General features: G+C 43.4%; 7 protein-coding genes across 14 annotated transcripts in view; 4 read left to right on the plus strand and 3 right to left on the minus strand.

The window, feature by feature from the left end:
* The window catches only part of LOC133924780 (uncharacterized), a 3,774-nt gene extending 1,992 nt beyond the window's left edge, over positions 1-1,782 (plus strand). The window contains exons 4-8 of the mRNA XM_062370482.1: positions 1-138; positions 237-288; positions 407-486; positions 593-686; positions 777-1,782. The exon at positions 1-138 is cut by the window's left edge and continues 20 nt beyond it. Of these exons, the coding sequence (XP_062226466.1) occupies positions 1-138; positions 237-288; positions 407-486; positions 593-686; positions 777-1,369 (957 nt within the window). The 3' untranslated portion in view covers positions 1,370-1,782. The remainder of the gene's footprint in view (positions 139-236; positions 289-406; positions 487-592; positions 687-776) is intronic.
* Positions 1,783-19,434: 17,652 nt separating this feature from the next.
* On the plus strand, positions 19,435-20,347 carry LOC133924785 (uncharacterized). Its single transcript, XM_062370494.1, has one exon. The coding sequence runs from the start codon at positions 19,579-19,581 to the stop codon at positions 20,206-20,208; it is 630 nt and encodes a 209-aa protein (XP_062226478.1). The 5' UTR covers positions 19,435-19,578; the 3' UTR covers positions 20,209-20,347.
* Positions 20,348-21,533: 1,186 nt separating this feature from the next.
* LOC133924784 (heat stress transcription factor B-2a-like) lies at positions 21,534-23,334 on the plus strand. Its single transcript, XM_062370493.1, has 2 exons — positions 21,534-22,362; positions 22,458-23,334. Exons 1-2 carry the CDS (start codon positions 22,156-22,158, stop codon positions 23,145-23,147), a joined length of 897 nt encoding a protein of 298 aa, XP_062226477.1. The 5' UTR covers positions 21,534-22,155; the 3' UTR covers positions 23,148-23,334.
* Positions 23,335-24,717: 1,383 nt separating this feature from the next.
* Positions 24,718-39,631, minus strand: LOC133924782 (protein unc-13 homolog). Of its 8 annotated transcripts, none has more exons than XM_062370485.1 (30): positions 39,397-39,631; positions 39,202-39,266; positions 38,771-39,041; positions 38,513-38,576; positions 38,245-38,392; positions 37,767-37,934; positions 37,595-37,693; positions 37,239-37,445; positions 36,957-37,058; positions 35,809-36,036; positions 34,966-35,052; positions 33,722-33,808; positions 33,436-33,621; positions 33,202-33,354; positions 32,479-32,571; positions 31,565-31,636; positions 31,225-31,342; positions 30,435-30,607; positions 29,508-29,574; positions 28,473-28,631; positions 27,487-27,593; positions 27,306-27,383; positions 27,095-27,190; positions 26,832-26,927; positions 26,568-26,751; positions 26,072-26,291; positions 25,820-25,928; positions 25,326-25,514; positions 25,123-25,229; positions 24,718-25,032 (listed from the first exon to the last, which is right to left on the minus strand). In XM_062370485.1, the coding sequence occupies exons 1-26, from the start codon at positions 39,554-39,556 to the stop codon at positions 26,140-26,142; spliced, it is 3,420 nt and encodes a 1,139-aa protein (XP_062226469.1). In that variant the 5' UTR covers positions 39,557-39,631; the 3' UTR covers positions 24,718-25,032; positions 25,123-25,229; positions 25,326-25,514; positions 25,820-25,928; positions 26,072-26,139. The 8 variants fall into 8 exon arrangements, with proteins under 8 accessions (XP_062226469.1, XP_062226473.1, XP_062226467.1 ...); XM_062370489.1 differs by having other exon boundaries at positions 25,416-25,514; positions 26,076-26,291; positions 39,397-39,630; XM_062370483.1 differs by having other exon boundaries at positions 26,076-26,291; positions 39,397-39,630.
* Positions 39,632-40,613: 982 nt separating this feature from the next.
* Positions 40,614-44,388, minus strand: LOC133924783 (E3 ubiquitin-protein ligase At1g12760-like). The gene is made up of 5 exons (XM_062370492.1): positions 43,774-44,388; positions 42,031-42,150; positions 41,802-41,934; positions 41,536-41,700; positions 40,614-40,985 (listed from the first exon to the last, which is right to left on the minus strand). Exons 1-5 carry the CDS (start codon positions 44,313-44,315, stop codon positions 40,809-40,811), a joined length of 1,137 nt encoding a protein of 378 aa, XP_062226476.1. The 5' UTR covers positions 44,316-44,388; the 3' UTR covers positions 40,614-40,808.
* Positions 44,389-45,680: 1,292 nt separating this feature from the next.
* On the plus strand, positions 45,681-49,262 carry LOC133924788 (replication factor C subunit 4-like). The gene is made up of 7 exons (XM_062370496.1): positions 45,681-45,958; positions 46,059-46,165; positions 46,261-46,362; positions 46,504-46,699; positions 48,341-48,469; positions 48,541-48,735; positions 48,882-49,262. The coding sequence occupies exons 1-7, from the start codon at positions 45,791-45,793 to the stop codon at positions 48,990-48,992; spliced, it is 1,008 nt and encodes a 335-aa protein (XP_062226480.1). The 5' UTR covers positions 45,681-45,790; the 3' UTR covers positions 48,993-49,262.
* A 667-nt stretch (positions 49,263-49,929) lies between these two features.
* Positions 49,930-55,875, minus strand: LOC133924786 (homeobox-leucine zipper protein ROC4-like). The gene is made up of 9 exons (XM_062370495.1): positions 55,447-55,875; positions 55,119-55,336; positions 54,928-55,045; positions 54,124-54,822; positions 53,939-54,040; positions 53,625-53,834; positions 52,031-52,208; positions 51,563-51,936; positions 49,930-50,747 (listed from the first exon to the last, which is right to left on the minus strand). The coding sequence occupies exons 1-9, from the start codon at positions 55,543-55,545 to the stop codon at positions 50,394-50,396; spliced, it is 2,352 nt and encodes a 783-aa protein (XP_062226479.1). The 5' UTR covers positions 55,546-55,875; the 3' UTR covers positions 49,930-50,393.
* Positions 55,876-70,277: the final 14,402 nt, after the last annotated feature.

Here is a 70,277-nt window from a genome sequence, read left to right on the forward strand (position 1 = left end):
CCAGCCAATGAGAACCGCTTCATCAGTGGATCAATCGATGGCAAAATCCGTGTATGGGATATTCCTAGATGCAGTGTTGTGGATTGGGCAGATATTAGAGACATAGTAACAGCGGTTTGTTACCGACCTGACGGAAAGGTAAAGTTATCAGCGTGCCTTCTGAAATTGTTTTGGCTAACTTGTTACCTCAATAGTTTGTGAGATTAATCTTCTTTTCTATCTTTTACGTCTTGCAGGGAGCAGTGGTTGGAACCGTTACCGGGCATTGTCGATTTTATGATGCACCAGGTAAATAGAAAAATTGTGAAATCTCTACTGGCTTCTCAATATATGGTTTTCCATATTTTTCTCCTTTTACTCATGATATTCCATGTATGCTAACTGCAACGACATCTTGTTGAACCAGATAGTCTGCTGCGGTTTGAAACACAAATTGCACTTAACGGCAAGAAAAAATCTTCTCTTAAAAGAATCACTGCTTTTGAGGTAATTATCTTCACAAGGAGGCTTTTATTGCAACAGATTACTTTGTCACTCATTTTTCATTATGATGCTTCTGAGTTCTGACTCTTTTTTTCCATTTTCATGGCAGTTCTGCCCAAGCAACCGAAGTAAATTACTGGTTACATCTGCTGACTCGAAGATCAAAATACTTGATGGAACCATTGTGACTCAGAATTATAGTGGTACAACTCAAATGCTTAGCCTTCACTTCTCTTGCTCTATTCAACCGTTACTTCTGATGTATTATGAACTCATACATATATTTCAATCAGGACTCCGAAATGGCTCATGCCAGTCATCAGCAACATTCACCCCAGATGGGCAGCATATAATTTCTGCTAGTGAAGACTCCAATATTTATGTATGGAACCACGAAAACCAAGATGAGTCTTCATGGAAACATGCAAAGACTATATGGTCCTCAGAGCGCTTCCACTCCAACAATGCAGCCATTGCAATACCATGGAATGGCCAAAAACCAAGAAGCCCAGTTTCTTTGGCCTCTCAAATTTTGCCACCACATGGAGATACTTTTCAGTGCATGAGTAAGGCTGTCAAGGACAATTCAGGCCGCTGTGGAGAGGATTCTTCCATGAACAGTTTTCTGTCAAGATTTGCTGCTCCTGGTATTTTCAATTTGAATCAGGAGCTCTCCACTGAGTCCACTTGCAAAAGTTCAGCAACTTGGCCAGAGGAAATTTTGACTTCTTGCTCAATTCGGCAAATTTTGGATGACTCACAGTACAAGTTCCTAAGGAACTGTTTCCAGGGCACATCAAACTCCTGGGGTCAAGTGATAGTGACTGCAGGATGGGATGGCAAGATTAGGTCGTTCCAGAATTATGGCTTACCAGCGCATCAGTGATTAGTTTGAGCATTTGGTGGAAGTATACGGCAGTATTGACACCTCACATGGCCTGAAGAGAAGTACCTGCGCACCCAGCTATGCTGGTCCAGTGTGTGGTTTCTTGGTACAAGACATCATATGCTTGGTGCTCCTGCTGAATTGTACATGGACCAATGTTGTACATAATCAGCCCGGTGGTCCTTCAAGATCTCTACATCAGTAGATTGTACCTTTTGTAGAAATATGTCGGTGTAAATCAGATTTGTTCCTTTCCCCTTTCAATTGCTCATTGATATACCACAGAAATGCTAGATTCAGTTGATGTAAATTTTCCTCCCGTTGTATTGTGGGAGCTCGATTGGAACTGTCAGATTCATATGTTCTATTCAAATATACAAAATTCGTTCCTTTTAAAAAATGTGTCCTGTTCTTTCTTGATCTGGATTTTGTCCAATTTCAGATGTGGGTGACTTGTGCTTCTGTTTGGCATCATAAGCTGTTTGGTGTGGGTCAAGTGACGCTGCTCAAGAGTTTATTATTGTCCCTCTTATGGGACCTGAGGTTGTTGATCTTTTGATTGATCTGCCATGTTAGTTGTGCATCGAAAAATCTACTGGTCCTGAATCTGTCAATGATTTGAGGTCAGACTATGTGGAGCTGTTTTTTTTTTTTTTTTTGTAGCTATCTGTTTCAAAGATGTTTCCCCTGTCTTTGATCTGTTCTTTGTTTTATTTGTGAATATGATATTTGAATTCTTATCCTTGTATTTTGTCACTTGAAGCTCCTATGGGGATATAATATCCAAACTTTGGTAGGGGCATGGAACTGACACTCCTATTTCTGTTAGTACATTACATGATTTCTCCGGAGGGTGAGCTCCCTGCTATTTTAGGGCTGGAAAGGCTTCCAATGGAAAGACGTCCTCAGATTCAACTCACCAAAAACATCAAAGAGGCATTTCTCTACTCGGATGCTTCACTTGGATTGAGGCAAGGCGACCATTGATCGCCTCTATAATTTAAACAATTTGGCCTAGATTGGTGATCCTAATTGCCAAACATTAGGTTACTCAGTCTGCATGATTGACAAATGTAAGTCCAATGCAAGTTAACTAACAGTTTTCTTTTTTTTCTCCCCGTCTGGTCCTGATAGTGCCATGGTGATGTGATGCTGACAAATCTGGGCCACTGCCTCCTGTAAACTCTGCTTGGCTGCCTGCTCAGTGAACGCATGGTTACTAGCACATCTGACACGACGACGATTTTGCATGATTATCAGTACAGGCAATTCATTTCTATTCGGAGAAAACTTCAGTTCTGCACAGACAACAGGGTATGTAAATTCAACAATTTCATCTCACAATAAGATTGCTTTTATGCAGATCATTCAGATAAAGTATGAACACTTCGACCATGACAGAACTACTTACTAAAATTTTCTGTTAATGTATCATAATTTTCTACCATAACTGGACCAGATCATCAGAACATCAAAATAGAGCTGTTATAGTCAGTGGTTAGCTTAAAGCTGGGTAATAGAGTATCAGTCAAGTTGGGGCCTTGCTTCAGCTTCAAAGTTTGCATGCCGCAAGCTAGGTCATTGCTGATCTCCTTCAGTGACCCGCTGCTTATGCCATGCCTTACACCTTTACCTGCCACTGCACTTTCAATTCATCGGGCTTGCAATGTGCTAAAAAATTAAGGAAAGAAATAAAAGAAAGGAAAGGAAAAAAGAAAAGAAAAGAAAACAGTCCTGCAAATCAGAACATGTTGGGAAAGCCGAAGGCCACGCTGCAGATTCAGAAATCTGTAACGCCGCGAATAGTAGAAGGGAATTTAGCACGCTTGAATTATTGAGCTGTGCTATGCAGACTTGCAGCGGAGTATTCTGCGTCCCTGCCCAACCCTGAACATTCTGGCCACTCTTGAATTATTGCGGCTGTTTCAGGCATAATTGCAGCGGTTTGCGCTGAAACTGCACATTTGTTTTCTTGGAGAAAAGGAACAGCTCATTTTGCAGGACACCGATCCGTGAAAATATAATTTTCCAGTGTTTTTCAGTTACAACCAGATTCCATTTACGTACTCCCTGACCTCATCTCCGTTTTCCGGTGACAAGCAGGTGGCCAGCCAGATCTCCGCTCCTGCATGGCAAATTCGAGGTGCGCTGCAACATGCTGTGTGCGCCCCAAATTAAGGCCCTTGTAGTACAGCGTTATTAATCTTCAGAGCAGTGCTCCAGATCTGAAGCTGTCCGTGCTGTTTTGAGCTGCAGTGAAATGCCGACTGAATTTGTCCATGGAATCCTCACAGCATGTGTCATATGGGAACCGTCTTGTGCTGTAGGAGCAGTGGGAGACATGCTGGTACAAGGATCCACCACCACATGTTATAATAAACAAGTCGAAATATATCTTAATTTATATATAAGTGATGATAAGATTATTGATATAATTTGATGATTTTGAAATTATATAAACATGTCTATGTATTGTAATTATGATCATGACTAATAAAGTTAGAGAGAAAAATAGAGTTGAAAAATGTATTTATTTGTCTCATGATATGTAGGTGATAGATGTAACTTGGTGGTCGACGACGGAGTGATTGAGGCTAAACGGGATGCTTAGTGCCGGACGATCAAGGAGGCCGGATGGAGTTAATGGTGATACTAGTTGTACACGTGGAGGTCAAGTAAAATATAAAAGATGGATGAAGATGACGTATTTATAAAGTTAAGCGAAACGGATATCGGTGTAAGTGACAAGACGACCTGAGGGATCGAAAGTGGGAGGTTTACTGACGATCAAGATCGCAAGATGAAGTACATACATCGAATCATAGTGCTTGCTCAAGGTGTGAGTAGGTGGCGATAAGTCACACTTTGAGAAGCGTGCGAGACAGTTTCGCAGTTTAACCTCGAAACAGTGGAAAGGATGAAAGTGTACGTGGCATCATCGCGAAACTTGCGTCGAGGCGAAGCTAAATCAGGAAGGTGGATGGAGGAGAAAATAGACCAAAATACTCTTAGTTGTAGGTAGAAATATACTACAAGAGAGATGTATTTTAGAAAAAAGCTAAAAAACTTAGCGGTTAAAAAATCTAGGCCTATAAATAGAGGGGTAGGGCTATGAGAGAAGTGTAACTAGCCACTTGAGCCCCTTCAGCTATCCATATGAGAGCTTTGTGTAGGATTTTAGAGGAGAAGATGATGAACGCTTAGTCTATGTATTAGATGAGAGTTTTATAAGAATAAATCTTTGTAATCTGCTTAGAATAGGATTGATATTTTAAAGTAATAAAGTTTATTTTTCTTCTCATACTTGTATTCACGTCATTCTAGTTTTCCTCTATTGGTTTCTTTTTTAGTTTGTAAGTTTTTTTATTTTCAGTTGTGATTTTTGTTTATTGCTTATGCTAATTTTTTTCACTTTGTTGGAGTCATTTTTTTTATTGCTAAAGACATAAACTTCACGTATTAAGGTATATGATTGGATATTGAATTCTATTGCCTCTTATCTATCAACTTGGAGACTTTTTTCACCCGGTATTCATCTTTAATATTTGTGTGTTCCTTCTTAAGATCTAAGCCTTGTGTGGGGATAAGTCATGAATTGATATGTTGTGGAATCTAGTGTTTTATTTCAATCTTGAGCCTCACTATTGATTGGATTTTCATATTTAGATTTTGATTTTCCGAATCTATGTTCTGTTCAACTTGGAACTTCTGTATTTTTTTTATTTTTGCTATGATTTTTGTGTCAAATGTTGCACTTTGTTATGATCTATTTTTAATGTGCGTCTCATGAAAAAAAATTTATTAAAACACCTATCCACCTACTCTAATCGTCGTTCTCGGTCCTACATGTTTAGACACACAATACGCCATCTTACCTTCTCTTGGTCGCCAATCGCCGGTTCATGACCGATGGGATCTTGGAGGGTGGAGTTATCAAGCTGCCGAGACAGCTCATTTGCGCACAATGCAGAATGATTCATAAATTTTTCATGGACCCCTAGTCCTCGTTCTGTATCCTTGAAAGGAAGCAGTGACAAGGCAAAGATGATAGATAATGTGCATGCAACATCTCTGCTCTGATATCCAAAGAAAAAGAAAAGAAGAGAATAGCATGTGTATATTTGCAGAGAGCATCGTCTCATTTAGGTATCATGGTTTCACATGATGAGGACTGGATAGTTAGTTCTCTGCACGGCTTGAGATGCAACGGCAAATGTGCAATGCTTACTCACCTCGCCTACTAGAAGGTTGCTTATTGCAAGCGATCGTCGCATTGCGGTGTGCAGAGAGAATGTGAGTTTGGCCCGAGGAAGATACGGATTCTTAGACCAATTAAGAGCTATTGACTAATTGGCCTAGCAGTGCTTGGAGAGGCATGTTCCGTCAAGCTCAAGCATTTCTATTGTTGCACACAAGCTTCTCCGATTGCTGGAACCTGGAACTGCCCAAGAAGTTGTGGTCAACAGAACAGAAACTAAGCTAGATTGAAGCCGACATCCTTGACTAACGAACAGATCAAGTCAAGTGTACGTTCCTTCAGCTAATGTTTGGATTCTGCGAACTTAAGGGTTTTTCTCTCTCGTTCCATTCTGCTCTGGAAATCTTTTGCCGGCTGAGGTAAAATTCGACAACCTGACAGAGCAGGAAACTGACGATATTTTTTCCCAGGAGCCAAGAGGAACCACGAGACCGTCAGGTTCGGAAATGAGCAGTACTCGTAACAATCGCAGAGGAGAAACACTGCGTGCCTTTTTGTGCAAGGCTGTCCCTTGCCAAGAGGAACCACGAGGCCGGATGAAATCATTGTGCTAGCCTGACTCATAATTGGGCATGTTCGTTGTTAACAACTCGATTAGTAGCAGGGTCGCAATTTGTTTATTATACTGCCGTCTCTCTCTACGCACTCCTTGACCACATTGCTTACCGATATGATCATCACGGTTCACACTCGACAGGTGTTCAGAAAGCCAATCTCTCCATCTCCATGTGCGATCGGACTGGAGAGAGTGCAAATGGACCGCATTAACAAATGTCCTGTGCATCGCTGCTGCTGCTGCTGCTGCAACAGCAGCCAAATGCATTGCTCCTTTCGTAGAGCGTCGTGCTTACTCCTTTCGTTGCGACATTATGGCATCGGAAGTGGCGACCTCAAGATTCACTGCGAGGTTCCAGCTTCGGCAAGCTGCCGTTTCCTTTGTTTATCTCCAAAGGATCTCCTAGTTTAATCGGCACGATCTTTGCATAGATCTCACTCGTCACTGATCCTGTTGATGTTGTGGCTAGGGATTAAAATATCACTAAAATTTAAATTTTTTGAAGGAATAAATATCTAATTTTAATTTTTTTTCACTGGAAGATCTATAGAGTATAGGATGAAAAAGAATCAAAATTTCAGAAATTTTTTAAGAATTTCAATCTTTTCGTCGGTGAAAGAAAAAATTGTAAAACGAAATTGAATCCTGGTTGTGGCCACCGAGCCAGACAAGGGAAGAAGAGTTGGCGTGATTGAGCAGGCGCACGGGTTGGGTGCGGGATCCAGCCGCAGCGCTTGGATCTGCCGTGTTTCGTCCCGGTCCCTGCCGTTTCGTCGTACAGTTTCGAGTTTCTGCCCATGGGTCTCCCCGGGCACGGGACCATGCAATGTACAGCCCATCTGGGCGGACTACGAATCGAGTTGTGTGCAGCGCGGAAACATGGGGGGAGCGCGTGAGTTGTGGCCCGTGTACGATGAAACGCTCATGGTCCCTGGAGTGCTCAGGATTTTTTCAGATCTATTCTCTTGCGCCCGTTCACCGTGCAAGCACTGCCGTTCTGACCCGTACCAGATTCCGGTTCAACCGATCTTCACGTGTTGTTAGACTGATTGAGTGATCTTCACGTATTGTTAGACTGATTGAGTGATGCTTGGAGAGGCATCTCGTGTTAAGTACTGTATTGTTGCACACGAGCTTCTCCTATTATTGTAAGTGCCGGTCAGCACAGGCTAGCGCAGAACCAGTCAAGCGTACGTTCCTTCAGACTTCAGCTACTGTTTGGATTCTGAGATCTTGGGGTGACTGTCAAACACTGTTCCTGGTCCGTTGCTGTTGCATCCTGTCCTGGTCATCTTTTGCCCGGTGCTGTAAAATTAGGCAACTTATCAGAGACAGGAATCTGACGAACCTTTTTTTCTCTCCCTAAAATCACGAGACCGTGAAGTTCAGAAATGAGTAGCACTCCAAACAATTGCAGAGAAGGAAACATGATACGACACCGTGCATGCATGACAGCACGAGCGTTCAGCTCTGCTGCTACTTTTTGTGCAAGCCTGTCCCTTGTGACCTCGGGCGAGTGAAATCATTGTGTTAGCCTCATGCATAATTGGGCATGTTCGTGTTTTGAACCTAAACGATATCAACGCACTCCGTGAACTCATTGCTCATCGATCATCGCAGTTCACAGGCATTCATCCAGAACGCCTCCATGTGCGATTAGAGACGGTCCACAAATCAGGGTGCATGCATTATTAGTGTAGTATCCTCGTCATCGTTGCCGCTGCAAGATAGACAGTCTGCAACAGCCAAATGCACTGCTTCCTTGGCGTGCTTTCCTTTTGCTGCACACCATGGCACCGAAAGCGGCCACCACGACCTTCTAGATTCGCTGCAGGGTTCCAGCTTCGGTAAGACGCCATGCATCTCGATTATCTTATATCCGCCGGAACCCCGTTGTCTAATCGGCACGATCTTTGCATAAATCTCGTTGCAGATCCTGCTAGAGACGCGGAAAATAATGGAAAAGGGGAGGGAGAAATGGGTGGCATGGTTGAGCAGGCGCTCGCTGTAGCGGCGAGGGGAGACAAAGGGTGGCGCCAGATCCAGTCGGGGCGCTCATGATGGCTCAAACGTTGGATCTGCCGTCTTTGGTGTGGGTGTGGACGTGTGGTGGCCGCGTCTGGGATCTGGGCGCCCAGTTTGTAGTCCCTGCTGCCCATGGGCCTCCGGGTACGGGACCATTGGGGCGAGGCATGGGAGACAGCTCATTTGGGCGACTTGTGTAGTGCGGAGACATGGGCGCGTGTGACCCGTGTACGATGAAAGCACTCATGAGTCATGAGTCATGCATGGGCCCTGACGCCCTGGCGTGATCGGAATTTCAGATCTCCGCTCTCCTCCGAACAACTAATTGACTGCTGGTCATGTTAAAAATGTTGAGGTTTTCCTTTACCTTCATCAGCATCCTTGGTCACATATAGCTCCTCATCCCCTTCCTCACCTTCGTAAACATAATTTTTTGAAACGGAAAAACTGGCAGGAGGTCTGCCAGGCTTTCTATTAAAAGAGAAGGAGAAAAAGTTACAGGCAGAAGCCAAAAAATGTACACCGCTCACCTATAAGCTAGGGATAATATTTGCAAGGCTCTTTGCTCGTGCCAGACACCATGCTCTTGCTTCCTCTTTTATTTTTGTGAAAAGTGCTTGTGCCGTCATCTGCTTTCACTGAAAAGTTCGAGCATTGCGCTCCTTCCAAAGCTCCCAACATACTAGCATGATAACTGATCGCAGTGCCTTCATGGGCGCTCCTTGTGTGAATCCAATTTCAATCCACCATTCCGGAATCGTTTGGTGCGCCTCCCAATTGGCTCGACCTGGCAGATCCCTTGCTAACCATGCGTAGACTAAATCCCAGATGTTGGTTGAGAACCTACACCTGACGAATAAGTGAAGTGCAGTCTCATCGGTGGAGCGGCAAAGAGGGTAGACGCGCTGATTAGGCCAACCTTGATCGATCGATCTATCGGCAGTCCAGAGCCTGTTTTGAAAAGAGAGCCACGCAAAGAATTTACATTTAGGTGGAGCCCAGGCGCGCCAAATGAATTGTTCCATGTACGTGAGGGTGGAGCCTTGGAACTGAATTTGATATGCCGAGGCTGCCGAGTATTCCCCGTTGGCTGTGAATTTCCAAGTGATCTTATCTGGGGAGTTTGGCGTGAGTTGTACCTGCTATATTTTTTTCCCACAATTGAACAAATTCGGCAAGTTGTCGGGCAGAGGTGATTGCTGCAAGGTTGATGTCTTGAATCCAGTTGTTTTGCAAAGCCTCATATACCTTTCTGCTCTTGTTTCTTGATATCGCAAAAATGCTGGGCGCCATAGTTTTTGGAGTGAGTCCATGTAACCATGCCGATGACCAGAAGGCAGCCTTCTTCCCATCACCTATGGTTACGGTCGTTGCCGCTGCAAAAAGTGTTCGGTCTTTATCATTGCACGGAGTCACCTTCGTAAACATGCTTGTGATCCGCCTTTTATCGTGGAACACTTTTATGAGCTGTCTGTTCTTCTTAGTTTTGCCCTTCCTCTTGTCCCTTTTCAAGCCATCATCTTTTCCCTATCATCTAATTCGAGTGGATTGTACCGGTATGTTTTATCCTCAACACTGTCATTATCACTGTCACTTGAGTTTACACTATCACTTCCTCCAGAAGTCCTAGGTTCCTCTCTAACCAACTTTGGCTAAGAAACAATGTAAAGACTACATAGTTTCGTAGTCCCCTCATGTTCTTTCATTAGTTGGTTCAGTCTTGCATCACCTAAAATCATAACCAATCCATCTGGTGGTTTGTACCTAGGCTTAAGATAATACAAACTGTCACTGTCCTTGAAACCATGCCTAACCAAGCAGTCCATCATCACAAACTAAGACAAATAACTGGGCTCCATGACTGTTTTGGAACCAACACTGCCATTGCCATATCTCCTAGGACTACCACCAAATGATCTGTCGTTGTGAACCAGAAATTTCATAGGAAAATCCCCTGCCATTGGCAACCAGTGTGAAACAAAGTGTAAGAACTACAAGACGTTTTTTGACGACACAATAACTACATATCTAGTGCACCATAATCATCTAATCAACACCAAACCAAAAACATCCACTACGGCCGGTCACTTAATTAGATTCATCCCCAAACCCTAGATTGTTGGCTAAATCCCCTAAATCATGACCCAATGGAGGAACATGCCTCAACTGATTCATGCAACCTCATATCAAACAACAAACCCCCAAATATTTGAACTTTATCACAATTTTCCCCAAATCTATAACCTAATGGGATGGCGGATGCCAACCTGGATAACTCGTCATCTGCTCCCCATCACCTGTTCCGCTCTCCGTCCCATACTCGTCGAACATGTTCAATCGCCGTGGATCCCCCTGGTCACCGATCGCCGCCACAGTCACGAATGCCTCCCTAAAAACCTCCAATCTCCAACACCCTTGTCCTCTTCACATGAGTGGAGAGAAAGAAAAGTGTCACCCTAAAAAATCAATGACCATAACAATGTGATTTTAGTGATTAATATCAACATAGTCAATGAAAATAATATTAACTACTAGTATAAAAGATTTAATCTTATGAATGTAATGTGATGAGCTTGAGGTTCCAAACACCTCATAGGAATGAACATCAATGTCAAAGGAGATCCACGAAGGTATAAGAACCTATTATTTGGACAAGTGATCATATTATTAAGAGCATCACTTGTATAGATAAATTTGTTTTCTTTGTCCATACTATAAAGGTAGGTTTAAGTTTAGTAGCTTGATCTAGTATATTTAGGTTGGTTACCTAGTAGATGATGCATGCTACGTTTAGCTAGCTCCTAGATCAGATGAATGCCTAAGGCATCAAGAAAGAAAAGCTACAAAGTCCTATCTGAAAAGCATATCACTGTATCATACGATCATGTCACCGTATCATGCAGTGGGGGTAGACACTGTTTTTTAAGTCAATCATATAAACACTCCAACTCGTGGCCATTTGGTGGTTGCTAGAGCTAGATGGAGTGTTGCTTCACATATTCGAGAACTCTTGCCACCAAAATAAAGATATTAAAGATAAAAGTAATTAGTATAAAATTAAGGACTTGATTATTGTTAGTTTAGGTCTAGTGTATATCTAGCTAGGTGATTAGTAATGAGTTAGATTAAGTGAGTGATCCACATTTATTACTCTCAGTGTTTGTGTACACATAGACGCCTTAGTGGCAATGAGTATTGAGAGACCCTCCAACCAAGTTTGTGGAGCAACCAGAAACGTTGTGAGCAGGAGGAATGACATGTGCCAGAGCGGCAAAGCACTATCTTAGTGAAGACGGCAATTAGCATCTTTAACCATAAAATAACAACACCTCTATCATGATTTAGGCTTTACACATGAAGTGACAACACAACAGAGCTTTAAGTATCCTATCCTATAGTAGCTTGGACACATCGTGACTACACGCAGTAAAATGATGAGGAAATACTTGCCCGTGACTTTATCTCTTCTTCTATAGCACCGCACATCTTTCTCTCTCTGTCAGTGGACGCTTTCGACATCCGCGCAAAAGGAATCCTTAAGACCCACCTTGGCATTACAATAACTCTCCCTACAACACACTTAACAGTTCCTGGCAGTATACCCCCTTATGTATATAAGGGTAACCCATACATGATGTATATAAGGGTAACCCATCCATAGCTACTTCTTCTCTAATACAGTCCAACACAATCTCTTCCATGGCTTCCTGATCCGATTTCGGGTACAACAAGGGTAAGGGCAAGATGGGCCCTTACGAACTACGACACGACATCCTGAAAGTGCATCTAGCCCATATGTGTGATTTTGGTAATTAATGACAATACCTATGGACTAACAATTGTGTTGAGTTTGTTAGTAAGTTGTTCCATAGGTGATGCATGGATAAGAAATATGCATGAGCTCTAGGTAAATGGGGAGATTGAAAATGCACCGAGATGAATGAGTTCTAGGTGATGCTCGGGTAAGTGATGATAATGCCTATGGACTAACAATCATATTGAGAATTTTTATTAGGTTATTTCATAGGAAATGCATAAATGATGAAGCATGGATTCTTCGAGAAATTCCATGAGTTCAAAGAATTGCATCGAAAATCATTGAGATTTTAGTGATGCTCATAAGAAGAAGAAGAAGCTGAATAAGATTAGCAATAAGCTTGAAGTCTAAGTTACTTGTGGAGATCAAGTAACTAAAGGTATGACTTGTCGATAGAGTTTTATGGACTAACCCGTGTGCTATGTGTTTAAGAATGAGTGTGGTTAAGTTCTATATGAAGATTTGATAATATTCATAAAGTCTAATAAGTTACTTATGGAGATAAAGTAACTTAAGGTATAAAAGTTGTCATTTAGGTTTTATGGACTAACTCATGTGCTTTTGTGCTTGAGAGTGAGTTGGATCCATAAGAAGGCATAAGTTGAATTGAAATCATATGTGACAAGAGTGAAGAACAAGAGTGGACTCTATATTTAATAAAATGAATTCCTTGAAGATGTCGAATACAAAGTGATTTTCTATAGCAAGACGGTGAAGGGCAAGCAAGACTCGGCTACGATGGACCATCCGTGGTGAAGGGCAAGCAAATGACTTGGCACCGAAAGTCCAAGGCGGTGGTGAAGAGCGAGTGAAGGCTTTGCGCCGATGGACTGTGCGAGGCCATAGGAAGCTATGGATGATTCACATTAATATTTGTCAACAAATATAACCTCCACGTCGGGTTCTATACTAATTGTGCTTCACAACTATAATTATTCGAAAAAATAGATTTTGTATCCACACAACATTAAATCACTCATACAATTTTACATCAAATAAATAAACAAATATCGATAAATTTACATCGAATCAAAATTGTCAAAATAATAACTTCTATCAACAACTATTTGCATAACTACTATTTTTAAAATTTCCATAAAAAAAAGTTAAATTAAAAAAATAGAATTCTATATATGCATATATCGCCCGTTCAGCGAACGAATACAATATGTCGCCCGCTGAACGAGCGACATGAAGATCTCACCCGTTCAGCAAGCGACAGTAGGTTAGGACTGTGATTTTTTGAAATAGCCATGTATTCTTAAAAATATTAAAGAAATAAAAAATATAAAAAAAATTCCGCCGCACCCCGTCCGATCGGCCATGTGTCCTCCTCGGCCGGACCGCCGAACCGGCCTTCCCTGCCTAGTTTGGGCCGTTGCGCGCGTGCTGGCCACCCTGGATGGCCCTGCCTCGCTCCAGTATGAGCGGCTCATCCAAGATTGGGCCAAAATCGGGTCCGTTCTGGGCTCTAAACCATTTGTTTGTGTGCGTGGATTGGTTTGAGCCGAGGGTTCAATCGCCAGTGCATGGAGCCCAATATCGGAGGACGGACTCCTGGACTGGGACCAGAAATACCATTTCGGGTCCTCCTGTGGTTCCCCAAATCAGATCGCCCATTCGGCCTCAAACTCCTACCGATCCAGGCGTGAGCGTTACGCAACGCGAGTTGCTGTCGCCTTTAACCAGGAGTCAGACCCAATTACGAAGACAACAAAGTGCATGACAATAGTTGAGTAACTTCGTGCGATTTGTGCTGAAATTGATGAATTTGGAACTGGAACGATACATGTGATCAGTATCGTAATGAAGCTGCAAAGTTCAACATGCCTTGTCGAGCAACTGACATTTCTTGATGAATTGTGGAATTGGCGGATTCGTTATTCATGTGACTGATCTGTTTGTTCTTGAAATAGTCATTGCTGCTGCTACGATGAATCAATTCTTTTTTGCTGTTGTCGTTCACAGCACCACTTCTTCTACTCAGGTTAGCTGCTATTTCCCCCAAAAAAAAGGAACATGTTTTAGCTGCTGCTGCTAGCCTGCTAGTGATCCAGCCTTTGCTAGGATACTACTAGTACCAGTAGAACAGAAATCAACCACTAGAAAATTGGAGCGCCGTTGGCGCGCCCAACTAACCCGTTTGTGCTCATTCCCGTAGGAGTTACTGTATGCCTGTCAGTTAGTAGGCTTTTCAAGTGCCATAACCATCCCAATGTTTCAATAGGAAAAGGCAACAGAGATTGCAGAACAATAGCTGATGTTGTAAGCAATAATAGCTCTCATCACAGTTAACATCATTTTGTGCTTAGTACAATGGCAAATTATATTATGAGTACCAAGTATAGCAGGCAAGGATGACTGATACAATTAAGTCTATGGACCGGCTAGCTAAATTGGGCTGTGAAGAAAGCATCGGCGGCCAGGACAAAATGAAGCTCTTGTTCGTGCGACTCAGAAACATTAAACTCCAGGTTAAATAATGATAAAACTGTAACAATTATAGGAATCATTGATAAGAACACACTCTCATTTTTCTTGAAAATCAATCAAACATATGTAGTGCATTGTTTGCAAGTTTCATCTTAACGTACTGACTCTTTTTGAAATGTATATTTATAATGAAGCCATAAAACCAATAGAACAAACAGGAATAAATAAAAAAATGGTTGGTAGGCTAAGCTCTGAACCAGAAGAATCTGAGAGTTAGAACATGAGGTAAACATCACTTTGATTGTTTACTTGACTAAGAGCCAACCTGGAGGTGTATGGGGCTGCCCAAGGTGAAGAAAAAGCTGAGTTCCTCACTGGATTGTCCACTTTTTGTGCTGAAACAAACCTGACTATGATCATTGGTGGGGATTTTAATATAATTCGTTATACTCATGAAAAGAAGAAGCCAAATGTTTTATCCCAATTCTCTCGTATTTTCAACTCTATCATTCATGTACATGAGCTTAGAGAGTTATACATAAGTGGTGGGTCCTTTACCTGGTCCAATAACACAGAAGATCCAACTCTTGAAAGGTTGGACATGGTGTTAATGAATAATGATTGGGAATGCATTTACCCCTTGGTTAATGTTCAAAAGATTCCTAGGGACCTTTCTGATCATAATGTTTTGGTGGTTTCTATGTCTAACATCAAGAACATTAAAAATAATGGGTTCAAGTTTGAACTTGTTTGGCTGGATCATGAGTCTTTTATGACTGAAGTTGAAATTTTTTGGAATGAAAATAGTGCTGATGTATGGATTACTAAATTCAAAATTTTAAGAGCACCTCAAAGGTTGGGGTGGGCACTTGGCCGGCCAAATCAAAAAGAGAAAAATATCCTTAAGGAAAAGTTGGGCTATCTGGAACAATTAGAGGAAAATGGTCCTCTGGATTCTAATGCTGCTATAAAAAAGTAAATCTTATAGCAGAATTTGATATGGCTCGTGGCTTAGGGACAATAGAGGGGATTAGCAGGGGTAAACTAGCTCTCCCTCCGTAGAGGCTCTGAGCAATTAGGTTTAATCCTTGCTTGACTTCATTGATGGGAAGGTCTGGCATTTTATAGCTGACTACCTAGTACATTAACTAACCAATCTGCTAACTGATCTACTAACAACTCAATCTTGCTAACAACTTGACTAACAAACCAAAGCTGATAAACACAACATATTTTTAGGCCGTGGGCCCTGACAATGCCTAGCCCAACGCCTTCTTGCTTTTCTTGCGTCTGTAGGTTTTACCAACGAAGCCGTCCACAACACTTCTGCACTCCTAGCGAAACAACTTGTCCTCAAGCTGGAACTCCGGGTGATCAGTAGTGAACTCCTTGCAGTGCTCCCAGGTTGCATCAGCTGGAGCATGACCAACCCAACGAACTAGCAACTCCCACTGGTCGTGCTTCAAGCGAGCGTGCATGATGGACTCCGGTGTCGGCACAGCACGTCCATGCACAATGGCTGACAGCGGAGTAGTGGAAGTCGGCATTGCCCCTTCATGCTTCTTTAGGAACCCAACATGGAACACGTTATGAATACGTGCCTTGGGAGGGAGGCGCAGATGGTATGCCACCGAGCCAATTCTCTCCTCCACCTGGAATGGAACGAAATAGCACGGCGCAAGTTTGGAGTGTGCCTTGTCAGTAATGGCGACTGTCGTGCGCTGATGGAGACGAAGCCATGCCTAATCACCAACCGTCTCCAGCGCCCGATCGTTCCAGTCATGGCACTGCTTCATGTGGTCATGCACCTACTGAAGACGTTCACGAATGTTCGCGAGAAAGACATTGTGGTCACGCGGTTGCTTATCGAGGGCCGCCACGCGCATCGCGCCCGGTTGATAGGGCAGTAGAGGAGGCGGGTCACAGCAGTACACCACTTGGAATGGTGTGGTCTTCGGTGTCATCTGGTAGGAAGAATTGAAGCAGAACTCAGCCCATGGCAACCACCGCAGCCAGCTTCTAGGGTGGTCACTAGCCAAGCAACGGAGGTAGACTCCTAATATGTGGTTGGTCACCTTAGACTGGTTGTCCGTCTAGGGATGGAAGGCGGAGCTAAGCCGCAGCTGGACATCGGATAACCGGAAGAGCTCGGACCAGAAGTTGCTAGTGAAGATGGGGTCCCGATCACTCACAATGGAGCACGACATCCCATGGAGGCGCATAATTTGTTCAAAGAACACCTGCGCCACAGACATAGCAGTGTAGGGATGGTCAAGCGCGATGAAGTGCGCGCACTTGGAGAAACAGCCGACGACGGTCAAAACCATCAATTTGTCATCCACCTTGGGAAAGCTCTTGACAAAGTCCATGGCAATGTCGGCCCACACCGAGTGCGAGACATCCAGGGGCTGGAGAAGGGCGGCAGGGTGAAGGTGCTCCGTATTGTTCTGCTGATACACGGCGCAACCACGAATAAAGTCTCACAATCTTGGAGGCATGCGGGTTGTAGAACGAGGCACAAAGGCGGTGTAGAGTCTTTTGGACACCTTCATGGGCAGCACCGTGAACCACAATCAGGATCTACAGCCAGAACGTCGAGGATGAGGGCACGAAGATGCGGGCATCGTGTAACACCAAGTCGTCAACTATTGACCATGGTGCACCGGTCGTATCGGCGTCAATTTCGTCCCGTTTGGCAATGATCTCATGAATTGTTGTCGCCTCCTACCAGAACTAAGCGTACAACTCAAAATCTGGCAGTGACAGGGCCCATGCAGCCATGATCTCCTCGTCGCGGCGGGACAGGGCATCCATTGTCACGTTCTAGCACCCAGGGCAGAATTCGACAGTGAAGTCATAACCGAATAGCTTGCTCACCCACGTGTGCTATGGGATCGTCAACATCCGCTGATCAAGGAGGAATTTGAGGCTGTAGTGATCCGTTTGGATGAGAAACGACAGTGTCCACATGTATGACTACCATTGTCATACAGTCTTGACGAGGCTGACGAGTTCGTGTTCATAGGCTATGAGCTTGGCGTGGCGTGGTGAGACATGACGACTAAAGAAGGCAATTGGTCCCATGCCATGGTGGAGGACGACACCAAATCCCGAGCCAGATGCGTCGCAGTCCACAATGAATGGAACATCGAAGTCAGGTAGTTGTAGAATGAGCACTGTAGTTAGCGCGGCCTTCAGCGCTTCAAAGGCCTACCATTTAAGGATGTGCATGAGTGATGCCGCCACTTTTCCATACGACTGAATGAATTTCTGGTAATAGCCCGTGAGGTCGAAGAAGCCCTGGACGGCGTGCACAGTCGTGGGTGTCGGGCATGCCTGCACGGTCTCCACCTTGGAGGGGTCCATGGCAATGCCTTGGCCGGAGATGATGTGGCCAAGGTATGTCACCGTCGTCTCGTGACGCGTTTCATGCCTCATGTGGGAGGGACGCGACCACGGGAGCAAGAGATGACATGATTACCGCTCTACTCGCCGTCCCATCGCTGCCCGCGACAGGGCTCTCCGCCGTGCCGCTGCTCCAGCCGCCCGCGTGCGGAGAAGTGTGGCCCTGCCGCTGACCGTGGTTTTCATGAGCAATGTGGCCTGCGCAGCGCTTTTCTCCTCCCTCCCGCCCGCAGACTCACTGTCGCGTCACCGATTTGTCCGCCCACGTGCTGAAACGCATCAAGCATCAGCCATAGGCGCGTCTGCCTCCCGGCTCTCACCCACGCCTGACTTAGTCCATGCTGCCGCCTCTCGGCGGCTCACCCACTTCCCCCCGGCTTCCAGCACCCGCTTTCCATAGCCCGACCATGCCACCATGCTGCCACCGCCGCTTGCAATGCCGCTCTCCCGTGCCCTTGCCCAGTGTGGGGTGAGCTATGGAGTGGCGACACACGTTCGGGACACCATGAAATGGTGGGGACGGGGAGGTGGAGGCCGATGCAGGTGCCACGAGCCGGGAGGCGACCAGAAGAGGAGGAGGAGAGGGGGCGCGAGCGGGGGTGTGGGAGCCAACGCCGGCGCTACTGGGAAGGAGGAATCCGGTGGGAGCGGCGAGGGGCCGTGCACGAGGGAAGGGAAGGGGGCCAACCCGCCGCTGAAGGAGGGCGAAGCATCAAGGCATACCGAGAAAGATCTAAGGCTGTTTGGATTTAGCTCACGGCAAGCCAAGCTAAAATTTGGCATGTCAAAATAAAGATTATGTTAAATTTTTATACTAAATAGTATTTGGTTTGAAATTAAATTTTAATTTTGATCGGTTAAAAATCGGAGTGACCATTTTAGACGTAAAAATCTTGTTTAGCTGTACTATAGGGAAATTTTACTCCATCAAATTTTCCCGGACACAAACTAAAATTTGATTTTAAACTAAACGGAAGCTAAATTTTAGCTTGACTTTTTGAAGGCTAGAACCAAATGACCCCTGTGGAGAGAGACTGAGAGAGGGTTAGTAGGTGAATGGAAATTGACGATCCAAATAAAAGGCTAATTCAATCCGATGGTAAAACTTAAGGTGTTTGCTATTTGTCAGATGACTAAAAATCAAGTGATTATACGGTGCTCGTCTATCTTTCTCCTCCAGCTCCCGTAACGCTTTCCACCCCACCCACCTCTAGTCATCACTGGCAGCTCTCCTACTATCAGATCTATATCCACCACACGCTACCTATCATATTGTATCCTTATCTCCCTGCTATCGGTTTCCCTAGATATCCCTCTAAGTTAAGAAGTACACTGAAAAATCTCCTCTCAAACCGTAAACCTCACCGACTATGATATTCGTGACAATTTGATAGCTCCTCCTAAATTTTCAGACACATGAAATTAGAAGAGTGGAAAAGTAAATTGATGATCAGAATGAAGTTGTGTCTGGAACCGGTAAAAAGTAATCCAATCCGACGTTGTGTCACGGACCCCACGAAGTTGAGAATGATAAGATAGCGTCAGTGTGCCGCACGATTACTCTGTCAGTCTGTCCCAACCAATCGGAGCAGTCGGAGTGCTGATCCACACACCTGAGCACAGGCCACGCCACATCCAAAAGCCAGCACACTCTCTGCTTGCTTATTGCTACCGTCCACCCTCCACGGGAGCATCGGATAAGGTACGCCAAGCCAATGAGCGGCAGCGACGCCGCGGCCTCGTTCCAGGCGGACGCCGCCGCCATTTGCGCCCAGATCGCCGCCGTCTTCTCCGCGCCCTCCGCGCACCCCGCAGCGCGCTCCGTTCTCGTCTCTGAGCTCGCGGCCGCGGCCACGCGGGGAGCGCGCGTGTTCGTGCACGGCGTCGGGCGGGAGGGCCTCATGATGCGCGCCCTCTGCATGCGCCTCGCGCACCTCGGCGTCCCCGCGCACTGCGTCGGCGACGTCACGGCGCCGCCCGCGGTGGGAGGGGACCTGCTCGTGGCCTCCGCGGGGCCGGGCGCGTTCTCCACCGTCGACGCCATCTGCGGCGTGGCGCGCGGCGCCGGAGCGCGCGTCCTGCTGCTCACAGCCCGCCCGGACGGCGGGGACTTCCCGCGGCGCCAGGCCGACGTCGTGGCGCACCTACCCGCGCAGACCATGGCCGACGACGAGAAGGAGGAGGCAGCGACGCCGGACAGGTCGTCCACGCGGGCGAAGCTGCCGATGGGGAGCCTGTACGAGGGAGCCATGTTTGTGCTGTTCGAGATGGTGGTGCTGGAGCTCGCGCGCGTCTTGGGCCAGAGCCCAGCCCAGATGAGGACCCGCCACACAAACTTGGAGTGACGACGGGGTTCTTCGTGGGGGCAGTGGTTGGGTAACAATTTAGCGCGAGTGCGGAATGACGGTGTACAACATGCTCCGTGGTTATATCATCTGCGGATACTTAAAGAATTATTTTATAATATTATTATAGTATTTTTTATTTTTTTTCATCTCTTATTTTTTATTTTTTATTACTTCACTTCTCTTTTCAGATCTACAAATACTCTGTAAATAGTGATAAGAGACGGGAGAGAGGGCAACAAATTTGGAACCGCGTAATCACTGTAGCAGCCCGGCTATATCACTGTAGCATGCGGAACTGGCTCTGTTGGAGTGCAATGCGAGCTGTTTGGATGGCAAATTCGTGCGTACAGTAATACGGCGTGGGTTTAGAGGTTTTGCTGGAGTTGGCCTTAGGATGTTAAGGGTATGTCTGTGTAAATTTGTTAGAGTCGTGGGTCTACATATAGTATTTGGATGAGATATTTTGTTTTTATTTTAATCTAAAATAAAGATTTAAATTATTTTATCTTAATATATAAATTTAAGATCTGATAGGGAGCTAAAGTTGAAGTCTTACCAAACAGATGAAAGTATGTGACTTGTTATGTAACACATTGTAAATTTTATTATATGTTGTACAATTAATCAATTTTTAATAATATCTCTAAAGTTAATCATCTTTTAATCCTATGTTCTATATAAATTAGTTTATAATAAAATTTATCATTCAAACTTTATTACAAACTAATTTATATGAGATACATGATCAACTTCTATCAGATGCTGGTCAGTTTTGAAACATATATTTAATTTTTCCGTAACACGTTGGTGGTTTTGAGTTCCTGTAATAAGGTGGAGCTTCACATATTGGCTACTCGTTCCAATATGACCACCTACAATTTAACAGAATGCATTACCCCTAACTCCCATGGATAAAACCCACTAAAAAGTTGTTTCGAGATGTAACCAGCAACACATGGATAAAACCCACAGAAGCAATTTATGAAATATTTTAAGTAGCAAAATTACATCTCCAAAGATGTAAAAACAACATAACATTGAAAAGTAAAATGACACATCTAAAATTTGCACGTGCGTACTTTAGACTTATAGCATATACACATATTTTTAGTAAAAAATCTAAATATAAATTTTTTATTATATTTTTAGACTTTTTTTTACATCAAGACTTAAAACACTTATCCGTGATCCATTTCAATATGTGGCAAAAAATAATAAAAGTATTTGATAAAAAAAATACATATGTTCGTTCACCTTTTAAATATAGTTATGTAAGCAATTTTGTTAAAAATCGTAAACAAATTAGAATGATCTATTAGCAATTTAAAAAACAGGTTAAGATAATTCAGATCGGGTATTTAACATATTTTGTAAATAAATTAGAACTATTTAAAAGCAATATCAGATACGGCTGCTACATATTTTTAATAAAAATAAAAATAATTTATGAACAATTTTGCTGCAAGTAAATTTTAGAAAAATAATATGGTTTAAACTCGCAAGCCATTTTATATATTTTCTAGAGAAAAATAGATGTATATGTCATAAGATTAAAATATTCACGTGTAGTTTTTAGAATTTTTTTTAAAAAGAAGAAAAGAATAGTATAAAGGAAAGGGATTCGCAAGAAAAAAAGAATATCAAAGAAAGGAACGAGTGTGCATATTTGGCCGGCTCCAAGTGTAACTCACGTAGTCTCTTCCAGGCCACCAAGCTCCCCAATCCGAACGGACATTTTCTAGAAACTGCGCCACGTGTCTTCGTGGAATGACCGGAACCTTCTAGAACCCGCTGGATGCTTCTCGCTTCCCATCTCAAACCTAATCCCATCCCCAAATCGACCTTTCTGGACGCGTTTCCTTCCCGTGGAAACAATTGCGCTTGGCCCGGATCCTCCCTCTCCTCTCCACGCGGCCACCACACTTCCGACCACCTAACTGCTCGATGGCGTCGCCGGCGGCGGGGACGCCGCCGTTTCTGACGAAGACGTACGCGATGGTGGAGGACAGTAGCACCGATGACACCATATCGTGGAACGACACCGGCACGGCCTTCGTGGTGTGGCGCCCCGCCGAGTTCGCCCGCGACCTCCTCCCCAAGCACTTCAAGCACAGCAACTTCTCCTCCTTCGTCCGCCAGCTCAACACCTACGTGCGTACCCACCCCATCCATTCCGCTCCTCTTCTACCCAACGATTCGTACGATTAGATCGAGATCAGGAGGAGTTTTGCTTTCTCTTCGTGCAGGGATTCAAGAAGGTGGTAGCGGATAGGTGGGAGTTCGCCAACGACTGCTTCCGGCGAGGGGAGAAGCACCTGCTCGGGGTGATACAGAGGCGGAAGGGGACTGGCGTCGCGGTGGCGGCGGTGCCGGGCATACCGACGGCGATACCGATCCCGTCACCGCCGACGAGCTCCGGCGGGGAGCCGGCGGTTTCTTCGTCGCCGCCCCGAGGGGCGGCTTCCGCGGCCGGTGTTAGCGGCGCGGTGGCCGAGCTGGAGGAGGAGAACGCGCGGCTGCGGCGCGAGAACGCGAGGCTGGCGCGGGAGCTGGCCCGCGCGCGGCGCCTCTGCGACGGCGTGCGGCGCCTCGTGTCGCGGTACGAACACGGCGGCGGGGAGGAGGACGCGGAGGGCGACGACGGGCACGGCGGCGGCGCTGGGCCTGGAGGGAAGCCGATGCTGTTCGGCGTCGCGATCGGAGCCAAGAGGCCGCGCGGCGCGGACGGGAACGAGGAGGATGACGTTGAGAACGGTAGCGCCGAGGATGATGGTGACGAGGAGGACGAGGAAGACGATGACGACGACGAGAGGCACGCAGCGCGGGGGCGGGAGAGTAAAGCGAAGAGGAACGAGCTGTCGGATCTGGACGTGCTCGCGCTGTCTGTGCGGGCGGCCGCGGCGGCGAGGCCGGGCGGTGGGTCGCGTGAGGCGTGACCGCAAGAGCTCGGTCTCGTAACCGCGCCACTAGGATTGAGATCAGTAACACTCTTGTAGACTCGCTTGTATTAAGAACTTCAGAGATGGTTAATGCAGGCGTGAACTGAAACATCTTTGTATTGTTAGAATCGAGATTCGAAGATTGCATACTCCTAAACCAAAGAACTCAATCAGTTTACCAAAATATCTATATTTATGGTTCCATCTATTCTATTTGCATACAAGTATTAATGCATCATCGGCACCAGTCCAACTGCATGTATTAATCGTGGGAGCCTCTTTATTGCCTCGTGTAAGGCAAATGCGATATAAATTTTTATAAAACCTCAAAAGTACATACGCGTCTAATACAATCTCAAATGAAAATTTTAAATTAACCGTCAAAAATAGGCCTTTAAGTATTGGTTGTGAGGCATGAGTAGGAGCTGAGTTTGCATTATCCGTTCGTAAACAACAGAGCCATGGAGCCAATTATCTCATACCTCAATTGACCATTGTCAATTTATACATGTATACTACAAAGCTTAGCTACTCTTCATTTTATCTTTGTTTTCTACTCCTGTTCTAATCATCTATGTTTCTTCAGACATCCCAGACCTAAATGAGACCATACCAAACTTCATTCTAGCGACACATCTCACCAAACTGGTGATCTTCATGCTAACACAGGTTAGATACAAGTTCTCATATTCTTTTGTTGTGAATGCACCAAGCTGCTGAGTAGCATATCAGTTTTTTAAAAGAAAATGAAATTATTTTTCCGAGTCCGGTACCACCTTGGCCATGAGGTAGTCGTCGTCTTCGACCTCTTTATTGATGGAGTCAAGTAGGTTCTCATCCATAGAGAAAGTTGAATAGTTTTTTGCCATCTCGTTGCACGTAGTAGCTGAGAGATCATATTGAACCTGTATGCATGTAGAATTTATATATTGGAATTAACATGAATTGTGCAACAGCTCCAAATGGCTAAGGGATTATATTGACCCTGCATGTATGCAGGATTCATGTATTGGAATTAACATGTACAATACGATTAGAAACGAGAGTATTAAATATCTGAGTAGCTTAACCGTTAGTGTAAGGGTATTAAAGGAAATGATCTATAAAAAGTGCTTTGGAAAATATATACACCCTATAAATTTTTACATAAGCTTTGAGAAAATACTCTATATTTTTCTATCGAGGGCGTACTCCCTAGTCCCTACTCTCTTCAAGAAGGTAAGCGTGTTTGTTTTTTAAAATTACATAATATTTGTATTTCAAAGTAACTTTAAATATGTTGTTGATTTTATAACAATTGATAATATATTATAAAAAAATTAACGATCAAAATTTACTTTTAATATCTTTTTAAGGGAGGGAGTACCGGCTTAGCTTAGTTTGCCTCGAAGCTTAGAAAACTTCGGCCAAAGCTGACAAATTGTTTGCCAGAGCTCTGCATAGTGTGATAAGGTTGTAATTTTTTTTAAAAACATTTGATAAAGTCCTAGTTGATAAAATATAAAATTTTAATGCGAATAGAAATGCACCTAAAAGCAGGCATCCAAAAAAACAGAAGCCAAAACACTGTTCAACCACCGGCTGTGAAATGCACAGTACATATATATTGGCCACTAGGTGGGTTTCAGTACATCACAGCTTGCATCTGACACGAATCTGCAACTGACTTCTTTTTGGTAGAGAGGATCTGCAACTAGCCTTCCATTTCCAGTGTGAAGCGAAAGACAGAACAGGATTTTCAACCCCCCCAAAAGGACAGGATTTTCGAATATGTAGCATTTGTTGTACCAGAGATATCTGCATCTAGAAACATGTACGTCAGAGAGCTGATCCAGCTCGGTACCTCCAGGTGGAACGGCCAGGTCCTTTTCGAACAGAAACCCTACAAGATAGAAAAGGCACCTGATTATTGTTATCCTTTTGCTTTGGCAAATCTCATGGACATTTGGTGGTGCTAGTGGTAGTAACTGACCCTTGATGCCTCTTTTTCCCCCAGGGCAAATATTTAGCACTTTAGCAGAACGACAATCATCTCCGCTACCATTCCGTTGCTGCCAACTCTTCAAGTTGATTACTCATCTGTTGTTATTGTCAAATGTCATCAAGTGAGGTAAGTGCTGCGTAACGCTTGGAAGGCCATCACCATAGAGACGGTGCGTTGTAGCATATACTTACCTTCATATGCAGCTCTGTAGGCATACTTGCATGATTCCTACCGAGGACCCAGGATGTTTATGAAGCTTTCAGAAGCATTGGAATGAACACCTTCATATGCAGCTCTGTAGGCATACTTGCATGATTCCTACCGAGGAGCCAGGATGTTTATGAAGCTTTCAGAAGCATTGGAATGAACGCCGTATCGTCCTTTTGAAAATAATCATGAATAATCTTCAGTACGTCACAAGTGCATTCATCAATAACATTAAAAAGAACAATTGATAATCCAAAAGTGCAAATAAAAAAATATAAGTGAATATAGTCATTATGGATCATGCATCAAATCATATATCATAGGTTACTAAACTTCATCTTTCTAAATGTATCCTACGAAAATAAATTAGAAGCCTGCAATATTATACGATACTGTGCAGGATTGGGTGGAAATGAAGACATGGTTATGCAAAGTGAGACTATTCGAAGAAATCTAGGAATTCAATGGTCTTACTTACATTTAGCACTACGAAGTGCAGCACAAATCTTTTAAATCCATGCCTTAATCCTTATCTCGGAAATGCAGAGTTTCTTTTGATAGTACACAGTACAGGTTGTACAAGCTCACTGGAAAAGGAGGTCCATTTCAATTGCCAAATGTAAAAATAATAAAAGACAAAAGAGCATCCAGTGCAGATGAACTGCGAACACTGAAAATATAGTGCTTATTGCATATATCCAGGTGTTATGGGGTTTTGATTCGTTATTACCTACCTGCTGTGTGTATATGGAAAGGACATTCTGTAAACCAAGCAGAACTTTCTCAGTAAGACACATCTTACTGCCAAGAAGCTTCTTGCAGTTTCTTCTTCATAATCCTAAAGCTTTGCTGCCCTGTTTCTGACCAATTGAATGAGGTACTTTTTTTCAGCATCTCTGAAAAGATAGGTACTTTATATGACGCATCCTTCACAGGAACATCATCATAATCTGCATAGTAAAGGAATGGCAAACATTTCATGAACCAAACTTGAGGGAAATGAAATAAATTTAATTCCGCAGAAATGCATAACATTGAAGGTGAAATGCAAGCGTGACTAGAAACACACATTCCTGTAAAATATGTAAGCGCAAGGTAGCATTACCAAATGTGCTCTGATACACATGTAGTGAATAACAGAGCATCTGTTTTACTACTGGCAAGAAGCATTAAAAAAGGTAACAAATCCATCTAAAAAACATAACAAATCATGATCAATGTGTCACCTGAAGACCTTGGAAGATGGTATTGAATTTTCAAAAATGTAGAGGCAATTTTATCCTTCTTATGACACAAAACCCGAAGAAGGGTATGAGCATCATGGACATGTCTTCTTTGAGCACTTGTAAATTCAAGATGGTTAGACATTTGGTCACTTGCATGTATCAGCATTTCAATGATTGTATCAGCCTGAAAACCAGTAGGGCGTGAACTAAGCTAGTTATTGCAGATATTTCTTTGGTAAAACTAAGGAAAAATGAATATCTGACCTTCAGCATATACAGGTCCAATATTTCCCGTGATTGTTTAGCCTCCTTTTCAACTACATCCAATGGTAAACCTTGGCCTTCTGCTACAAAGAGGTCCTAGGAGAAAATTTTGAATGGCCAAGACAAAGAAATCATGCCATTATGTTTAAAGTTTCAGCAATATGCTAATTTTTTTAAAATGATAAGCTGAACGTATATGAAGATTTTGTTTCTTTCTTCACTCATGATAAGTACAATGTATATTCCTTTAATGTTGTTCGTACCTTGAGCATAGCAAGATCTTGTTGCATCAAGTCCACATCTGTCTCCAAAAATGCACGAGATGGGCCTCCATCCAGTAGGACCCAAATGAACCCCGCCTAATTAAAATTCAACAATGAACAGCTTTTACTTTTTTTTAGGGGGAACAGCTTTTACTTTAGATAAATAAGCTACCTAATAATCACATTGATAAACATGATAGACAGGACATACCATGCAAGCTTGAAATATTCTTAGCACAACTTGGTCTCTTAACACATCGACAATTAGATCACATACCTGATCAAGAACCTGCAGCATATGAGTTAAAAAATTAATAAAGCTAAATCAAGGACCTATATACTGACTGAACAAAACCTAGGTAACTGGGTATCCCAGGTAACAATTCCCCTACTTGATCAATTGAAGGGATAAAAATCTCCATGCGTGCTCCTTCAACGCTATCACGGTACAAGGACAAAAGAAGTGAGTCCCGCATATCCCAGAATACAGCCCTTGTTCCTGCAGAGTTATATTTCAGCAACAATAACAATAGCCTTTGTCCCAAGCAAGTTGAGGTAAGCTAGAGATGAAACTCACAATATCCAACTAAACAGATGATGTGGAAACAATACTGATAATACATTTACTAATAATAGTAACAAAATAAAGTAATAACGGTATAAGGAGACTGATGCATAAATTATGATTATGGCATATGGATTGCAAATTTCCACACGCTTCTATCCATGAATAGTTCTTTAGGGATATTCCATTCCTTCAGGTCTCTTTTTACACTCTTCCCATGTTAAAGTTTGGTCAACCCCTGCCTCTCTTCATATTATCAATGTACCTCAGTATCCCGCTATTCACAGGTCAACTCATGTAATATATTTCAGGATAACACAAACAGAAACATAAGACAATTTTCCCTTCTATATTCTACATGAAAATTATTTTTCGTACTTGTTCAACAAAAAGCATAAAAGACCATAAGATTCCAAAGTTCTAGCAATGGTTCATCACCATAATCTAAAAAACAATAAACCTTATCATAATAGAGCTTGATCTAAATGAAGCAGATCAAGAAAATGCAGGTCAGCTGATAATTACAATAGTATACAGTTATACACCATATGGATTTCACATTGTTGATAGCCTTTTTCTCAGTGATGTTCTATGCAAAATGCAAACAGCATACTACAGCTGGATTTACAGCGAATTGATGGCAATTATAGCAGTAAACTTTAATGGATTCCTAGAGTTAAACATAAACATAACAATTTTCTAATAGCTCGTTGGTACAAGGAAATCTAAGAATGAAAATTGATGTGCGGATTGTAAACGACAATAAATGTGCAGATTGTGAAGGACAGAGTAATTAGAAGCTTAGTAGCTTACCAATAAACTTCAAAATTGTGTCAGTTATCTTCACTGCAGTCATTCGCACGTCATCAAATATTGTAAACAACTCATCAACCGATTCATCAGATGATGACAGAATTTTTGAAACAGCTCTTCCACTAGCCATACAAGATAAGTAGTCCAACAATCTCGCAGCTGCAACAAAAGAAGCAGAGGAACAAAGAGACTAGTTACTTATGTCTTACCATCTACAGCATTCAGCTTGCCAAACTTCACAAACAACATTAACTCGCAACTCTTGCCTGCAGCCTGCTACAAAGTCTAAAAAACCCATGACATAAAATGGGTTGAGTTTCTCAATAGAGATGGGCCTGTATGAAGTCCCTACAAAGCAGTAATTTAACCAGTCTTACACTTGTGCAACTTTGTTCATCAATCCCCAATTCCCCGCCGACCATATGATTGCAAAATCAAGTGCAATAACAGTGATGAAAAAAAAATGGAGCAACCTAATTGGTACCCATGACCTCAAGGATTCCCTGATGACGGTGGCATTTGGCAAACCAGAAAGCAAAAGTGAAACCACCAATGTGCTAAAGCAGCCAATCCATTGAATCTACAGATCCAGGTAATCAATCTCAGAGATTCATTGGACAAACAACAGCAAAACCTGGGCCTTAAGTCATATTTTGCTGTTGTTGCTGGAAACAGGCCTGCTGAGTTCTGGTCGGGTATAATTTGGGAGTTGTAGGATAGGAACCAACTCAACAAGAAGCAGGTAGAAACCAGTGACAAGAAGGCCCAAGGGGATCAATGATGCTTATTCCAGCTTGTCGACCGATGCATATTCAAATAACAACCATGTTCAACAGAACAGCACCAAAAAAAAAAACCCTCGACGACAGGGCAGACGCCCCCCCTGCTTTGCTTTAAAGGAGATGCGAGTATCGAACCTGGGCCAGCTTAGCGAGACCATGCTCAGCTAACTGTTAGCACTGCCAGAGACTTAGCCAACACAACAGAACAGAGGGGCAAATGAATGGGGAGAAATGTACTCGGAAGGAGGATTACCTGACAGGAAAGAGACCCAGGAGTGTTTGATGCCTTCTTCTATGGTATCAAGTTGGTCCCTGATGAACTGCAGCATTTAGGGAACATAAGGATCAGATGAAAACTAAGATTAAGTTTGACTGACAGTTTTGGTACCTCCATGTATTCACAAGCATTTTTATGAGACAGCTATTATATTCTTAACTTTCCAATAGAAGTAGCAAGGATAGAAAGAACCAAGAAGTTCTACATTTTTAGTACACACATTATCCCCAATCTGTGGTGGGTCAAACAGCCATGCTACAAGGATTGGTGAACTGTCTACTTGAAGGACGTGATTTCGCCAAACATTTTCACATATTAATCAGTAATGATATAAGTAACTTGCCCACAATTACCACACAATTCAATGGTTCTCTTGATAGATTTGCAAGTTCTTGAATAAAAAGGCAAACGAATTTCTTGTGCAACATTTAGGTACTATAAATCCTAGTATCCTACAAGTGTCAACTACCAATACAGATATACCGGCATTTGCTAACTGTTGAATAGCAAGAGCTGAGCACAACAGACTTCTATGAAAGGCTTTCCGGGACCACTGTCCTGAGTTCTTAGCATGTGTTTTGATAATTCAAAGTCTACTAAAATAGCCTTTCTTCTACAACCATGACAATATAAGCAATTTGATACTGGACTTATTCACAAAATTTGCATATAATATGCAGATCATAGATGTGCCATTTACTTGTTTTAAATAAAAGGGCCACTTCTTAAACTCAAACAATTATAAAAGGGCCACTTTGTACAGTCTTTTCTTTCATTATATTAATATATTTACCACAGTAGGGGATTCGGGATGCCCCTAGACCCCTACTGTTTCGCCCTAAAAAAAATTATCAACTCATTTGGAAAGGAATGGGGAAAAAAGGTATTCCATCAAAAACTCACTTGAAGGGTGCTGAGTTTCACACATAATTTAGGTACTGACAAATTGTTCAATTTACTAGCCACCTTTTCTTCAGGAACTGTAGGCTCAATAACTTTCCTTTTTGCGAATGGATTCATTGATTCTGCATAACGTGTCAAGACCGGAGCGCTAGGAAGCAGGGTAGATCCAGAAACTGCATTAGGGAAGAAGCACGTGAAGAAAGCAACAGAAAACAATCAACACAGTATTACAGTTTATTTCCCGGTTCTTTTGAAAAGAGATATTCGAGGGATAAGAATAAGGATACACTTGTGGGGGGAAACAATGTAATAGCAAAAGGCCTATGCTACAAATAAGGAGTCCAAAAGGACATCCCAATTATTCTGAGCTGCAAGAAAGTCCAGCACTCAACAAATCATTCTAAATGTGCAAAATTAGCAATGTAGAGATGGTAGCCTCGATGCCTGTGTCGAGGCTTTTGACCTCGATAATGGATAACCTATCAAGGAATTATGCTAACTTTAAGGTCCACTGTTATCGGATTTTACACTTGAAAAGGAGAGTGCATAAAGCACTTAAGTAAAGACACAATATTTGTAATACCGCCGCAAGCTATTTTTTTAAGAAAACAAAAAAGGAAATTATTTGCACAACGATATGTTTTGGAGAAACTTGAGGAACAAAAAGCAGAACAGAAGATGTGCTTGATAAGTACTTACAGAAGAGTTTGCAATAGAACAGTTAATACATCGTATAAAAAACAATGGTCCAAGATAATGCATGTGTGTTTATCCAAAACCTGACACTTACCTTGTTGATTTTCCATGTGCATCAGATAGACTTGAAGACTGCTAGTGATTCCAATAAGTAGACTTCGCAAGTGGACAATATCCAAAGGTAGGCTTGAGTTAAAGAATTGGTCAACGGTCTGCACCCAAACAAAGATCAGAGTGATAATTAAATATGTTCCCTTTGCACTTAGGATCAAAAAAGGCCACAAGTAGTCACAATGTTTACTAGTGAAGCTTGCAACATATCAATGATCAAAACCGAGTGGTTCTATCTCTTTATCTCTTGCGGGAATGAAAGGGATCTTGGTAAAGGAGCTTATCATGCATAAAATTATATCTTGAGTCAAAGAAAAACTGACCTCCTCCACAATTCGGAATACTTCAACCACAGATGTTGATTGCTTTTCATGAGCTGATAAAGGTTCCCAGTCCTATAATAGTATGATCACAGAAGAAAAGGCAAGAATTACAGTCAGTTTGAGTTGGACAATTAGGAGCTGGAGAAACATAAATGCAGATGAAAGGCCCAAAAAAAGATGCATAGCAATATGGCATGCATGCCATGCAGCTGACGGCCGCGGTTCGAGTAGGTGGTTTGGCTGTGGATTTTCCTGGATTTGATCACGTAATCTCAGTTGCTTGAGCTTAAGGATGACTGTGATAATCAACTGCACCCTTTGCTAAAACATTCGCGAGCGTGCGCACACTAAAGTTATCAATACCAACTAAAGCTACAGTCAGGTTATCGTAGCAGAAGACAAGTAACAGTAGGTTAACATAATACATTGTAGCAGTTATAGAACTACCATACATATGTAACACTCTGTTAAGTTTCAAAATAAAAACAACCATGAGTCCATGACAGTTTTATTAAATCAACATTGTGCTATCCCATCAAGGTTGATCAAAATCTATTTTAGCTAATTTAATTATAAATGCAGCTCAATTTTCCTTCCTTTTTTTAGCAAGATTCAATCTGACTGCAATTACCAATTCAACACCACAAAATGTATCATACTATCTACATGAAAGTTGTGATAGCAAAAGTAAAATCTGACCAAGTTTATACCAAACAATGCTACCAGATACAAATTTACAACAGTACCATTTTATACCAAAAATACAGAGAATTTCGCTTATCTTCTATATGAACATGGATGCACAGGAACATCACAGAATGTTTTTCATGAAGTTCAAGATTTCAAACATATGTACAATTAACTTTTCAGTAAAAAAAGCAAAGTAGCAGAGAATTTTCTGTACAGTAACAAACCTCTATCTCAATAGTACGTTTTGTCCACTCCAAGACATTCTCGTGTTGAGCGTGTAGCCATTGGAGAATAAGAGGTGAAGAAAAGCGACCTATCTGTTGAGTTTCGGAGATGTCATTTAGTTCAATGTAAATGTGTTAATGGAATATTGGAAATGCCAAATGTCACCAAAAAAATCCAATAGGTTTTATCGTAAACCCAAAAAAGATGGATCGATGTTATTCTTGGAGGTTTGTCCTAGTATCAAACAGGAACTGATGAGTTGTTCAAGAAAAGAAAGCCTATTGCAAGGTCTTTGAACAATTAAAAGCAACCAGTATTTCAGATACAAATGGCAGTCCAGGGTGGTAAGGAAAACACCACCAAACTAAATTGCAAGTAAACTGCTGGGGAAATATCGCAGAAAGATCAAGCCATACAAGACAAGGACCTCCGGTATCAGGACATAGGACAGCTTGACAGCAGATACTGTGTGTGACTAAAAAGAGCAGTGAAAACAAAAAAAACTTAATAGTTTGCAGATAGTCAACCCACTGGCTTCATCCAAGATATCTCATTCTGAATGAAACCATATTATAAGGAAGAAAAGGATGAGGTTATTTACAGTTGATGAATCATAAAAGGCCTAGATACAGGAATCACTGCAGAGTCTGCTTAATAAATAAAGCACATTTTTAAATATTAAAATACTTATCGTAAACATAAAGGATGCCGTCATGCCTTACCATGTATGGTTTTAAATAGCTGGACAATGAAGAGCCAACAGCTTCCCCGTACACCGAGTAAAGATTCTGAGCTATAAAGAGCTCAAAATTGTTTGATGCTGCCAGTATCTCTTTTGAGTTTTCCGAATGATCTATCCTTTCCAAGAACAGCTCCTTATCGCCAATAGGAACAGTAAACATAAGTGGAAGTCCCTAGAATAAACATACCATAGCTGGAAAAGGAGTTAGACTAACCAGTTGTTGGCCATACAGCAGGTGTAAGAAGATTAGAGCTACTCTTTGAGCTTCAGGATAATACTTGTGAAGTATTGGACTGAATGCAGTGCACTCTTTCTCTGCCACCAGCTTTACCTCATTGGCGAGCATTGTCAATGGATGCTTAAATTCTGTTTTTGATTGGCCATCTGATGAAATTAAGGCCTAATGAAGCATAATGAAATATCAAGAAGTCACTACACTATTTATTACTTTGTTATCAAATGGAAACTTTAAAAGTAGGCCACTGGATGATTCGACTCACTTGCTTATAAGCAGCTTGAATGGATCTGACAACAAGTAAATGGATCAACTTTGATTCTGGTGTACTCCCTACTGGGGTTTCAATGAGCTGAAATTGATCCAAAACAGATCAAAGCGCTGAAGGTAACATCATAAAAAAAATTGAGAATTTTCTTGGAACCAGAACAAGAGGAGGTCGGTATCAAACAAAAAGGAAGAGAAAGCAGATAGAGCCCAAAACATTGCTAAGATATTATACACAGAATATGACAGACGGATCCATCTGACCAAAAAGGAACACCTATGTGTATCAAATACTAATGTTAAAAAAATAATTTATACTCCCTCCGATCCCAAATATAAGGCCATTTGGACTTAGGCACAAGAACTAATGTGAGGGTATAATGATCCTATTGCCCATCAATTATTGCTAGAGTTAAGATGGGTGGCAAGGTTATTGCATTGATTAGGGTGCATTTAAGTAGGGACAGACATGGAAGAATGAAGCAAAAAGGTGCATTGGAGTTGTAATGGACTTATATTTGGTGCATTTGGCAGAATGCTATATGGACTTATATTTGGGATCGGAGGGAGTAGCTTTTACTATGAGAAACAACAATTCAGGTTGTGAACTATGTCATTAAAGACCACTACATCATTACTAACAGACAAATCTGATCCAAGTCAAATGTAATTAGGGTTTTTAACCTCTCCTGTTCTGTAAATCATAACTAGCACACAATCCAAATCAATTGTGTGATGTTCTTGTATCTATACTTTTTGAAGAAAACGATTCAGGAAAGATCTAGTACCGATACTCTCCACTATCCATTATATAATTCCAAGTTCCAACACAAACTGAACGAAAAAATTGGACCTGTTGTAGATGATTTTCCTTTCTGCAAAAAATCATAACTCAAGGGGCAATGTGGAGCTTCATTTTCATTTTAACATAGTTATATATGAGGTCTTCCAGGCAACATGACTTTGACAGTTTGATCACTAATTACACAATAGTCAAGAAAAATATTTACACTATATCATGAAAATTACTAACATTAATATTCTAATATTTGCTCTCAACTTCTATTAGAAACACAATCATTTCTATTTAAATAATCATCATATAGCTATTTCCTGAAACACAAAGTGTCTCCCCTAATGGGATGAGGGTTATGGCTCTTACGAACAGGAGTTAATCCTGTTCATATTTGGACGCATGATGCATATTATAAAGTATTACAGTATGAACATAAGAAATCTAACCATGGTTTCTTCTTCACCATCCTCAGTGGAGTTTATTGCCGAAAGTAACACCAAGTTCAGCATGCTCTCAAAGATTGAGAAATTATTCTGTTGCAGTAAGTCAAGTCAAGGAAAAGTTGTGGTAGCATTGTGCCCTTTTTGAAATATTGCAAGACAAATCATCACCAATATTCATTTAAATAAGTTAAGTTCCATCAATGCAGGCAATAAAGGAGAATTACCAATCCCCTTATTTTCAAATTGACATCAAATTTTTCTCTCATGGTTTCTTAGTTATCCAGACTGTAAAACTAATTATATTCACATCATTTATGTAGTATTGTAACTATATAATCACGGTTTTCCTTTTCTTCAATTCATCACTTGCATGGACAGAGTAGACCTCTTACAATTAAGGTCATGAGGCAAATAATAAAGGATGCCCTATCAACATCAGCAACTGTCTTGTGAGGTTTGCACTTATGCTTCTGTGGTAACAAGAAATTTGGTGGACTATGGTTATAATCCAAAGAATTATACTTGCATCTACATCTACATGTCTGGTCCACATTAAAATTGCAGAGCAAATCGTATGACAGCCAGGTTAAAAGTTTAAACAATTCGATCAGTTGATAAGGTAACGGACAACCACAATGGTGAGGAGTAATGTAATCAGCATCACGCAAGCATGTTTACTCAGATAGCTGGCAAAGAGTACGATAATATGAAATTTTTGTTAACAGCTTTTCTTAATCAGCACGGTAAAACAGGAAGACACATCCAGCAATTAGTTGATGCCTTGATGGATGTACAAAATTCGTCAGCTGAAATGTTTATGGTTCCAAACAAGGGAGGAGGACAGACCTTACTAAAGTATGCATGATAATTCTCTAGTTGATGGCGGCACCAGACATTTATTTTAAGAAGGGTACTGTCAACCAAATTTAGAGCCCTGTTGCTGCCACAGGCTTCCGCAGAACAAATAAAGCTGTTTGTATACAACTCTATTTCTTTAATGTCGTGATGCAGTTGAAGTTTCTGTATCTGAAGGCTTGTGCGTTTCAATAGAAGAATCTCCCCGGTTTGAGCAAACTGAATGGAAGGGAAACAATCATAAGAATCAGTATCAGGGGTACTAACACTAGTAAATGCTCAGGTTCATGAATGGAAGAAAGATCTCCCTGTAACACATGAACTAAGCAGAGTAAAAGCAATTGCTTTTATTATGGTTCACAAGACAATCAATTGAACACCAGACTGTAATTCTTTCTGTTCAGAAGAAAGTATCATTGTGTCAAAGTGTTCCTCCATGCTAAATGTCATCAAACAATATAGCTAGTACAATATATTGGAAGTGCCTATTAACTATAAACATTGTAGGTGCTTTTGCGATGTTGTATGGCGCAGAATGTTGGCCAACTAAAAGACGACATGTCCAACGGTTGAGTGTAGCGGAGATGCGCATGCTGAGATGGATGTGTGGCCACACAAGAAAGGATCGGGTTCGGAATGATGACATACGTGATAGAGTTGGTGTAGCACCAATTGAAGAGAAGCTTGTCCAATATCGTTTGAGATGGTTTGGGCATATACAACGCAGGCCCTCAGAAGCGCATGTACATAGCGAAAGAATAAAGCGTGCGGATAATGTCAAGAGAGGTCGAGGTAGACCAAACTTGACATGGGAGGAGTCTGTAAAGAGGGATCTGAAAGACTGGAATATCACCAAAGAACTAGCCATGGACAGGGGTGCGTCGAAGTTAGTTATCCACGTGCCAGAGCCATGACTAGACTTGCAAGATCTTATGGGTTTCATCTCTAGCCTACCCCAACTTGTTTGGGACTGAAAGGCTTTGTTGTTGTTGTTGTATTGTAGGTGCTTTTGCAATAAAGGATATACAGAGAACATGATGGATAAGCTAGAAATTCATAATTCACTAGTTCACTCTATCCAGAAAAGGGACAACAGATGCTATCCAAAAAGAAGGGACATATTACAGCAGTAAACAGACCTTCTGGAAAAGCACCCATGCATAGAAGACGCCATGCAACTTCTCAGTAATGCCCAATATTGGCCAGGTCAGCTTTGCTATTTCCAGTATTTCATCAGCCTCCTGGTAGTAAAATTAAAGAACATGGTCGGTAACTCAGGATGCAACCATTGGCTTAATGCTGAAACTGCTGTCCAAGTAAAGATTAGCTAGGCAGCAAAAGAAGGGTGTTTTCTTTTCCTTTTCCTTTTTGTTTTAGCAGACCAACAAGGAGGTATATATAGAGAATAAAGAGAAGCAAACCTCTACAAGTTGTCCATCTTCGAGAATATCAAACACACTGCAAAGTAACTTCTCATATAGCCTAAAATTAAAATGATAATTCTGGGCCCAATGGTAGGTCTCATCTTTAAGGCCAAACTTCTTTGTCAGTGCAGAAAGTTTTGTGTTGTATCTTTCAATGATAGTCAACACCTCGACACGCCCCTCGGGAACACTCACAACCCAGCCCTGGAATAATTAACAATGCTTATAGAAAGAACTAAATATTGGGACTAAGTCCATTATGAAGAGAAAAATTAAGCAGTTGTTCTGCCTTCTGAGATACTAGTATCATTACTTAGTATGAAATGAAATAAAATATGGATGCTAGTTCTTGCCTCTGTATTTTTTAGCTTAGAGAGAACTATCCTCAATGTTTCACTCATGTCATACTCACGAGATGCTGAGAAGAGAAGTAATTCTTCAAGAACATTTGCCTGGATAGCAGAATGTTAAACAATAGTAAGACAGACGCTCATACTGTAGAGAAAAACAATTAAAGATGCTTGCCTGTCTTCTGTGCCATTGCACACGCAACCTTTCTGTTGGGAAATCAAGTTTGCCAACAGAATTTAAGAGCTGTAGTGATATACGAGGCACATCAAGATGTCCATGCTCCATCGTCAAACTAGTAAGTCTTAAAGCTCGTTTAGTCAATGTATCCATAGATTCTGAAATCTGGAAGAATTTTGTTTAATGAGTCTCTCCACGATATTTCCTTGCCTCATAAACAAAAGAAATAGCCAAATACCAAGAAAGTAAAATTTGGAACGATCAACGGATAAAAGGCATAGCAGGAAAACAAACTTCCGATCTTAGCTAGAACCTTTTGTCCTAGGAACACTATGTGAAAATCTAGAGTCTAAGGAACTGCAAAGAAAATGGTACTTTAAAGGGCAAACAAAAATGAAAATAGAAAGGGTCAAACACCTAAATTATTTCTTAAAATAACACAAAAGGTGAACAACTGATGAATGAGAAACCTTGCCTCCATTTGTACTCGGATCAAATCAAGAATTTGGGAATAATTATTTTCCAGCTGAGGTGATGAATTTGATCCTTCCACCTTAGACCTTAGACCCTTCAAGAATTTGGGCTTTTTTTCTCTTTTCTCTTCGGAGAAGTGTATTTTTCCACTGTTAGTTATGTATTATCAAGAAAGATGAGTTAGAGCAATAATTTATAATTTAAATATGACTACACATCATGCATCTAATGCAAACAACCAGGCAGACACACATTTCTATGAAAATTACCTGACAACTAGAGCAGCGAGAAGCACCTCATAAGCTGTTTCTCTTATATCATCATCAGATAGTTCTTAAGGAGTGAAGAGAAAGTACATAATTAGTTAGAGAGAAAAATAAGGTTGTTCCCACTTGGTCTGCTTTAAAGAAGGTAGAAAAACTGAAATAACGTAAATGCTATCTATAGCTACAATTTCCAGGTAGCTATATCAAAATTCGAAAGAAGAATAAGAGCACAGAACAAATGAAGCATGTACAGTTTTCTACCTGTGCTTAACTCAGGCAAACCTAGAGAAAGAATATCCACTTTATTTACTCGCTGAGGAGAAATATCTGACAAACTAACATCCTTGGCGCCATAGCCCATTTCTGAAATATTAACAGCAGCTCTGAAAAAATCTCTTGGTTGCCTTGCTGGACTTGAGTTTTCTTGTGTAGGTGCTTGGGGCCCAATGCAAGGTGCTGCTTCCTTTGGTGGGGAATCAGATGGTTCTGAGCTCGAAAGAAGAAAATAAGAGTTCCCTGATGGCGACCCAATCTGTTGAATGCAAAATTCATCAGTTACAAAATTTATACCCCCACCCTAGTTCCTCCCCGTTTTGTTCATAGAACACGCCTCATTTCGAGCTCAGGAGGAACAATTCGATCAAATAAGGAACCAGGCAGAAGGAACCTTCGAGTGATCAGTTCAGCCATACCATGATAGGGTACCTCCTCTCGTCGAAGTACCTCCTCGTGGCCTCCGAAGCATCAAACTGCGCGCCTGGATTGATCAAAACACATACATGCGGAGCCAACCATCAGATGATTGAAGTCCAGAGCGCACCACCGATCAAACACACGCGGTCACGGCTGGCGCGCGGGCACAGAGGGGGGGGGTCTCTCTGCCTTACCGGAGGCGACGCACTCGAGCGCGTAGTCGGCGCTGACGGCGTTGAGGTCGACGCGGGAGAGGTCGACCGCGAGGCCACCGCCGCCGCCAGCGGAGAGGAGGAAGCCGAGCAGCCGGCGCCGGTCGCGGCGGTACACCTCCAGCAGCGACGCCGGGTCCATGGCCGCCGCCGACGCGAGGCGCTTCTCTCTCGGGGTGGAGGGTTTGGGGGGGAGGGAACCGGCTCGAGGAGACGGAGAGAGCGAGGAGACTGGTCTCACTAGCTGCGAGTGCGGGGTGCGCAAAAAGCAGCCGAGGGACACTGCACGGGTTTGAGGTGAGATGGAAATTCTACGATATCCTTTACCCATAGATTTTTACGAGATTTTAATATATATATATATTATTTTTTTAATAATTAATACGTATAACTAACAAGAAAAAAACACATACTATATATAAAAAATCGAGTATCATAAAATTTGTACGGCAAGCAAGGCCGCACGCATGAGCAGAAACGGGAAGCAGCGCGGCCGCGTCGGGGCCCGCGACGCAGCAAAACAAAAGCTGGCACTGGACACTAGACGCGTACCGGGCACGGCCCGCCTTTCTCCTTTCGAAATTTCTTTTCTTGTGGCGGTCACTTGGACGCAGTAGGATTCGCATTTGGGAAAACGCGCAGGCACAGCGTTCGCGTGCTGAGGCGAGGAGCCGGTGATTCGAATCGGCTCGGCTGTGGCGATTTTGAGCAATGAAAGCTGCTGGATCGCCGGGCATCGTGGTCCTCGACAGATCCCAGCTACATTCTGGCCGAGTTTCGAATATTTTACTGCCTAATTCAACAGCCGACCAATCAAACCACTGCCTCTCCTCGGAAAGATTGAAAAGTAGAATCTTCGCTTGAAGTGAAAATGCGGCAGTTCTCCCTTGTATGAGATCCACCGACAACTCCTAGTCCTAGCTCAGTGAAATGCTTCAGTTCTGAACTACCATGCCGGAGTAGTAGAATCACCAAGAAATTACTTCACGAGGTGGTCCATCATTTGAAGGGAAGCACTGTGTTTCACCCGCAACCATCAACAGGCCCGAACTATCCATGGCTTCTTTCACCAGCTATATTATTGCTGTAAATAATGGCCAAGGGAGGAATATTTTGTCAGCACAAACCATGCAAGAAATATTGCCAGCATTACCGCTCAGTACAAATTATGGTGCAACTAATCACATATTACCCAACTGTAAATACAAACAGACACCCAACTATTTATTAACTTATATGATATATGAACAGCAGTTTGAGTAACTTTAATACATAATTGACTCTATCAGCACATTTTTGGATACAAAAATTTACACCGGTCATGACCTGGAGTTACATTAGCAACGGCAGAGGTGTGAAGTCAAAATGGATCGGCACACTCAGGCGGAGGACATTCACACTTCTTCACTTCCACTGCTACTGCTGCTTTTCCGAATGTTGTACTTGCACAGGGGGCATGTTGCGTTGATGTGCAGCCACTTATCAATGCAGCCACAGTGGAAATGGTGCCCACAAGGGAGTTCGCGCAACTCTGCACCATCGTCATATGCCGAAAGGCAAATACAACACTCCTGCATAGAACAAGTGAACAAAGGCTTCATACAGCATCAATTATGCGCAGAATACATGCTGGACAAAATGATTAACATACGCATCCTCCCTTCTCTCACATAGGTTGGCAGCACTGACTTCAATAGATGGTCGATTCGAAACAAAACCAGTGTTAATGGGATTGCAGAAACACAATGGGAGAAACCAATCTTGTATGCTAACATGGCATTTAACAAAAACATATATGGTTTGTTCCTCCCTATTATGACCGGTACCACAAACAAACAGTACTAGGAATCCTATTTTTGTAGGCCAAAACAAGGTTTTTTACATATGGCCAATACAATTGCAGCCAACAGGTCCATGTGAGCTGACTAAAACCTAGCACACAATCATGGTTCCATGGCATCCCGCTCATTAGACAAGACATACCAGTCATTATGAATGAACAATACGATGCGAGGCTGTAAAACCATAGTTGAAAAGATTCTCAAAAGTAGCACCTCATGCATTGTTAAGGCCAAAGTTATGTAATACATATATCCAAAAGGTCAAAACATGGGAACTTACTGCATCTTCAGCGGCAAGCACCTTCTCGATTGGTTGGTTGGTGCCACACTCTGTCATTATTCCACCAAAAGGCCCCATGGCATCAACAGCTTGCTTTTCAGGCTCATCGGTCCGCCGAAATTTGTATCTTGGGATTTGGCAAATGTCATCTTCAGATGCTCCTTCCTGATTTCAATCAGATGATACAAGTGTTTATCCATGCAAGACTGCCATGTCAACCTTAACATAAATTCTATGCTACATCTCACATAGTTGAAAAGCCATACCTGATCAGAGACTGCATACAGAATTGCTATAATGCAAGGGAGGCAACAACAAACAGCAATACCAATTATACAGGCCAGAGCAACGCAGAATACAACAAAGAACACATCGAATGCCAGAAAGACTATGCAGAGCCTGCAAGGCAAGTCATACAGAAACAAGTCTGCAATATCAAGCAAATGAAATGAGGACACTGCGAAAAAGTGACTGTCAATTAAAAAAACTAAGTACCAGTAAAGTTGAGGAGCATCCTGGATAATCTCTTCACCGCCAGCAGATATCCAATAAAATCCAATTATCCACCATATGAAGGAGAACATTGTATTAGCAGACTCCAGGTGTTTTGCTATACTGCCAGAGTAAGCCATAGCAATATTATGAGGATGTAATCAAGTCGACCCAAAGTGAATTACCAGCTAACATGTCAACAACAGCAGCTATTATGTTCAATCAGGCTAAAGAAACAAGGACGTGCATCAAGCATAAGGAGTGCAATCAGATACTAGGACAAAGTGTAAAAGGGCCAGGGAGGGTAAAGTGCAGCACATGGATGAGAAAATAGCAAGCCATTTAACTGGCTAAAACATTAACAGCGATGTAGAGTTGACCATTTCCAGTATAATGCGTTGTTTTTTCAGAACAAGGGACAATCCCAATGTCCGCTTATGTACATATAAAAATAAGCAGCGTTACAATATAGTACTCTCTCCAGTCATAAAAGCACGACGATTTGGACAAGGTTCAACCAAACTTTTAATTTTTGACTCACAATAGCTTTCAAAATATTTTGTTTGGAAACATTAAAACCATATGTGCAGATTCGTCTTGAAAAAATGCTTTCTTAATATCACAAATTTATTGGATTTTATAAATACATCCTAATAGAAAATAGTTGACCGTGTCTTGTCCAAAATGTCATGTATTTGTGACCAGAGGGAGTAACACCTAAAACTGCAACTAGTATATGTGCCAGGCATTGCTATACCATGTCCATATATCAATATGCCTCTCACAACTAACATTTTTTTATCAACTTGATATGCATTTGGCATAAAGAAAAACTTATATTAATAACCACAAGCATGAGAAAAACTTGTATCTAGATTTTTCCCAAAAAAAAAACAGAAATAGAAATCTAAATAGATTATGCAAGTATGCAACTCCTTAATCCATCCAATACAATTTCTTGATAAGGTTGAACTTAAAAGTCACTGCCACGATGAACAGACCTCAAATTCTACGAAACAATGCAACACAACATATGTACACAACAATAAAATAACAGTACTGGGCTGTATTTAGGGTCTCTTTAGGACCCAGCACCCTCGAGCTACTTATGTGACCATTTCAAAATGCTCTACTGGACAGAGTAAAACATGGTGCCATCTAGAGCATAGCATACCACTTTAAACTATAAAGGTTTTATAATCGTAGCATAGTAGCTTACATCATCCAAACAAGAAACAGTAGACTCCTTAAAGCACGATAGAAGCCCAATTGGAAAAGAAAACCAGGCCAAAAAATCTAGACATAAAAGACTGAACTGAAGTGAACTTCATGTCAGAATTTAGTCATGACTTTGTACGAATATCTGCTTTGCCCGTCCTTACATCAGCAAGATTGCTACATCCAGACCGATCACAGATAACAGAAAGATAGTTCATCAAACATCCTGGAACAGCGAGGACCCATACTACCAACCATCGGAGGACTTTGCAATACTGATCCAATTTCTGCACTCGCCTGTTCTTCACAGCCTTGCAAATGCAATGCTCCAATTTACTACCTTCAGCAACACTATAACTGCAGGTGTTATAAGGGACGTTTCCACAAGAAACTACACTACCGCAAGCCTGTGTTGCTCCACTTACTAGATAGCTTGGGACAACAATAACACGCTAAAGGGAAATTACTGCATATGTGCTGTGCATAAAAAGCATTAGAAATCTCTACTTATCAGATCAATCGAATTACTTGACGTAATCGGTGCGGCGACCACGGCGATCAAGCTCCCTCACATCATCGTCGCTGGACGAGGACGATCCACCACTGCCCCTATCCTCGTCGGCGGGAGCTGAGGCCCCGCCGCGCTGGCCGTGGCGTATCCGGTACTCGATGGCGACGCAGACCATGTGGACGACGCACTGCAGGGCGTAGCCGGCGACCCAGGTCCGGAGCGGCATGGGCGAGTGCTCGTTGCGGCTGAGCACGAGCACGACCGCGGCGACGGTGATGAAGGCGAGGTTCCAGAGTAGGTCGAGCGCCACGACGGGGCGGGAGTAGGCCCAGTCCGCCTGACGCTCCTCGAGGTGCTCCGCCGCGGCCTCCCGCACCAGCAGCGACGGCTCCCGCATCGCCCGCCGCCCGCCGCGGCGCAGCAGCCGCGCCGCGCCGCGTAGGGAGGGCCGGCGGAGCGAGCCCCCTCGGCGCCGGCCCCCTCCCCCGGCGCCGCCGAGCAGCGGCGCGGAGTCGAGGGGCGCGTCGGCGCGGGTGCTCGGAGAGCGGGGCGTCGCCATCGAAGGAAACCCGTGCGAGATCAGGGGGGAAGGAAGCGGTCTCTTCTTCCGGGGGAATGGAATTGGGACGGGTTGGCGACTGGACACTGGAGGGTCTTTTCTCTATTTTCTTTTCCTTTTCTTTTTTCCCCTATTTCTTTTTTCGCTCATGTGGATTGGACCAGCTGCAATTGGTGATGTCCCGTTGTAGTAAGGCAGTTGGTACCTGAGTGAAAACGTGCAAGGCCCCGTTTGATTTTGGTGCTGGCGATTAATCTTGTTTATTGATTAGTATAGTTAGATAAACAATATATTACCTCTAGCCCAAATATAAGTTCATTTATAATTGTCCAAAATCAAAACTTTCTATATTTAACTATTAATTTCTAAAAGAACATTTAGATCGACAACCTAAGCCTAACGCTACAAGATTAATGATGAAAAATACTTTCATAATATATTCTTTTTCCGTTTAGAAATATTAGCCGTATTTTTTCTTAGTCTTCGAAATTAGATTTTTAACCAAAGTTTTCTCACAAAATATATCATTTATAGCTATAAACTTGTATAGTATAAAATTATTTTAAATTATAAATCCAATTATATAATTTTTATACACTTGACATTCTTACAGTTTAATTAAATGTTAATCAAAGTACATAAAATTTTACTTTAAAAAAAAATCTTATCTACTATTTTTTGAACGGAGGAAGTAACTATTCTTTATTTAAATTCCTATAGATATTGCTAATCATAGTATCGTATTGGATACCATATCAATATTTTAATAGATTTATATTTAGAATCAGAGAAAGTAGAACAATTGTGTAAGGAGATGTTGCAATGCAACAATTATATTGTTCCTTTTATGAGTTTCTAGTATATGTTTCATCATAAGCATTCCACATTAGTGCTCTTGTTTGGGTTTTTGGGACTTTAGCATTAAGAAGAAGTTAGTTGTGATACTTCTAATTTGGATGAGTTTTAATTAGGTTGTTCTTAGAATTTTTTAGGTGCCGGCGTGTCATCTGATCTGATCTTATATATGTACATTATTTGGTCGCTGGTTAAAAAATACGCTAACACTAAAATTCATTGCAAACTCTAAATTTATCAACGAAAAAATATCACATACAGAAAACAAAAATTCTGTTCAACTTAAAATAGTCTCTAGAAGTCCCAAAAACTATGAGTAAAACACGTGGAGAAACCCAATTGCATCTGGCAAAAATATAAAAAATCGAAATTCACAGCGAAAATGCACATCCAGCTCACTATTTACTGAACTTTTGTCTTTTTTGTACTATGTAATAACTCAAACGGAGTAGAGAATGCTCCTGAATTTTCAACAAAAATTCTTTTTATTCGCTCTTCCGAGCCAAAAGCGGCCCCAAGACCCCAAACAAAAACCCTCGCGCCGCTGGCTCGTCAATTCCCCCCTTTTTCCCTCCACAATCACGCGGTTTCCGCTCTCCCGCGCAACCCACCCGACCGCCATGGCGGCCTCCGCCGCCACCGCTGCCGTACCCGCCGGCACCTACGACATCCCGTGGGTGGAGAAGTACCGCCCCACCCGCGTCGCGGACGTCGTCGGCAACTCCGACGCCGTCGCCCGCCTCGAGGTCGTCGCCCGCGACGGCAACATGCCCAACCTCATCCTCTCCGTAAGCGTCATTTCCTCGAACATCTTACGCGCGTGGCGAGTACTCCGCGGAACAGCGCAGCTCACGCTACCTCCTGTTTTTTTTTAACCCTTTCGCACAGGGGCCTCCAGGGACTGGTAAGACGACGAGCATCCTGGCCCTCGCCCACGAGCTGCTCGGGCCCAGCTACCGCGAGGCCGTGCTCGAGCTCAACGCCTCGGACGACAGGTTGCTGCGGCCATGACGTGATTTGTATTGGCAATTTGGCGCCGCGTGGGTGGTGTGTGAATAGGGTGCGTGATTGTCCATTCGTGCTTTTGCAGGGGGCTGGATGTGGTGCGGAACAAGATCAAGATGTTTGCGCAGAAGAAGGTCACACTGCAGCCAGGGCGGCACAAGATTGTCATCCTGGATGAGGCCGACAGGTAATGGTGTAATGCGACCCCCCCAGAATGGTATCAAAGTGTGATAGGAGTTGCTGCTGAAACTGTAGTCGCTCAAATCTGCAAATACATATAGCTTTGTTAATCTAGTATAAGTTTGGACCTCACTCTTGCTATGTGCAGCATGACATCAGGAGCACAGCAAGCACTGCGAAGAACGATGGAGATCTATTCCAACACCACAAGATTTGCACTCGCGTGCAACACCTCATCTAAGATAATTGAACCCATTCAAAGCCGTTGTGCTATTGTCAGGTTCTCGAGGCTCTCAGATCAGGAGATCCTTTGCCGCCTGATGGTTGTCGTGGCAGCTGAGAAGGTAATGTTTGTTATTACTCCGGTCCAAAATAGATTTCATCGTAGAATTCGCGCAATCAACCTTTTTAAAAATATTGATCACTAATATACAAAAGTATTTTGGTGTGTCACATGGAGTGATGGAGATGATATTAGTAGACCATCGAAAGTGCTTACAATCAGAAATTGTATTGGTTAAACGTGTGGTATGAAGGTGGTGCCAATGTCCTAAATGAAAGTAAGAGACTGGATATAGTAATTCTTGCAATTGTAAGGACTTACATATGAATCTTATAGCCTTGCTGCTTTAGCTAGAACAATAACTTATAATTAACATCTTCAGTCAGTCATAGTTGGGAGAAACATTTTATCATCCCTGGTCGTAATGTTTTGTGACTTTTATGTAACTTAATCACCTGTTATGGCTTAAGAGAGCCCCTTGTTTTTCTCTTACATATGTTCTGTTTCATTTGTGTATCCTTGAAGATATGTTCATGCCCTATCATATATTTATAGTTTCCCATATCGTTAGTTCTAAATATCCTCCTTTCTTCTATCAAGGCATCTGTGGTCATTCTCTCTGTATTAGTAAAGCTTATATATGAGCAATCTCTTGCAAGACAAGCCTTTTAGGAGTAGAGAAGAGAGGGAAGCATAAGAATTATACTTGATACTGTAAAAAAAATGCTACGTTAAGAAGTCATTCACTAGTTGCTGTATCAATTTGCTGAACTGACAGTAAATAGCTGCAATCTTAGAATTTAAATCCCAACGTCGCCAGGAAGCAATGCATGTGTGCACTAAGTGGGTACTGCATCTAGCTGATCCTTTTCCCCTTTTGTTCTTGTGAAATTCTGAATTCGTGGCTTAGGTACTGCTCTACCATAGTACCTATGAATACAGTCTTTGTTGGTCTTGTTGAAAGCTTGGCTGCTGATATGACATTGGATCTGAAAATGCTGATGAATCGACATATCATTTCAAACTAAGTATCTGGGAGAAATGTTGTAATATTGTGTGCTATTTGAGTGTTTGCTTTTCGCCAGATACACTAGCATGCCTTCATTGCAATAATAATAATAGTAATAAATCATGATCAAGATATACACATTGTGACATCAGAATATCACATGTATCAAAATAAGCACAACTGCCCTCACTTATCAGATTATACGCCATAAAGACTCGTATATTTTATTGGGGGATTACTGTTTTCAGAACCGATTGCTTTATTAGTTTACTGGATGTACGTTTGGATGTGCGTAATCTTGCCGATCATCCTAAAGTAGCTCATTTTGTTTAAGATTTCTAAAATTCACATTTGACCCTCAGGCTGCAACCAAACAACTCCCAGCAGTTTTGTTGAAGTTAAATAATTTATGATTGTCTTGTTCAAACTCATTTCATCATATAGACACCAGGGATAATTTAGTTATGCTCTATTTGCCTGAGTTTTTTTTTTTTTGGGTGGAAAACTGGGCCTTTTGTATTAGGCCCCGACTTCTGTTGAAGTCAGACGAACCACAATTGCCAACAACTTTTATACTGGTTAAACCATGAAACTGTGTGTTGGTCCTACTGTTTGTATCGCTTTTTTATGAATATTCCCATCAGTCCAGGCTCCAAGTTTTATTTCAAATATTTGTATTCTTGTACAACCTAGGTTCCTTATGTGCCAGAGGGGCTTGAAGCTATCATATTTACCGCTGATGGTGACATGAGACAAGCTTTAAACAACCTGCAAGCTACATTTAGTGGGTTCCGCTTTGTTAATCAAGAAAATGTGTTCAAGGTTCGTACTCAACTTATCCCATCCTGCATGTTAAATATATGTTCAGTTAATAGTAACACTACTGGTTTCAGGTATGTGATCAACCACATCCCTTGCACGTCAAGAATATGGTGAAAAATGTGCTTGATGGAAAGTTTGACGAGGCCTGCTCTGCGCTGAAGCAACTCTATGATTTGGGATACTCTCCTACTGACATAATCACTACTCTCTTCCGTGTTGTCAAGAACTATGACATGGCTGAATATCTGAAGCTGGAAATGCTGAAGGTAACTTCACAGCCTTGTAACCTTTTCTTGAAGGGAATAGTAGGAATGTGTCCTGGTGTCTTCCAGCCTTGTGAATTGTGACTTATGTTGATGCAGCATATTTCTCTTCTGTTGAATAAACATTAATATTCTGTTTATTTGCACAGGAAACAGGATTTGCACACATGAGAATCTGTGATGGTGTTGGGTCATTCCTTCAGCTTTCGGGCCTTCTTGCGAAGTTTGCGCTGGTTAGAGAAACAGCGAAAGCACCATAACTTGTTGCTAATACGGTAACCTAGTCATTTCAGTTAACAGTGTAGTAGTTCATGGCTTTCTGATTACAACTGCCATCGTGTCTGTCTGTGACTCTGTAAGATAGCACCGTCTGAAGCATAAGTATCATGTGTATGCAGTGTGACAGGAGCTGTCAGTAGTGAGATAGCTGTCCTTATTCGTACAAGTTGCTTCCTGTTGCCCCGAACACCAGTGGTGTGTGCAACTGCAATGTCCCATCTCGGAACCTATATGTTGGGCTCTGCTGCTGTGTTACCCAGCTGGAGCAAGTATCCAATTAAATCCATCAAAAAAATTATCCAATTGAATTGCGTGCGCTATAGTGGACCCCATAACTTGTCAAACTCGACCAGGTTGGTCCAGGGTACCCAATTGGTTTCAGGGAACCAATTGTGCAGAATTACATGCTAATATTCCTGTCCCTTAGACGTACAAAGTAGGATGATCCTGTTCGTGGCCCAGCTTATGGCTATGAACAAGTCCAGTTGGCAGGAGTTGGTGCGCTTGACAAGGCCAGCAGACTAGAGACATTAGTTCGTGTGCCCGGTGCCGACGAGCACGGTGTACATCATCCTGTGCTCTACATCTCCCATCTCAATGCGAACAGATTGGATCCTTTTATTTATGGCACATGACAAACTGCGGTCCGTGGGCCTTCACCTTCCAGTGGCGTGTGCTCCAACCATGCTATGCAAGGCATGGCATTGTCATCGCCCAAAGATGACCTTTTATTCAGTGCCTGGGCCGAGTGAACCGGAAGAAAGTTGCATATCAACAAGTACTTGAATAGTTTTGTCTTAATTTACTGTCCCAAAAATATATCGATTTCTTTGGGGGGGAAACAGGAAGATTGTTTTTTAAGAACCACGCAATCATATGTCATAACCTACTCCTTCTCTTAAACTCTACTACTATCCATGCAAAAGTAAATTCATAGTGATCTGAGACTCGCCATACAATGCTGCCTTTGCCAGAGATTGGCCGAGTCCGAGATTCAGTCGTACACCTATCAGAACGATAAATTGGGCCTCCTATAGAACGCATTACATCTACCGTAACAAAAACCAAGTTGTGATATACCAAAACCATGAGCCAGCCAACAAAAAACACAGGTGACTCCGAACTCCCCAAAACGGCAAAAACAAGTACAGCATTGGCCCCCCTAGAGTGTCCAAAATGCCGATTGCCTCACCAATCACCGTTGAGAACTACTGGCACGCAGAGGCTGAGTCAATACCCGAACCACCACCATTGCTCTGTGCTACGGACCAGCCCTGTCAATCCGTAGCACCTAGCAAAGGTTTCTTCTGTTCGAGGTTCGTTCTTGACTCAGGCTGATCACCAATTGTTCCCTCTAGGCCAAAAGTATCCCATTTCCAAGATTAGACGTCGCAATGAAGCGCCACCTTGATCTTCTTGACGGTGCAAGAGATTAGGTTGAAAACTGTGTCTACTGACTCCACGGTGAGCTTTGCAGTGGGCTGGCTGTTGACAAGTATCTGGAACGCAACCGTGAGCAGTGATCCGTTTGTCTTGTGCCCACCACCGCTGATGCTAGACCCACTAGGTAGAATGGCAAAACCGGATGGCAAGAGTGCCACATACGCCGAGTCCCCTCCACCCATGACAAGCTGCATTGCTGGGAAATCCACTGGGGCGTAAACGACCATTGCACCGGATTTGTCAGTGCATGTCTCTTGAAGAATCAACATGGTATCCCGATTGGTGTTTGTGGGCTGTAAACGTAAATGCAAGACATTAAGGTTCAAAAAAATATATTAAGAGAAACCGGAGAGCAGGTAGCATTCTAATGTACTTTGAGAGGAACGGAGCTAAGTACGCCTAGACCTACCAAGTTTGAGTACTCTCCAATGCAAATTTTGGTATAAAAGCCACCAAGGTTTGGTCTAGTCTTTTAACGTACTTCGAGGATATAAACAACTCAGAACATAAAAAATGAAAACATTTTCTGACAGTGATGCTGTTTGTTTTCTTGGCACTGCCCTGTACTTTTTTGGCAGAATTTATGTGAAGTTCGGCTCTACTAACCAGTCTTGTCTTTCTTTGCTTTAGTCAGCCATGCATTATTAGCATATTGTTCACCTTCCTTTGACTCCAGTAGACATTAGAGTCATAAAGATTCAGAATGTCACCACCTCAGAATGCAACTTTTAGATATGATTCAGAATGCATCTTTCTTGCTAATAGTGCAGGAGAAAGGAACTATTTTATTTGGAATTTTATTTGGAAACATACATCTTTATGGTAATCTCTTCAGTAATCTTAGTTAAATGTAAGATGGTCATCTAAGAGCACTGCTTCTGGTTAAGATTATTGTGTGCAGATACTGCAGAGTCATAAAAGTTTCATCATCCTCAGCATTTGGCATTACTACGCCTGACACAGATCTACATGTTCTGTCGTATTGAAAAACTTATGAACCATGGCAAGCATAGAAAGAGCAATCAGGAAGTATTGGGATCTATTTATAAACAACTGTGACAAGCAGAGAATGTGCAATCAGGAAGTACGTGTGGAAAGCAATACTCACGCTGGCTCTCAGTAGAGTTACGGAATTGCCATCCAGTTGCCCTTTGGCAATCTGTAGCATCTGCTGCATAGGTGCACCATTGCTGAGGATGTCCCATTCAGCACGAAGCCCCTCATCGCGCAGGAAGTTGAAGAGCCGCTCCGGCGTCACAGGTATCCAGACTGATGTGGCAGCACTGAGCACCACACCTGGTGGCACCCCAGGTTCATCCACACTCTTCCTTGCCATGACACGCACATCTTCCCCAATGCTGCACATCAAGCCATCCAGTTTGCTCCATTCATGAGCAGATGATGCTCTCACCCCTGCACAGAAGTTCTCCATCATCCTCCTTGCCAACTTCAACAAGCTCCGTTTCCCTTCAAGCAAAACAGCTGTGCAAAATGCGACAAATTATCATTTTATTTCTAGGATGCATCCCATGCAAGGAATGCTACACAGATCTTAAGTGTTATCAAATTTCTGTACCTGCTGAGTCATGCTCTGGCATTGCAATTGATGACATGAGGATGGCCAAGCACTCGCACTGACGCTGCAGTGTTGCGAGCCACCGCCCTGCACCAAGGGCGAGGCCAGACCGGAGAAGAGGCTGGTACAGCGGGTGCACAGAAGCCTCAAAATATTCTGTATGCTCAACCCATGTGACCTACAGCATTTATGCAACTACATCTGTTAGCACATCAAAGCATGCCCACATGCAAATGTCTTAGATGCAATACACCAAAAGGGGAGGTTTCAGTGCAATTCTACTACATAGTACAGTGCTGTAGGTACTAACTAAACAATTCAACACATTTACCCACACTGTGGCTTGCAATCAACAAGGGCAAACATATGAAGTGAAGGAGAGCTGAACCCAAACAACATAAATGAATTAAGACTAACATAAGTAAACTTAATAGTATCTTGTATGAGGTGACATCATCTCTAATTTGATCTAGGAACAGCTTATCTTTCAGCACGTGGTCTGGCCCACAGGCTCTGACATCATTCTGATTATGGTATCTTAATTATCAATTCTTTGATTAACAATATGCTGGAAGAATGGCATAAAACTAGTGCAAAAGTATATTCTTCATGAAACCCTTAATAAGGAACTACTACCCGTTATGAACCTATGGGTTCATAATAAATTAACTGATACCCTGAGATTGATAGCACGTGAATTGATGAGCAAAAATAGCTGAAGCTTTTTCCTCAAAGCTCCAGCGAAGAATTGTCTAAAATGGCACTTCTATCAGGAGTGGAAGTTCTCCCTCTCATTTGTCAAGTTCAAAAAATTGAAAAAGAACCATCATCTGTGGACTTGATGCACACTTCAGATCAAGATTAGAAAAAGCTCACGTGCAAAACCCAAGGAGGAAATGACTTTTCTTCATTGGGTTAAACAATGACTTTTCTTTATCGGGTTAGACGAGATGGCCAAGATTTCTACAAGGAGACACGTCGATTAAACTGCAGGCAAGAAGTTACCCAAGGGGCTCAATCCCAGGAGTAGAAAAGTATCTGATCCCCTTGGAGAATTGGAGACAAACACAGGGGAGCAATGCTTGGGGAAAAGTGTTGGATCTAGAAAATCAGTTAATTATTCTCAAATCAATTGTTTAAACCCGTCCCCGCTGACCAATCCATTAATTATGGGTGGTGGGCTCGTAGCAACAATTAACTTATTGGGACATGAGCCTACCCTATGACTTGCGACCACTATATTGCATGACTATCAGCAAATAACAAAATAAACTAACTAAAACGACTCGAAACACTAAGAAACAACACCAAGTATCCTGTTCAATAGTGTCATGGTGGTCATGGAGAACTGGAACTGGTGATGCATCTTATGATTATCATTGGAGTGGAGTAGAAAATCTCAGAAACTAATATGGTTGTTTTAGAAGTGGCGAAGTCACAGTGATCTAATGGGCCATGACATTGGAAGTTCGAAGACTTTCAGCTTCAGAATCAATGATAGCGTGATAACATTGCTATGATTCGATAAACTAAATGCAAAATCTACCTGAAATCTTTCAAGAGCAAGAGGCAAAGAGAATCGCTATTGATGTACCTTGCAGCCATTGGGGGTATCTTGCACCACAAAACCTGAAGGCAGCCTCCGGCCATTCGTGTTTGCAACTAGGCACTGTTCCCTCTCCAATCCATCAATGGAAACATCCACTACAGCCCATGCACCCTCAGCCAGCTGTTTGCAGAACCTAAGAAATGTCACCTCCCTTACAGGGACAAGAGGCGAAAGCACTTGTAGCTCTGCATGCATCTGTAGCAAAATGGCACAGAAAACATGCAGATCCTATCCTTAACCACAGGAACAAGATGTAAATATAATGAACAATTGAACACTAGAGACCATTCAACACTCACAAGCAGCAATGCACCGTTTCTGCTTCCTGCAACGCCAGTTGAGATCTCCTCGATGGTTGATGCCTTGGCAACGATGCAAGAGAACATGTCGGACCATCGTTGCTGTGCCAACAATTCAAACAAACATATGAGTTCAGACATATAGGCGATAGCAAAATAAAGGGGCATAGTGGCACAAGCAAGACCTCATCCATGAAGGCTTCCACAAGAGCAGCACTGCTGTCAATGCTGACAATGCCGGACTCCCTAGAGGCCTCAGACACAAACCCAACAGGCTTCACCCCAATGCATGGTGAGAAGGTCTTCAAGTACTCTTTGAAGTTAAGCATCTCCATGGCGGGCAAGCCAGGAGAGGAAACGCTTGGAATCCACAATGGCTCATTCATCTGTGCCATCTTGACAAGCTCATCCATTGCACTCACTGCAAGCTCCAAGAACATGGACTTGTCAATGCCAACCATCGCCGGCGCAGTCGCCATGGGTGTGGTCACCGTGCCCATCGGGCTAGACACACTGCCAGCAAATCCAGAGATCGTCGAGATGGTCATTGTGCTCGATGGCATTGAACCAATACCAGTGACTGCAAGCTCCAGTGACGAGCCTGCCAAAGGATGTGGCTGATGCATGTGCGACGGTGCCATGAGAGAAATGGGCTTGCCGATGAACTTGGCTGTGAGGGCGCAGACTCGGGAGAGCTCGTCCCTGAGCCTCGCGTTCTCGACGCGCAGATGGTGCTCTTCCAAGGACAGCTCCCCAAGCCTCGCTGGACCGCCACAGCCGCCACACACCGGGTCCCTCATAGCCTCCCGGATGGACAAGTTCTCGGCGCGCAGCTTGTCGTTCTCCTGCTTCAGCAGCGAGTTCTCGTGCCGCTCCATTTGGTTCTTGCCAAGTCCACCACCATGCAAAGCGAAAGCCGTGTCAAGAACTGCACCAACGGCAAGAACCAAGCACATACCATATATAGCTGAGTATGTCAGCTCGCTTACCTTCATCTGCGTGCGCCGGTTCTGGAACCAGAATTTGACCTGCCGCGGCTCCAGGCCGAGCTGCTTGCTCAGCTCCGCCCGCTGCTTCTCGTCTGGGTGGGGGTATTCCTTGAACAGCCTGCGCAATCATCCATGCATGATCAGGGCAAGCAAGCCCAAGAGAATGCAACGAATCGATGCGGGGCGCTTACGCTTCGAGCTGTTGGATCTGCTGCGGCGTGTGGCGGTGGTACCGCTTCTTGCGCTTGCGCGGGTTCCCGTCCTCGCCGCCGCCAGAGACGGCGTCGAGGTGCTCGCTCACCGACAGGCTCTCGTTCTCCACCTCCGAAGCGTCCTTCGCGTTCCCGCCGCCGTGGGCTACCGAACCCATCTGCCCACCGCTGCCGTCGCGACGGCGTCCGGCGTCCGCCTACATCAGCCGCAAACAATGCGTCCCGAATCACTCGACCGCGCCGCACCAAAGAAACCCACACTGCGCAACACGTTAGCAAAGCGGGCGCCGCGCGGGCGCGTACGTACCCGCGCGAGGGAGAGAGCCGGCGATGAGGGGGAGACGCCGTACGGGCACTGCATGCCGGCCGCGTCCCCGCCGCCGTCGAAGAGACCCCCGAAGCTCATGCCGTCCCCCTCGGCCTCGTCGCCTTCAGCGTTGGGAGAAGAGGTGAGAGCCAGGAAAGAAGGCAAGCAGTAGCGCCTGCTTCTTGGCTGTGCCGCTGAACGCCTAGCAGCAGCCTTCCCCTTTTCTAGTCCCGAAAAGGGCTCTCACGCCTGATCCGCCCAAGTCTACCCGCACACATCACAAGTCATCGCAGCAACAGACTTCCAGTTTCTTCTCTCTCCTCTCTCTCCTCTCCCCTCGTCTCTATCTCCCTCGTTAAGTATGAGTACACTGATGACTGGTCAAACCCTAAGTAACACCGAGTGCAAAAAGCGTCAAGAGACGATGTGACGGACCTGCAGCTTAAGCACCATGTAATCCGCCAGGTGTAAGCCGGCGGCAGGGGGAGTCAAAGCAAGCAAACAGTCCAGGAGAAGAATGTGGAGCTATGTGGACGCACGGACGGCGCGGTCGATGGGGCGGGGGTGTTTGTTCCTGTTCGCTTGCGGGGTTTTCGCTTTGGAGAACCCTTGCATGGCACTGGCGTTTCTGGCACGGCTGCTGCGCCCCCGCGGCCAGGCACGGGTTACGCGCGACGGACGCGATCCCGCCCCGTCCCGTGCTGCGGCTTCGTGCTTTGGGCTTGGCCACTTGTTGCGTCTTCCGGCCGTCCGGCCCTGCCTTTCTGCCGTCCCTTTTCCGCTCGCCGCGCTCAGCTCCGCTCCGCTCCTTGTTTGTTTCTGCTCGGAGGGGACACGGTGGAGTCAAACGTGAAAGGCAGCGGCAGTGTGGGTTGGTTTGGGTAGGTCCGTAGGTGCCGTGCCGCGCCGCGCCGCGCTGCGCTGTGCCTCTGTGACCGTGCGACAGTGCGAGCGAGCGAGCGTTTCCCGCGCGTGGGGAAAGAGGAAATGGCTGCACAGCGAGCGGAGGCTTCGTTATCAGACTGCAACCGGGTCCTACAATACGGCGGGGCCGACTCCTCATTGGATCTCTGGTGCGTAGGTGGTGAGTGGGAGGGTTGAGGGTCCGCACGTCATAAATGCGGGCGGGGGGTAGTAGCCGAGGCGTGCGTGGGTGGCGGTGCGAGGGACGGACTGACGGGACTGGCCAGTGACATCCAGCACCAGCGGTGACGCCTCGCACGGATCGCCAAGCGAAAGGGAACGTCAAACTCCCTGTCAGAACAAGGCCGGGATGGCATGGAGCCATGGAATGGGATGGTGCCCACTGTCTATTTTTTTCTCGAGTAAATTTAAAAAATCTATAATTATTTTAATATATATTAAAAAATTATAACTTTTATTGTTCATTTTAAAAATCTATAACTATTTTAAAATATATTGTAAAAAAATATAAATTTCTCATCATATATCTATCGTTATCCTATGATAATAGATAAATTCACAATTAGTTCTTTTATTATATATTATAAAGAATGATAGATGAGCCTGTAATAAGAAACTGGTACCTTTTTCTGTGTGAACCAAGCTACAGTCGCTTGTTCTGCCTCACAGTCAGCTTGGTGTCAAAATTTGCTTGCTTCAGAAACACCATCCTCCATTCTGCAGATTTCTTGGGCAGAAATACTCCGTTTCCACTTTCTTCACTGTGTCATCAAGAATAATCTTACTTAACCGCCACTAATAACCGTAAGCCAGATACGACGCCCACACTTAAACTGATTTTATGCCACTATCACATTCCAGTCGCAGAGACCTGGTGACTGATTTTGATCCTCTTTCCTCTCCGTACTAGCTTTACCGTCTCACTCGGAGTTTGTTTGTTTGGCATATGCTTTTATCTTTTTAAAAAACTATGTTTTTGGTTTTTTTTAAAGCCGTTTTTAAATTTTAACTGTTGTTTTTATAATAAATTTTTAACTTTTTAGCACATTAATTCTAAAAAAGTTACTATCAGGTAGTTTTTTACTTCTAATTTATTTTATATTTCTTTCTTCTAGCTTCTGACAGCATAAAATATAGAAACAAAAACTCAAAACAAACATATCCTCACTATCATCGCAGGCACACGTTCTCATCGGTCATTCAGGCCATGTACAGCTGCTATCCATATAACATTCACGAAATCCATTTATTAGCTACAAACATTTTTTAAACCTCAACACTAGGTATCAATTGTATTATCTAAACGCATATCACACTCTATACGTGCACACCCACACATCCTAAGATGTACACTATATCTATAAGCTATTCACACACACCTACTGAAGGGATTTACGAGTCACAGGCTTCACAGGTGATAGGCACGCTGCCTTCCATTATGGTCGATAGGCTCTCGAGGCTATATAGAAAATTAATATTAGGGGCAACCTCTCGTGAGACATTGGGTGAGAGTGAACACCAGCGCTCTTATCGTTGGGCTATTAGTTAGTTTTATTCATAATAAATGCAATATAAGAGACATTCATCTCTTTTAGTGCTACATAATTGTCTCTTGTTTAAGAGACGATTTTGTTGTCTCTCTTTGTTAAACACCCTCCACATTATCCGAAATCCTAGGTAGCAACACAGATTACATCACCACTTTGTAATCCTAAACAATTGTATTATCTAAACACATATCACACTTTATACGTGCACACCCACGTATCCTAAGATGTACGCTATATCTATAAGCTATATTCACACACGTCTACTGAAGGGATTTACAAAGTCACAGGCTTTACAGGTGATAGGCACGCTGCCCTTCCATTATGGTCGATAGGCTCTCGAGGCTATATAGAAAATTAATATTAGGGCAACCTCTAGTGAGATATTGGGTGAGAGTAAACACCAACGCTCTCATCGTTGGGCTATCATTTAGTTTTATCCATAATAAATGCAGTATAAGAGACATTCATCTCTTTTAGTGCTACATAATCGTCTCTTGTTTAAGAGACGATTTTGTTGTCTCTCTTTGTTAAACATCCTCCACATTATCCGAAATCCTAGGTAGCAACACAGATTACATCACCACTTTGTAATCCTAAACATTAATCAATCCTCTTGTCACATCGTCACACGTTAACACAAATAAGAAATAATTTCATCTATATCACTCTATGTATAAGTGACGTTCTCTATGTGAATTGTAACACTTAAAAACTAATTAGCTTTAAAAACTTTATAAAGTAAACCTATACCAATTTCTATCTAAATATGTTCTAGATTTATCTAATATGTCTACTCTACTATACAAAAGAGATTGCAACATATTTAGAAAGGTAAATTGCAAGTATATAATGCGGAAACGTAAATAACATAGAGAGGGGTAGAGAGGGTAAACTTGACGCAACAGATTTTTATCCCGTAGTGTCGATAGTATAAATATTACCCCTAGTCTATATTTATGCCCTACTAAAAATATGCTCCCGATCGCCGATACTCTTTCTATCACGACTCTTAAGCCACCAAATCACAAAAGCAAAAATCACACAAAACCTCTCTTCCGATCACTTGCTGTTGTCTTCACTTTGAGATTTGAGCCACCAAGCCAAGGGTTTCCATGCCCCTGTACAAGCTTCTTACCGTATCTACACATCAAGTCGGGGGGTCAATAAGCTTGAGCCACCAAGCCCCGAGATGTCAGGGAGTTAGCAGGATTTCAAGATGCTGATGTACCATTTCTACAAGCTAGGATCACTCTTTTATCCTCTCTCCATGCAACAACACCCAGACATAACTTTCTCTAGACCTATTAGCACTAATTACTCTTTAATCATGTGCTTAATTATCTTGGATGATCATTTTAAATACTTTGGTGATTTGGATGTCTTCTTAAGTGTATGTGAGATTCTCTGGATTTTAGCACCTTCAAATGAATGAGTGAAGGGGTATTTATATCCTCAACCCCACAGACTGGCCGGTGTCCCAATTGCTCAACTTTATTGTATATGCCAAATGATCCGATATAAACATCATTATACTCATCAGACCATCCGACATGTACATTCTTCAAAAACTAGCCGTTGGATCTCCACTTAAACCCACTATGAACACCAGATGTTCCCATGTGTTCACGAGTTCCATCACTGGACCATCCGACGTGTACACTTGAGCTGACCGAGTCACTTCTTCCCTGCACAAAATGCTCCGACATAGCCAATTTTAAACACCAAACCATTCGACGTATGCAACCATGTTGAACTGTCGTTGAAATATTCTCTGCAGGAAATACTCAGACGTGTAGAACTTCATAGCGCCAGATCACCCCGCATGTAGCATATTCAGATCCTTCATTAGAAAATACTCTGTCATGCACCTTCTTCATACGCCGAATCTTCTGACATGTACAAATGTCATGAGCTGAAACACTCCGACATGTATAACACTTTTATCGTCGGACCATCCGATATAGTCATTTTTCTTGGAACTTATCCAATTCAACTAATCTTTGTTCCGGCTTCGATGTTTTCTTCATGTATTGCATCAATGAGACCTACTAAGATATATACTGGACAAATATATTAATTTCATTAACTATGTTATCATTAATAATCAAAATCACATACATACTTTAAAATAGTCGTACAATCTTTCCAAAGGCATATTTGCTACAACCACCACTTTAGCCGTATGTTTTATCTATAGGACAGCCTTTGTTACTGATATATAGGACCAGACCCTACCTGTCATTGACACAACTAATGATATATATGAAAAATATATTTAAAGTGGTGGTATAAATATAAATTCCCCCCACAAACAAATATGGAGTCTACCAAGTGCTCATTGCAAAGCCTCTTTGGCCTACACCTTCGAAATTTACTTAAGGGACCCTTAGGAACAAATGGATTTTAGAGGAAAAGTAAATAAATTCAATTCAAAGGAGGGCATGGTTTTGGTTTTTATGGTTGTTTCAAAGGAGTTTTGGAGGACAGGAAAATTTCCTTCGTATTTTGGACGAGTGCTTGTCTAACCTCATGTTTTTCAATGCATCTGAGTTTTCAATTTATCTCCTCTTTTTTTTTTCTCTCCTCTATCCCTTGTGAGGTGCAAACGAACATCGACCTCCGGAATTAATGTATTCTTCTTGTGGAGCATTCGAATACCTCATATGAGTAATTCATATAATTTTATATTTTATATGATTCAAGAAGATATGCAAGTTCAATCATGCATTTAAAAAGACACTAAGAGTATGTTTGATTGCAGGTTTATATAATAAGTAGGTTAGCTAATCTTAGCTTGTTTAGCTTAGCCCATATCTTGTATCTGTAAATTAAGCTAGATAGCAAGTGTTGGTAGCCTCGATTGTTTGAGACATTTTCTACTTCTATTTTACGGAATCGGCCGAGCTTCTATCGTTCTTTTGAAAAAACGGTGAGTACTATGAGTGGTCGGTGTACGGTAATTTTTGTATCATACATTTCAGTTTAATAAGCACTTAGCTACTTCAATAGCATATTATGAGTCTCACTAACCGGAAATGCAATTCTACATTCGATCGTCATAATTGGTTTATTTTATTTTATTTTTGAAATAATTGGTTTATTTTAATTTCCCAGTTGGAACATGCAGCGAACTGGAACTATGCTTTTGTCCGGTTATGTCTATGCGTCCACGTACGTAGAGCCAGCACAACACAACAGCCTGTCCTGTCAATTTCCGACTGCGCGCAAGCTGCGGGGCGCTGCCTTGACAAGAATTTTTTTATTTTATCTATTTTTTAAATCAATATTTTAATAATAATATGTGAGAAATTAAATTTTTAGAAATTAATTTATTTTTTCACGTCAATTAATATGATATGACTCACAATAGTCTATTGTGGTGTGATCAAGATAGGTCCGCTGCTGTGCCGGAGCTCTTTTTGTCACTTCACGTTCTTTAGCGTGTTCATGTGTTGAGTCATGCAATGTTGCTTGGTGTGATAAAAGAGATTTTCTAAAAATTTAGTTTATCACGTGTTATTATTAAAAAAAGATTAAAATAAAAAATTGCTTGCCCTTTCCACATAGGTCACCTTCCTAGTTGGCCCTTGCGCTCCCAACAGGCACGATGACGACCTTTCGGCTGTCCTGTCAACGTGAAACCGGGCCTTCCACACATGTTACGTACGCAGATTTCTTCGGCGCTGCACATACTGGAGCGTCATCCGATCCCGCTGAGGTACGCAGAAGTGTTCAAACCTCAAACAGCGTTGATTTTCTAAGCTTCAAGAAAGTCTGTCTGCGACCAACCAATCATCGATCCAGTGTGTACACGGACTGTGGTGTGCAGAATGAGTCCAATGCTCCAATGCTGCGATGCGAAGTGGTCAGTCCAATGCGATAGGGATCGATGCTTCGTCGAGCAAGGGTTTATACGTGCAAGTTCCAAAACATTGACAAATCATGGGAAAGTGTAGGGCTAGAGATTGTACTAGCAGAGGAGAAAGTCCAAGCCACACACGGACAGCGAAACGCGAGCTTTGGACTGAGATTGTGAGGTGCCGCTCCCAAAAGTCAGGATGACAGTTACCGGTGCTGTTTGTGCGCAAAAGTCACAGTGTGTGCACTGTGCTGCTGCGGTTCCAGAAGAAGAAGGATGTAGTGCTGCCAAAATGGGCGCACGGCACGGCCCGTCCCAGACACGACCTCGGCACAGCCCACTAAGGAACGATGCGTGGATCAGGCTATGCCGTGCCAGCCCACACGCCCGAGTTTTAGCCCAAACATGGCCCATATGGCTTTCATGCCATGTTGGGCCAACACGAGGCGTAACTGGCACGGTGGGCTGTTGAGGCCCATTTGGCACGTTAAGCAAGTTTAGCCTGTGTAGGCACGAAAATTTGAAAATTTCAAAAAAATTAGAAAAATAATCAGAAAACAGAAACAAATGAGGAAAATATGAAAAGAACTTAGACACTTAACTAAACTAAATAATAAGCTTTATTAATATTTTGTTTGGCTCTGAAGTACAATGATAAAAAAATGAAAATTACATGTTTTCATGATTTCATCTACATATGATATAGACAACATACATAAGCGTATTTGCCGAAATAGATAACACATTATCGTATTATAAATTTAACATCCGTATTTGACGTATCATTTATCGAAAATAAATTTTCGATACACCGTACATCAAAAAGCCCATATTCGGTACACCGTGTGCCGTATACGGGCTACAGTGCCGTATTCACCACACGGTGTGTCAAATATATGATCGTGTGCCGAATAGTGACCGCACGGCAGGAAAATGCTATATTCGGCACACGGTGTGCCGAATATGGCACAGTAGCCCGTATTCGGCATACCGTGTGCCGAATACGGTTGATATTCGGCACGTGATGTGCCGAATATGGCACTGTAGCACATATTCGGCACACCGTGTGCCGAATATAAACTACGGTGCCATATTCGACACATCATGTGCCGATATTCGGCACACGGTGTGCCGAATATGACTGAGTTCGTGGTTTTTCGGCGTACGGTGTACCGAAATTCTATTTTCAGTAAATGATGTGTCGAATACGAATGCTAAAATTGTAAATACGATAATATGTTATCTATTTCAACAAATACGCTCATGTATGTTGTCTAATTTTGGATTTTTGCCTGTAGACTTGTAGATACAAATTTTCAAATGTTGTCTCACGCTTCAGCTCATGTTCACCCTAGCTTTTTGTTAAGCCTGACCATGAAGGAGCTACGGTTGCTTCTTGAGTTTCATTTTCAATCCCAGAACCGGATAGGTATCCCTATCCACTCCTTCAGACGTAAAATCATAATAGATGGATGCATAATTCATCAATGAAACTACAATACATAAATCATAAATATTAAGACTAGAGCAATAAAAATATTTAAAACAACGGATTTTGATGCGACATATTTACCTTGAATTTTGGATTTTTGCAACGATTACTATGAGTTATCAATCAAACTATCGCAAAAGCTTCAGAAAAGAATTAGAGAAGAACATAAGAGAGTTTTCGAATTTGTTGGTGTGGAATGTGAAGGATAGTTGTTGCCCTAGTTATGGAAAATGCTAGTGATGTTTGATATATTTTCATATTTTTGCACCTCAAAGGTAAAAAAATGGCTAATTCCTATATTTTTCAAGCTTAACAGACAAAAAATATGACGTTGGCACTCTTGCCCTCTTGGCGCATTTGGGTGGGGCCATGGGGGCGATATCCCAACGGTCACTCTTGCTCTCTTGGCGCATTCGGGCATTTGGGTGGGGCCGTGGGGGCGATATCCCGGGGAGCATCAGGCGAAACACCCACACGGGCTAGATCCAGTGGGTTCGCGTCTGTCTCTATCCGTTTCTCTCTGCACCTCACTCTTGAACTCATGAGTTAAGTAGTAGTACTTCGATTGCATCAAGGCAATGTTTTGAATCATGGTGATATTGGGGTTCTTTTCGAGAACACGCCTTAGCATGTTATTTCATTAAGAGGAAAGAGTTACAAGCGATCGCAGCACCGCGCATAGGCGAGCTAGACCAGCTGATTACATCATGCAGTGATTATACACTTAGGAAAAGATGACCTATAATTAGCTAGGAAGGCGATAACACCAACAAAAGGGGCTAAGATGGCCACCACAACAGGACTAAGGAGGCTGGAGAAGCACCACCAGCCACTTATTGCCGGACCAACAACGCCTCTCGTTTAGAATAGCCCTACTCAAATCACCTGCCAAGGTTGCAGTACGGTTGAAGACTCGTTATTTCCTCTCCTTCCAGATAAACCAGATGCCTAATACAAGAAGGGAGTCAAAACCGCACCTAAGATCCTTTGGAATTCGCTTGCGTGTTGGAAGCCACCAGTCCACTAGGTCCATGTCCACCCGTGGAGTGAAACGATCGAGTCCTGTCAGCCTTAGAAGATGGAACCAGACCTCACGACTAAAGACACAACCGAGGAGTAAGTGCTGGATAGTTTTGACAGTATGAGAACATAGGGAGCAAGGTCTGCTATTTCTCAAATTGTGCCTTTGTAACTTGTCATTCATCCAACAACAACCATAGAGCACCAACCAAAAGAACTTGCATTTCACTAGCGCCTTTGTCTTCCAAAGTTGCTTCGCCCCAGGGAGCTCTGTCTGTCGAAGAAAGAATGCCCTATAGGCCAATGAGGATGAGTATTGTTGGTTGGCCGACCACTGCTAAATGAATTTGTCAGGAGCATCTGTTAGTTCCACTCGCTCCACATCATCCCAAACACAGAGGTACTCGACCAGAATGACTACTATGAGCAACCCCAAAATGTCACGCACTCACTGTTCCGTTGCACAAAGGCACGTTCCATCATTCTTGAACGTGAGATGTGCTTGCCTACCACCTGGAAGAGATGTGGTGACATATGCTGAATTGATTTGTCGGCCAACCATTTATCCGCCCAGAACAAGGTCTTGGCGCCATTGCTGATCTCGACCATGAAAGAAGCATGAAACATTGAATGGATGATGAGCTCAGTTCTTGTTGGCAGGGTCACCCAGGTTCGCGAGTCATCCACCCGGCGTAGCCACTCCCAGCGCAAGCGTAGCGCAAAGTCTAAGTATGAGAGGTTGAGGATCCCCATCCTGCCAAGAGAGAGCAGTTGACAGACGCACGACCAAGACACCAAGCAATGTCCACCGGACACCATGTCTGTGCCGCGCCAAAGGAACACACGGCGAAGCTTATTGATGGCCTCCAGCGCCCAAGGCGACAGACAAGTAGTGATGGACATGTAAGTAGGTATCGTCGTTAGAGTCATTTCGCTAAGTATAACGCGACCGACAGTGGTGAGCAGGCCCAATTTCCACGTCGGTAGCCTATCAGCCACTGCATCCACGAGTGGCTAAACATCACTCTTCTGTCGTTTCTTCAACGGTAAAGGGATCCCAAGGTACCTGACCGGGAAAGCGGCCACCTAACAGGGAAAGAACCGCTGCACAATTATCATGTCCTCATCACCACAATGGATCGGTGAGAACTAACTTTTGTTCAAATTAGTGTAGAGACCCAAGGTTGCAGCAAATGCATCGAGGATGGCCTTGGCTAGCACCACATCCTGCTCGCACGGTGAGATGAAAATGACTAGATCATCAGCAAAGAGTGATGCTCTGTGCCTGATCCTGGCCGCATCAAGATCCTGGAATAACTGCCGCCTGTATGCAGTCAAAAGCAGTGCATTCAGAGCTTCCATCACAAGCATGAACAACAAAGGCGATAGTGGATCACTCTGGCGAAGTCCACGTCCATGGCAAATTCGACGGCTAGCGCAACCATTGAGTAGGACCCTTGTGCTTGCAGTGGGCAGTAGAATAGAAATCCAATTGATCGATCAACACGAAACCAAGGTGATAGAGCATGTCGAAGAGGAAAACCCAAGAGACAATTGAAGGCCCTCGCAATGTCCACATGTAACAGTAAGCTCAGCCGTTTTCTCCGGTGAAGGAGTCTCGCACCCAATTAAACCGCTTTGAAGTTATCATGTATATGGCGACCCTTAATGACAGTCGACTGATTCGGTTGCACTAATTGGTGTAACATCGACGCAAGGCACATAGCAAGCGCTTTGGTGAATAGCTTGCTAAAGCTATGGATTAAGCTAATCGGGCGGTAATCCTTGATCTCTTGTGCCTCATTTTTCTTCCTCAGCAGGATCAAGAGGGATTCGTTGACAAGGTTGAAGCTCCTGTTGTTGAGGGACCATAACGCGTTGAAGGCCTATATAATGTCTGGCTTGATCACCTCCCATGTTGTTTTGTAGAACATGCGTGTAAAAACTATCGGGCCCTAGAGCCTTCTCGGCTAGAATTTCTTGAATTATCTTCCATATCTCAGCCTCAGAGAAGCACACGTCAAGGTCGGTAGGGCATAGAGACGGGATGCCGAGAGAGTTTAAATTCAACACAAGCGACATTGTCTCATGCGTGCCAAGAACTTCAATGAAGTAGTTGAACACCACATCAGCCTTCTCCTCTTTGTTCACTAATGTTAGCCCCTGAACTTGCAGTGATTCAATGTAGTTCTTACGATGATGGTGACATGCCTGCAAGTGGAAGAACTTGGTGTTTGTGTCGCCTTCAGACAACCACATGATACGGGAGCGTTGGCAGGCGATGGTGTGCGCCAAAGAAGCAAGCCCCATGCACTTACATTTTATCTCCTTTTGCAGTTCACGTTCCTCGGACGAGAGCTGTCATCTATCCAGTGCAAGGTCAAGCCAATAAATGACTTCTTTGGCAATTGCCAGTTGCAAGCGCACACTGCCAATGAACATTTGGCTCCATCATTTGAGGCCTTTTGCAGTGATGTGCAGCTTGAAATCAGAAGTGTGGAAAGCGTCATCGTCGTCGAACAGGCAATGCCAAGCCTCTTGAATAGTTTCCAAGTATCCTGGAAACCGCGACCATATCGACTCGAACCGAAATCAATTTTTGAAGGTGGATTTCATGTTAGTATGCAGGAGGATGGGGGAATGGTCAGAGCAATCAGAAGAGAGATTGCGCAATCAATGATCGGGGAAGTCATCCTCCCAATCCAGACAGACAAATACACGATCAATGCATTCAAGAGTCGGGTGTTCACGCTCATTGCTCCACGTAAATAGACGCACATGAAGGTGGAGCTCCTTAAGCTCCAGATCATTAAGGAAACATCAGAAGTGTCCCATCAAGCGCATATGCAAAGCGATGTTGTTTTTATCCTCCGCTCTATAGACCATGTTAAAGTCACCACAAAGCAACCACGTCCCTACACACCATTGCCTCAAGTCATGGAGCTCCTGCAAGAATGCGACCTTATCTTGCTCCCTTTGAAGTCCATAGACCGATGTGAGCCACTAAGATAAACCTCTCGACAAAGAAACCTTCACAGTTAACGAGTAATCTTTAAGCATGATGTTTGTCATTGACCAAATATATGTGCGCCAAGTAATTGGGATCCCTCCGTGAGTACTGATAGTAGGCAAGAAGCAACAACTGAAAGCGGCACCTAGCATACCCAACATAGTGACATTGTCAATTACATAGAGCTTAGTTTCCTATAGGCAGAGTAGAGAAACACGCTCTTGATCGACCATTTCACACACCGCATCACAACGTGCCCAGGCGTTAAGGCCACAGATGTTCCAAATGAGGATGTTTTCACAATCCATGGGCAACCAACGACCCTCCACTGGGGCGACTGTGGCACTCAGGCAACTGCCGCCGACACTAAAGTCCTAGACATACCCCTTGGAGCTCCTTTAGGGAACATATCCCTTATTGCCGCCCGGTGAGAAGCACATAGGAGTACATCAAACGTGCGCTCGTACTCAACTATCGCTACTACATCCGATGGCTGAGACTTGGAGGTGATGTCAAAACTCAGCATGAGCACATTCTGCGCTTGGGTGATGGTGTTGGGGACACGCGACCTCTGTGCCGCCACACGCTTGCTGCGGTGAGGCAATGACACAACATCATCATGAGGTGTGGTTGGACGCAGGTGCCTCCTCAGCGGTGGTGAGGCAATCACCGGCTGCGGAATGAGAGTTCGCAGTGAGTTGATGAAATCAACAACCACCATCCTTACCACCGGATCAGCGGCATCCACCTGGAATGGCAATGTTGGCTGTGAAACATCCATCGAAGTGAACTGCGGCGAGTGCGGCTATGGACCCTGAATGATCGGCACTAGAACCTCTAGTGAAAGAACATGAACGAGTGCTGGTGCTACTGGTATAAGGGTGAACACAGGCGTATAAGCAGCTACCCCTTCCAATAGGTGGCCGTACAGGCCCGGGAGCTACACCGGCTTCGAGGAAGCCCCATCGCCCAACATGCCAACGACCAGGCCAGACCCAACATGATGCTGGCCCAGTCTAAGGGATGAGGCTTGGGATGAAGAATTCATCATTACCACGGAAATGGCACAACATCGTGGTCGCCCCTCAGTCCGACAGAAGTGGGCAAGGATGCTACCTCAAAGTTTGATTGACCATGGGGTCCCAGAGCAAAGACTGCGACGCACCAGGGGACCCAGACAAGCCGTCTTGATCCTCCAAGATGACGCATCGAACGCGGATTGGACAGGCAACACGCTCCACGACCATGCGGTCAAAGGGATCCTGGGGTGGTGCTCTTTCAACCTCAGGAGCAGGGCAAAGCATGTCAGGAGCTTGGACGGATGTTCCTCGTGATCCAGACAATGCACCGTTCCCTTTTTCCTTTGCAGGTGACAGAGGGAGTATCTGTCACGATGGGGACCCCACACTGTTCAAACTGCTAAAGCAGAGTGGGCCCGTATGGGACCAAGGCTTGCATTCCGCTGGTGTACGACCATCTCGCCCAAACCTCGTCGACGGTAGGGTAGCGACCCGAAGAGATCCGTCACAAAGAGACAAGGAGGCATCACAACCACCAACATCACTACAAGCACCAACATGATGACCACCAACACCACGACCACTGCCAACATCATGACCACTAGCATCATCGTCGTAGCCATCACGACCACCACCAACATCCCCACCCTCAGATGAATCCTCGAATCTCGTGCGCTTCGGCCATGGTTTGGAGTGGCAGTGCTGCTCGAAGCCGTGGTAGTTATCACCATCACTGTCCTAGTTATCTGGTGGGGTGTCGCCATCGGAGCAGTCTGAAGGCACACACCAATCATGGAACTCCTTGATGCATTTTAGATCTTGTAACGGAGGAAAAGCTGCTTGGAGTGGATGATTTCTTTCGGGCGTTGAAAAAGGCCTCGCTCCACGAACTCCTCCACGGGCTCCAGCACGATGAGAGTCTCCTCCTCCAGAATGAGATCTGTGTTGACACATGAAGCGACCATGAAGAAACGACTCATGTCTCGTTAGAGACGGTTTCCAGCATCGGCTGCAGATCAGAACACAAAGTGCTTAGCATGTGCTCCACTGTGGACATGCGCCAAGCATGCGCTGGGATTCCCATGATCTCCAACAGAACATGGTACAATAATGGACCCACGCTCGCCATCGACTGGCACTGCCATGGCCTGAAACTTAGTTGGAACAGTGACCTGGCAGGCATAGGGGAACAAAGCACAAGGTCACGCATAGCTGGGTCACTAAAAACAATCAGAAAATCTTCTAGACATCCACAATGTACAGTGAAGGCACCGCCATCGACCCCGTAGGAGTTCGTCAGAAGCGACCAGACCTGGTCCGAATTGATCAACGTTCTAGTACCAACCACAAGCACAACTAGGGCGAGCGATAGCTTGCCCTCCTCCAAGATCAGGTCCTTAGAACGGGGGATGATGCAGAACTCATGTGGCGGCCTGCACTTAGGGGCACCATGCACCTATGCGGAAGGCGATGGTGTAGGTATGAAAGATGACGGTGGTGGAGGAGACCTGACCGCACATATGGAATGCACCGAAAACCTTTCCCCTGTGGATTGGGACGCAACAGACAGTGTGACAGAGGTCACCAGCGACATCACTGGGAGGCATGCGTGGGCGACGCGATGGGGGAGGATGACGCACACGACGAAGGATGAGCACAACGAGGCTGCCGACGGGGACATGCTGGCAAGGGGTGGCGAGAGTCCTAGAGGTTGTGTGTTCCTGACAAGTCCACCAGGGGAGAGCGAGGACACTTGCAATGGCGTTCCTGGTGGCCCTCCCACCGGCATCTCAAGCAATGTGACGGGTTACAGCAAGCCATCGCAATGTGGTCGATTGAGAGACAGTTGAAGCAGCGTCCAACCAAGTCAACCCGCACCAGGCTGGAGGACAACAGAGGTGGCGTGGCACATGAGTCCACTGTTGTAGCGAAAATGACACTATTAGATCATAATTGT

The sequence above is a fragment of the Phragmites australis genome, chromosome 7 (genome assembly GCF_958298935.1).
Source record: "Phragmites australis chromosome 7, lpPhrAust1.1, whole genome shotgun sequence".
Classification (NCBI taxonomy): domain Eukaryota; kingdom Viridiplantae; phylum Streptophyta; class Magnoliopsida; order Poales; family Poaceae; genus Phragmites; species Phragmites australis.

Bases quoted from the DNA above. Each gene is read 5' to 3' on its own strand.
- LOC133924785 (XM_062370494.1), top strand. From the start codon at position 19,579: ATGAGCGGCAGCGACGCCGCGGCCTCGTTCCAGGCGGACGCCGCCGCC.
- LOC133924784 (XM_062370493.1), top strand. From the start codon at position 22,156: ATGGCGTCGCCGGCGGCGGGGACGCCGCCGTTTCTGACGAAGACGTAC. The intron at 22,363-22,457 runs GTGCGTACCCAC...CTCTTCGTGCAG, and splicing joins TCCGCCAGCTCAACACCTAC to GGATTCAAGAAGGTGGTAGC.
- LOC133924782 (XM_062370491.1), bottom strand. From the start codon at position 39,556: ATGGACCCGGCGTCGCTGCTGGAGGTGTACCGCCGCGACCGGCGCCGG. The intron at 35,053-35,808 runs GTCTGTCCTCCT...TTACTGCAACAG, and splicing joins ATCATGCATACTTTAGTAAG to AATAATTTCTCAATCTTTGA. The intron at 33,355-33,435 runs GTTAGTCTAACT...ATTGGCGATAAG, and splicing joins TGCTGTATGGCCAACAACTG to GAGCTGTTCTTGGAAAGGAT.
- LOC133924783 (XM_062370492.1), bottom strand. From the start codon at position 44,315: ATGGCGACGCCCCGCTCTCCGAGCACCCGCGCCGACGCGCCCCTCGAC. The intron at 42,151-43,773 runs GTAATTCGATTG...TTACTCTGGCAG, and splicing joins CGCCGCACCGATTACGTCAA to TATAGCAAAACACCTGGAGT. The intron at 41,701-41,801 runs GTATGGCTTTTC...GATTGAAATCAG, and splicing joins TGTATGCAGTCTCTGATCAG to GAAGGAGCATCTGAAGATGA.
- LOC133924788 (XM_062370496.1), top strand. From the start codon at position 45,791: ATGGCGGCCTCCGCCGCCACCGCTGCCGTACCCGCCGGCACCTACGAC. The intron at 46,363-46,503 runs GTAATGGTGTAA...TGCTATGTGCAG, and splicing joins ATCCTGGATGAGGCCGACAG to CATGACATCAGGAGCACAGC. The intron at 48,470-48,540 runs GTTCGTACTCAA...TACTGGTTTCAG, and splicing joins ATCAAGAAAATGTGTTCAAG to GTATGTGATCAACCACATCC.
- LOC133924786 (XM_062370495.1), bottom strand. From the start codon at position 55,545: ATGAGCTTCGGGGGTCTCTTCGACGGCGGCGGGGACGCGGCCGGCATG. The intron at 53,835-53,938 runs GTGAGTGTTGAA...ATTTTGCTACAG, and splicing joins GAAACGGTGCATTGCTGCTT to ATGCATGCAGAGCTACAAGT. The intron at 52,209-53,624 runs GTACATCAATAG...TAAATGCTGTAG, and splicing joins ATACCCCCAATGGCTGCAAG to GTCACATGGGTTGAGCATAC.